Genomic DNA, 71,611 nt, shown 5'->3' with positions numbered 1-71,611 from the left:
TCATGGCCCAGCATAGGATGGGACTGTCTTCTGTGCCCCCAATATGACGGCCCCAGATTCCATGCGGACAGATGGACCTGGGACCTGGGTGAAGGAAGGTGGGCTTGGCGTCCCTGCAGGGTGGATGGGGCTGAGAGATGGGTCAGGTTTCCGCTTTCTTTGTGTTCCTTTTAAAATAATGGAAGTGTCAGCTTGGGTTCACGGGCTGGTCACAGTTTCTATCCCTCCTTAACTTCATAAGGCAAGTCCATGAATTATACAGTGCTGGAACAGACGGCGCAAAGTACGGCTGCATCAGAAGCCAGGCTTAATAAGGACACTCCAGCTATTCCTGGAGCCATTTGCAAGTCAAAAATATGGTGCATGAGGATTTGATGCCGACTTCAAATTCTGAAGATTTCAGCTGGGTCAGCAGTATTTTATGTTAAATCCCATCAACGCAAAATAATGAGGGGGACACCGTACTTTGTTTTGTTTTGTTTTTAATTTTAATTCTTTGGTGATAGCACATATGGTCAAATGGGCCCCCCCTAACAAGTAATGTCAACACACATCTGCCCACCTTCCCAGGGACTCATGGTGGGGATGGGACACTCCCTTACTGAGGAATTAGAAAATGTTCCACCCATTATAGTTTCGTGCTAAATAGAGAGAAGATGAAAGCTTTTCTATTTTCTCTCTTAGTTTTCACCAAGACTTTGTATCACTGATCCCTGCTGTTCTCTATAATATGTGTATACCAGCTCTTAGAGACTCAGTTGAGAAGGAAGAAAGAGAAGAGAAACCAAGATTTTACCATTTATCCAAAAATGGGGACTGACATCTGTTTAAAAAAAAATGATTAAATTGCACTGGAGGAGAAGAACCACAGTGAAAGGGCAAAAGCTGGTCTCCTCTGATCCAGGATGGTGGCGTTTCATAAAAACACAGATGCTGGGTCCTGGCGATGCACAGCTCCAGCCCTGATGGCTTCGTGCATGGGTTTGTTTACAAACACAGCGTTTAAGGGGCAAGGCATGCAGGCATCATGTGCCGGAGATGATGGAGGAACAGAAGCAGGAAGAGCCCAGAGACCTCTGTGAACCTCCTTCTCTGTGTATTGATGAGAGCATAGGACCACGGCTTCCCTGACTCACCTGCTCGGAAACTGGCATCCAAGGTAGCGTATTCAGGTACACAAGGGCCAGCCGTACTTTGGGAATCCCCAAGTGTAAACCCACTAAGGCAGTAATGAAGGTATTTATGGCAGCAGCAAAGCGCAGGAACAGCCTGTGAATTGGAAGCCTCTGAGGCTGGAAAAAGTCCCAGTACTTGAAAGGTGTATAGACCAGCCCTTCTCAAATTTAAATTATGCGCAAGAATCCCCTGGGGGTCTTGTGGAAGTAACAACCCTGATTCCGAGAGGGACCTGAGATGTTGCCTTTCTTAAAGGTCCCAGGTGATGTTAAGGCTGCTGGTCCATGACCGCACTTTGGGTAGTAAGGGTGTAGACCAGGGTCATTCCTCCAAGAAGATGTGCACTCAGGCACTGGGATGGGGCGTAAGAATGCCAACACCTGGTTCATGGCTTCAAGCCTGCTTCCAACCAGCACCCTAGTTGGTTGGTCCACTTAAGATGCAGGGCCAGGAGTGCTGGACAAGCATGGACAGAGGACAGAGCACTGGACCGAGAGTCAGGAGAAGCTCTGGCTTCTGCTAGGATCACCTGGCTCCACTACTCAGCTGTGTGACATGGGCAGCCTGCCATAGCTTCCTTTTCCTCGTCTGCCTGTGCGTGCTATATGGTAAGGGGATACCTCTACCGTATGTTGTAAAATTGAGTGGGATTGAGATTCAGGGGCTGGAAGACGCCCCAGAAAAGAGCAGGTAGGGAAAGAGAACTGCGTAACTATGAGTTCAAATCCTGCTTCTGGTACCCGTGGTGGCCTTTGGGGCAGCTTCGCTCATCTGCCTGAGCCTCAGTGATTAAGACACTGGCTGGGTGACCAATAGACATAAGCCCAGATAATCTCGAGAGAGGGATGTGGGCTCGGTCCCATTGCCTTTTCTTTCCTCTTGGGGTCACAGAGCTGGTTTCCCAAAGATCAGACCATGGCAACTTCAGCACTGACTGAAGCAGGCCTCCAGTCCCAGAACTCCCAACTAAAGCCTTCCTGCGTGAAGGCCCGGCAGGCTGGCATCAAATTCCACATCCACAGAGGATGAACCCTCTGGCTGGCTCGCCTTATAAGAGAAGTTAGCCTTACAAGGGAAGTAACTTCTCATCTGGGCAAATCTGACAGATGGATATTTCTCACCACTTTCTCTCTCAGAGTTACGGTGGGAAATGGAGGGAAGCCCTTGCTCCTCTTCTGGTTAGGGATCGTGCGAGCCTGAGAATGAGAATGCAGGCTTGCTAAGCAAACATAATATTTGCAACCCCTCTGAGACTTTTTCAAATACCTTCTTTCATGGACACTTGTCTATCTCCCTATGAATTCATTTCCTCTTCTAATAAAAGCCCCAATTTTATGTTTTAAGGGTTCTACCCTTGCCCAGTCTGGTCCACAAGGTCTGGTTGAGACTCAGCCTCAACTCTTGGAGTAGATCGTACAACTCAAGCCCCATCCAATCAGAATGAGCACTCCTCTAGCCACAGTGATTGGTTCCGTGGGCTTGGGCATGTGACATGGGCTGGTCCAATCAGAAGAAGTCTCTGGATAGTTACTGGACATGCTGTTTTCCATCCTCACTGTCATCTATCGATACACCTTCACTCCAGTGAGCCACACTGGTCATCCTCTCTCCCCACTGGTGTCTGCTGAGATCTGCCATCCAGTCTGGTCTTTGGACAATTGTCCCCCACATGGGACATGACTGTATCCTCATCTGATCCCACAGGACATCCATTCCTGTTGTTGAGAGTCCCCTAGGAGGCTCTGCTTCTCAGGTAGCCCCTCTGCTCTCTACGGGCATGGACCCATTTATTTTCTGCCCCAGGCTGGGTGGAATGGGACTCTTGGGTCCATGTGCCTGTGCTCCTCCCCCAGACAGGTATCCTTTTCTACAGTTTGCTATCATCTCAAAGCCCTTCCCTTCTCATTTCTCAAACATGTCCGAGACTGATTTGATTGCCTCCTCTCCCGCTGAAGTTTGAACCTGAAGAGACTCAGTCAGGAGGCTGCTTCTCCCAGCCTCACATACAAGCTGTGCCCTTTTCTGCTCTCATCTCTGCCTCCCATCCACCCCTTCCCGCCTCGCTGATCCACAGCTAATCTCTGACAGTTGGGAGTTTGGCTTCCCTCTATCCTTTTCCCAATCTATACTTTACAGCCCTTCGGAGCTTTGCTGCTGATGCTAAAAAGTTAGAACTTAAGAAAACGGTTCCTGCAAATCAAAAGCCTTAGCTTTCAAGAACTTGTCTCTGCTATGAGTATCAAAAATCTGCTTTGAATCTATCTTTTCTCTCTGCGTTTCGCATTCCTGATCTTTCTTGAGGCGAAGGCGCCTCGGACGGAATGTCCAGGGCTGTAGGAAGCACGCTCACCCTGCTGTGGCATCAGCGATATTCTCAGCTCTCTGGGCCTTTCTGAGTCTCTTGCAGGGGACCAGGAAGAACGACTTTTGGAGTCAGGGCATCCAACTTTTAGTCCCAGTTCGGTCACCGAATTGTCGCGCAGTTTAGAGACGTCACTCAATCTTTGTGAACCTCACTTTCCTCGTCTATAAGATGGTGCTTCTTATCCACCATAGCCTACTCTATCCTGACTAATAGTCTGTATTTAGGCTGATTTAGAAAGTCATCTTGTGTAATTGGGGATTTACGGGACCTCAACTTGTCTTCTTTTCCCCTTTGAACTGGTTTGCAGAGGGATCGCTGGGATATCGTGGCTGGAGAGAGACACATGTACCTAGTACTTGACACTGGATTTGCCCACCTGGGTTCTCAGAGTTCAAGGAGTCAGGAGTCATGGTGAGAAGGGCCATGAGAAATAAATTAAGGGTCCAAAAGACCCCTTCTCATTGCTGGTTAAGGTAAATAAATGCCAACTTTACAGAAAGATAGAAGATGACTGTATTTATTTAATTACCACAGATGTCACTATTATCACAGATGACATTAATTTTTAAGAGAAAAGGAAGAAAATATGTCACATTTCTGTTTTATGCATATGCTGATTGAAAAGTTTATACCACATGCCAACTTAAAATAAGGACATATAAATATTTAATTGTTTGTGTGTATACATACATTTCTGTACACACAATATGTGTCAATGTAGACACAGAGCACTGGTTCTCAACTAGGGCCAATTTCTGGTCGCCCCAAATTGGGGATGGGGGTTGCCATTGGCATCAAGTGTGTAGAGACCAGGGATACTTCTAAATATCCTACAATACACAGAACAGCCCAGATTATCTGGCCCAAGTGTCAGTGCTGCTGAGGTTGGGATATCCTGGCATAGATGTTCATCTGAGGCCAGGGGTGCTGGTGAGGTGTGTGTATGAGGATGTGGAGTGTTGGCACCTTGCTTTAGAGCAGTGTTGACATACATCTGTTTGATTCATTTCACATCTCCATTTGACCGACTTCTCTAGAAGAAACCACAAGTCTTAGCGAGGGGGAGGCTGGCCCCCACGGTCCACATGAGACACAGCCCCTGTGTTCCCTGGGAACACGCATGGAGTCAGGCACAGCTGACCTGCTAGCTTCTCATGCTGACAATTATTGATTGACAGCTAACGTGTCATGCGGCACCCCTGGGCTGGGAGCTGCAACTGTGGAGAGAAACAGGGTGAGGGAGAAGGGGAACTGGAGAGCAGTGGACAACGCATTTTACAGTTTTATGAAGATCTGAGTATTAGCACATTGTTTAACCCACTGCCTCCGAAAGAACGGCTTAAACCTTGTTTGTACATGTACGAAGGCATGGAGGTACCTGATTTTATAGCTATATGTAAAATATTTATATACATGTATAAGTTTGTACACACACATGTAATGAGGCGAAACATTTACTGTCCTAATGGCTGGCACCAAACTTCCACATGCACTGGGCACTGTCTGAGAAATTTCCTCGATAAGCCACTGGACTGGAGAGAGACAGAGAGTGAAAGCGAGATCGAGAGAGAGAGAGAGAGAGAGACTCTTCACGCAAAATTGTCAGCTGGACCCCCTAATAACAAGATGGCCTGCTGGTGAAAATGGAAAAGTTTTAACTCTTTCTCGTGAGAAGGGGGAGTAGGAAAAAAAATTAGAAAGACCAAAAAAAATGGTGAAAGTCCAAAAATGGTGAAAAGGGAGGAAGACGGAGTCGATGGTAAGATGGGGAGATGCTGGGATGCTTTGTGGGGTGGCAGAGCCCTCTAGAAATGTGTGCTGTGGGGGTGAAGTCGGAGGGGCTTTGAGGACTCAAAGTGTGGCTCCGTACCACTTTACCACAGTTTAGAAAAAAAAGTTTAGAAAAACAAGAACAAGAGTGTGGATCTGGGATGTTTGTCATGCAGTGTGCTCAGAACCATATTAGGACATCTCTCTCGTCCGCTGCTTTGGTGAGCTGGTTTGTACAGCCTGGGAGGAGGCTGGGCTTCACGGAGGCATCTGTAGCAGCAAGGAGCAGAGGGACCGTGGGGAGGGAGAGCTGGAGACCTTGGGCGCCCATGAGACAAGGGTTTGTGGCTGCAGTCACACTGGTCTGGATTTTAAAGGGGCTGGGGAGCTCCAGCGGACAGCCAGGACACCACACCCACTCCTCCAAATGATGAGACCAGATGCCAATTTCTTTCCGGACCTTGGTGCCAGAGGAACAGGAAAAGCACTTAGGGAAAACGAAGCAAAGAATCTGAGACGGACACAAATTCACTAAGTGGAGATTCCAAACACAGTTGCACGTAGCAATAAGACTAAAAATTCGAGGGAGGCAAATTCCTGAGCTGGATCACATATTTACACTTTCAGTCTCTTGAGATTTCAGTCTGGGATCGAGGAAGGGAAGTGTGACTTAGTCACACGCTGCTCTGGGCTGCCTAATCCTCCTGCAAGTGCTAAAGGGATTGTCCGTGAGGGTCACCCCAGCCTCACTCAGCACCATGAACAGCCTGCTGAAGGCAGAGCCCTGTGGGGTCCCTGCCCAGGTTAGCCCAGGCTGAGCCCCAGATCCTTAACTCTAACCATTAGGTCTCATGTCCCTTGTTTCCCTTCACTTGTCTCTGCAGGGCCTTTTATACTGGGACTCGAGTTGGACGTCATCCACTGGCCCTCAGCACCCTCCTTTTAGGGTGCCTTCCTGTGCTCCAAAGTTCAAAAAGACAAAAACAATGTCTCTCAGACTCCCTTGCAGCTAGAGTTCTGCTAGTGAATTTAGTTCTGCCAATTAGAGGCCACTAAGCTGAGATTTGGAAGCAGAATTGAGGCCAAGGCCACCTTGCTGTTGCTTTTAGCTGGTTTCTGTGGGCAGACAAGGTCAGGAGGTGTGGGGCTGGCTTGCTTGCCGCAGTGTTTCAGCATCCGAGCTCCAGCCCTGCCGGTGGCCCCGCATCTGTTCAGCGATCACACACAGTGCATTCTGTTACATGCAGGCATCACACACACATACACAGGTGTAGGCACAGACAAGAACACATTTTTCACAAACGCGGCCCATGTGTGGCTATAGAAGTACGTGTAGAGACAATCTGCCCTTAACACAGGAGGAGCTATCAGTGCTGTTGTCCTCACATTCCCCTCCCTCCGTGGGGGCCAGGGCCTTTGGATGGTTTATCAAGAGGCCTCTGTGATCCCTGATGTATCTCATAGCCCACTGGGTACCTGTCCCTTCTCAACGTAGGACCCAGGGTCTCAATGATTACAAGTGCGCTTCTATAGACAAAGTCATAGAAAATATGACCATTTTCTCAGCAAACCTAGGACAGGAAGTAGCTTCTGGGGGACTGTGTGTTGGTAGTGAACCAAGCTAGGGGAGCTGGGAGTCTTCAGCTAGTAGCGATTAGACAAGTTTGAGAGGCTATTCCAGAATTCTTCACCATAGAGTTTTCAAGTGGATGGGATCCTAGAAATGATCAAGCAATAATGATAATGATGATGATAAGCGTTGTCCTAGATGAGGTTTCCTGGAATCAGACGCTGAGACAGCTTGTAGAACCCGGAAGGTATTCACGGGAGACACACACAGAAAGAGGTGAGGAGGCCGACGGGGCAGCGGGGGGAAGTTGACTGGCAATGTAGCTGCGCCGGAGGCCTCAGCTGATCCTCCAGGAGGCTCTGGAGCTGGGATGGCCCTTCAGAATGCTCTCCAGTTGAGGTAAGAAGGCTGGGCCTTGTATCCACACATCAGCCCGTCAGTGGCCATGGCCCCCTTGTGAGGAGGTGTAACTTTGGGAGGGTGGTTTGCTGTGATCTAAGGCAGGTTCTGATGAGGGATGAGCTATGAGCTTCCAGGTGGCTACAGGATTGGGGTGCCGGCTCTGAGAAGGGGATCCTGGCCGAGCGTCATGGCATCCACCACAACAGTGACGAGGTGACAATAGCCAGACTGCTGATCACCTACACCAAACCTATAAACCTCCCTAAGTCTTCTCCAGCCCAGTAAGGAGCGCTGACATCCAACCCCATTGCTCATGACAAAATCATAGGAGTCATCCTTGATTCTCCCATTCCCTCCCCTCCCCAGAGCCTCTCCATCATGAGAAGGATTTATTGCCTATACCTCCAACATATATCCTGGATCTATCGACTTTCCCTCTTTTCCCATCACTCTGGCCCAAGCCATCAGGTCTTCCCTGGTCAACTGTCATCATTCCTAATAGGTCTTTCTGTTCCCACCCTTGTGGCCCTGCCATCCATTCACCTTATCACAGACAGAATGATCTCAAAATATCCCTCTCCTAAGTAAAGCTCTTTAATTGCTTTTTGTTGACCTTAAGCCTAAACTCTTTACTGTGGGATGCAAGGGCCCATACATTTGGTTCCTGTCTCCTTCCCAACCTCTGTTTTTCCCTCTGACGTATTACAATCCCCATATTCTAGCTGCACTGGCTTTCTCTTGGCTCCTTGAACATGTCAAGCTTGTTCTTGCCCCAGAGCCTTTGCAGTAGCTGTTCCCTCTGCCTGGAATGACCTTCCCCAGAACATGCCAAGGTATGGTCTTGTCATTCAAGCCTCAGTTCAAACATCACCTCCTTAGGCCTCCCCTGGCCACCCTAATGAAATTCTTACTGGGGACATCAGTCTAGCTGGGTTTGAAGGGCCAGGCCCACCTCTTGCAGGCTGGGGGCTGTTTGTACTGACCAAAGATCTCTTCGTACAACACGACCTGGTGGTGGGGTGTCTCCTTTGAAGGAAGGTTCTCACGTGGTCTCTCTTTAGGACCCCAGAGCCAAGCCATCCGGGGACTTCGGTGGCCAGGATGCAGCCCAGCTAAACTGAGCGCTGAGTAGGACGAACTCAGAGGGTGTAACTTAACCCAACTCCTCCAAGAGAGGCAGCTAGCAAGTGGAAAAGAGAAGCCCCTTCACCACTGAATTTTTAATTGCACCGGAAGCTGCGCAGCCCTTTGGTCCAACGCTGAAGGGAAATTCAGTAACTCCGTTTACAGGCTGAGGGTACGGTAGCAACAGAGATGAGGTTGGAAACATTCTTAACCTGTGTGATTTCTTCGGTCATTAAAGGAAACAAAACAAGCTCTCGCAGTGTTTGAAGGAAACCATCATCCAATTTACAAGCAGTTATTTGGTTCTGGCTGTGACTGAGACATCGAAGGGCTTAGGTGATGTGCTGGGACCCCTGGAGTGTGACACGGTCCCTTTCGTTGTGAAGCTTACTTCTAGGGAGGGGGCAGGGCTGAAGACAAGGGGCACGGGACAACCCTCACTGGGACCCCGTGCTGCATCAGGCTGTGTTGGGGTTCTCACACGCGCAGGGTTCCTCTCAAATAGACAGCAGGCTGGAGACCAGGAACCGAGAGGCCGGGCAGGCGGTGAGGCTGAATTCCCAGGAAGGGGAGCCAGTGGGCTCCGTGGGGCAAAGACCGTGAGAAGTGACTTCCCCTAGGAGGTGGCCTTGGCATCGGCTCCAGAAGGACCTTGGGCTCTACACGTGCGTCGCTGAAATAACACGTCATCAAATCCATCTCCCCAGCCCAATTCTGCTTCTCTGTCTCCTCTCCCCACCCTTTCCTTCCCTGGCTGGGGAACACTCAGAAACGACTTGCTGTGCCCCGGAGGCCACCCTACTTGGCTGGTATATTATAATCTCCAGCAACCAAACACCAGCGGTGCTGGAAGCACGTTGGCACCTTGGAACCTCTTCTTAGAAAAAGCAAACACTTAGTGTTTGAGCCTCCTCGTGGATTCCTTTGGAGGGGGCAGGAACCACTGCCAGGAGGGATGAAGGGGTGAAGCGGAAAAACATGGGCTGGCTTCAGAGCAGAGCACAGGGAGGCTGGGAACAGTTGTGCTTTGTGAACAAAGTCGGGCTAAAGGCAGAGAGAGGGGGAGAGAGAGAGAGAGAGAGCATGGGAGCTTGAGAGAGAGGCGGGGAGGGAGTCAGCTCTTGGTAATTTGAAGTTAATTTTTAATTGCCTTGAAAATCACCAGGCAGCATCCAGTTCTGCCTTTGATGGTCAAAAGAAACCAGATGCTTTTATTCCTCTTCAGGACTTGTGTTCCCCCCAGCAATGATGCAAATGAGGCAATGCAGCAGTAGGAGTTGCAGCTGGTGTAATTTCTGAGGCAAAGGTCAGGCTAATTGTTGGTTAGGAGCTAGGAGAGATGGGGCATGTTTCTCCTGCTTGCTCTGTCCTGTTTTCGATAATGCCTCATTGGCATCTTCAAAGACAGGCACCCACGTAGGCCTTCATGACTAACTGAGGCCCCTTCCCCTAACCACTGGCCTGCCTGCGCTCTAGGGGCGCCAGGAGGTGGGTGGGATGTGGTCCCTTTGCCCGAGCAGGGTCTCCAGGAGCATCAAACCTTAACGCCGGCACCAAGCTGCCCTGCACCACCGCTCTCAGTTTGTAACGTCAGCAGTGCAGGGATTGCCAGAGAATGGAGCCTCGTTTTCTCCTGTTGCCGCAGTCTCATTATCAACTCAGCTGTAAAAATTAATATCATGGAGCCTTCCCTGAAGGATACGCAATGCACACTTGTCTCTGGGCAGCGTAAAATGTACCTTTGTACCACATTTAAACAGCCGTCTAGGAAGCTCGCCTGTGCTGTTTGGGGCCCTTGTAGAGCTGTTTCCTATGAGCGGCAGGCTGGCGGGTTGCCAGCTGCCCTTGAGGAGGACCGGGGAGGGGTTTGACCCTGTGATGGGTAGAAGATGGAAAAACTGTCATGGCAAAACAAGTGGCTCCTCTCTTGATAGAGGTGCAGACTTGCCTCTTTGGGGCAGACTTTTCCATTGTGCTGCTGAAAAGAGCAGAATGGAACTTTGGGTCCATAAAGTGTTTCCTCCCGCGGTTTGGGGGAAAAACCGGGAAGTAACCTGAATGTAGATGTTGTAGATGGGATGAGAGGAGGTGAATTTGTTGTCTGGGGCTACGCCAGAGCTGGGTCTCTCCTTTTGTCTCCCTCCGCTTTTCTCCCTCCTTTCCTTGCTGACCTCACCTCCCTCTCCTCCCCCTCCCGCTCCCCCGGGCCACACACCTTAGTCAAGCAGTTTGACCACTGAATGCTTCTGAGCCAGAAAGAAATCATGTCCCCCTGGCTGCTTCCCGAGTAAAGATCAGGGTGAAAGGGGTGGTGTGGGGTGTTACTCAGGTCTATTTTGAAAATTCAGGATTCCGTCCTGACCATTCCTGGGCATGATGTGTCTTTCTTTCCCTACAGCAGCTCCAGGTTGCCAAAGGGGGACCTAGGGGATTCGAACTTAAGGCTGGCTGGGCCACCTGGACTCTCCTGTTGGATTGCCATGATCTTAGAGCATTAGGATACTGACATCCTACGGTGGCCCTCGGGGGGCCAAGTGGGGACTATGACGGGTCTCTGTGTGCTTTAGGAAAATGCTCTTGTCACTCTTGCCTCGGAACCTTCTGCATTAAAGGTCTGAGTGTGATCAGCAGATTAGTGGTCTATCTACGGGGAAGGCAGTGCAGGATGGGTAACAACCCGGTCCCTGGGGAGGGAATGCTTCGATTGGTATTCAGAGGTCCGGGGGAGGGAGGGACATTGATGAGGTTAGTCTTTCAGAGCCACCCTGGAGACTTCCTCATAAAAGAGAATGTCCTCATGCAGCCCTCCCACCTGGTGCTGGGTCTGGCGTCCCCCGCCAGGCAGCTCTGACCATGATTTGGCCCCCGTTCCCCTTAACCTTACTGGGGCATCTACAGGAACAGCAGGTAAGACGCCAGCTCCTTCACCTCCCGTACACCACACGTCAGACCCTCTGACGTCTTCCCTCCCCCATCCTCATAGCTGCTGCTCAGTCATTCCATGGGGCAGGTGACTCTCACCCAACTAGGGTGTGGACAAACAGAACAAGATGGACGGGCTGCCCTCAGGCCGTCTCGCCCAAATCGAGGGCCAGACTAGACTCAGTCACTCTAGCTGAACTGGGAACCCTGTGGCTTACCACCCACTGAGGGGCTGGCAGAAGCACCGTCCACCTGTACCTCCTGATAGATGGGGACCCCACTTGGGGTACCCCAACACTTTTAAACAATACCTTCTTTCTAGGGGCTCCATATGCACCTGTGGGACTGTACTTTTTTTTTTAAAGAAGATGTTGGGGGTAGGAGTTTATTAATTAATTTATTTATTTTTGCTGTGTTGGGTCTTCGTTTCTGTGCATGGGCTTTCTCTAGTTGCGGCGAGCGGGGGCCACTCTTCATCGCGGTGCGCGGGCCTCTCACTGTCGCCTCCTCTCTTGTTGCGGAGCACAGGCTCCAGACGCGCAGGCTCAGTAGTTGTGGCTCACGGGCCCAGTTGCTCCGCGGCATGTGGGATCCTCCTAGACCAGGGCTCGAACCCGTGTCCCCTGCATTAGCAGGCAGATTCTCAACCACTGCACCACCAGGGAAGCCCGGGACTGTACTTCTTATGTGGAAACCAGACGTTAACTGGCCTCCCCCCTGAAAACACGGTGACCTGCCCATCGGGAGTTGTCATGAGAGAGAGTCTAGTGTCTAGACAGCACTAGTAGATCACCGAGCCCTCACTTGACTGTAGCAACTTGGGGAAGCTTCCTGGACAGCTAACTGACTCATCACTCGTGTGCACCCTGTGGCCAGTTATCCCTATAATGGAGAGCCTCCTCTTCGAAAAGATAGCACCAATTTGTCCCTGACTTTAGCTGACCTCACCTCACCCTGGGAGGCATGCATGTCAGCCTCAGCTCACCGACCCGAGTTGTTCTAGATCATAGAATCACCCTAAACGCTTTCCTGGCGGGCCCAGGAGGAGCCTGTGTGGTCCCTAAGACATCCTGCCCTACCTGGACCGCTGCCTTGGGCCAAGTGGAAAGGTCAGCACAGAATCGTCAGGCAGATGCCCCTGGCTTTCCCAGGGAGACCTGATTGTTTATGGCTCTGCTCAGATGGCTGGTCCGGGACTCTGGGGGGGACAGGATTGAGGTTAATAGTGCAGGTTGGTCTCATCTCACTGCTTGGAGTTCTGTTGGTAGTTGCCTTAATTAAATGCTGCATGAGACTAACGGAACAGATCTGGTCCTATTCTCTGTTGGTCAAATTAATCAAAGTGGCTGGCAGAGTGGTGTACTCAAGGGGAAATCTGCTAGAAGCTGAGGCTTCCAACAAGGGGTGCCTATTGCTGGGAGACAATTCCCCACGGGCTTTTGGCATTTCTGCATCTTTTGGCGAGCAGAGGCACTACCCCCCTTTATCTCCAGACCGTCTTTTCAAGAATGCTGTAGAGCAAACAGCCTTGGAAGAGAGCGTTCCTCTCCGGAGCAGAGAGCAGGCGGCCTCACTATTCCTTATACAAGATTCCCCTTCCCTAAGAAGCGGCGTTTCTCTCCTGCAATGCGACCCACCATGGATGCCGCTGTCACCTGGTCCCTTTCATGTTGCCTTGTGCGATTTGGGGCTTGGGGAACCGAGGTAAGAAAATACTGCCAATTTGTCTCTTGATATTTCTGTGAGGGATGAAATCCTTTGTCTCTGACCCGGGAGCCTTGTGTTCTCTTCCAGATGCCATGAGAGTAGGGCAAGGTGACCCATTCGTGTGTAAGCAGGGGCAGTCTTGGACACCTCACAGGTCTCAACAGCCGTGTCTGGCCTGGACCACCCTTGAGTGAGCATCACGGGAGGATGAAAGGCAGAGAGGGCTGCTACTCCCATCCAGCACTTTCCTTTGTCCATCCAGACCAGGGAGGCTGTCTGGAGAAGGCTGGGAGGGGCTTCTGGGGCCAGACCACATGGGTTTCTACCATGAGCCTCCACACAGCACAGCCTCTGTTTCCCATCTGTCAAGCATGGATAACTACAGCACCTACTTCGGAGGGATTTTGTGGGGACTCACCAGGAAGCCTCGGCCCCGGGAAGCCCTAATGAAGGTACCACTGGCTACTGTTGTTACTGTTACTCTCACTGATAACATGATTGCGTCGACCTGCACTCATTCTTCATAAGGCTCGCCTCTCCCTCTTAACAGCCTGTCTGTAACCTGAGTTTCTCTTTTCTACACCGAAATTGGCCAGTTTACGTGGCACCCCTCACCACAGTCACTGGATGTGCCTCTAATCTAATTAGACTAATTTCAATTTCCTGGATTTAATTACTTTTAATTTAATTAATTTAGAAGGCAGTACACAGGGTGATTAATTAGGAAACGTTACTGAGGGACTCGAAAGGTGGATTGCAGTATGTAAGTGTTTAAATCTTATCGTGCTCATGTCCTCCCATTGTTGCTTCACACCGGAGGCTGCCATGGCCCCGGGAGGGGCAGAGCCCAGAGAGCCCAGGGTGGCGCTGGGATTCCAATGGAAGTCACCTGGCGCTAAGCAGTGCTCTGTCATTTCGTGGCTTTCAGTGACAACTAGCGACTCAAAGGAAAGGCAGCTGATTCCAGTGAACTAAGTTGGAACTAAGGCAAGAATCATGGAAGGTGAGGACAAACTTCGTTTCTCCATGGAACATAGTTCACTGTGTTTTTCACGTACACGATAAAGAAGCAAATCATAGGGCTGCCTCTGAGCTGTCACGCAGTGGAATTTTTTTCCGCACTCATGTGTTGAATATCTGGAATAATAATCATACTGTTAACAAACACACATATAGTGCTACGTGCCAGGCGCTCTTCTAAGTGCTTTTGTATTGATTAGCTCGTCATGGTCCTAGGAGTTAAGCACCACGAGTGGGACACTGTTATTTCCATTGTCCGAAGGAGGCATCTCGGGCACGGTGTTGGGGACATTTGTTATTTGTATTGTGCAAAGAGACAACTCTTAGTGGAGTTCAGTCTGTGGCAGGGAGGCGGGGAAGACAATTTAGGGCTGGGTGTTGCTTCGAACGCCCTCGAAGTCCCAGGTTGGCCCCGTCCATCTTTGAGAGGTTATAGTAACAACCGTAAACGCCCGTGGAACCCTTCTGTGGGTCAGATATGCCTCAAATTGCTCGTGGCATGTTGACACCACACATGGCTGGCGCACCCAGTGCTCGCTGAGGGCAGGCTGCCTGGGGCTTCCCCACAGCTCAGCTGGGCCCCAAAGGTCAGCGCGAGCCCCTCTCCCTCGCTGCCTCTCTTCCTCTTGGCCAATGACTTGAAGAGGCCACAGGCTCTGTTCGCCAGTCGGGGCTTCAGACTGCAGTTCTGTTGGGCCCCTGGAAGCAGAGCTGAGCCAGACCCTTCGCTCTGAGCTGGGCCCACCACCCTCAAGTTCCGCTCCAATCCCAAGGGCACTTATTTTCCAGATGGGTTCTTTGAGCATCTCCGGGGCTGTGAGTCCTGTTCTCCTGGAATGTTGGGCCAGGCTATGGGTAAGGAAAGGAGTCAGCATGGCGCACACACACAGCACCCCCCGCCCCGATGCACAAGTCATGCCTGATAGGGCTGGACACTATTCCCTGGAGAAGTAGAGACACAAGAGCTGTGTAGGAGAAATAGGGCCAGTAGGTGGAAGCCATAGAGAGATTCTGTGTAAGAAAGAATTTTCTAATAGCCTGAGCTCTCTTAGCTAGAAAGGGCTCTTCAATAGGCTGTGAGCCACCGCAGGGGTTCAAACAGAATACTCATCTAACACCCATCCCTGAGGGGGTTCAAACTGAAGCTGCGTGGCAATCATTTGCTCACCTGATCTTCTCTTTCTGGAATGTTCTTCCTTATCCTTTTCTGCTGGTTGATTCCTAGTCAACCTTTAAGACTCAGCTCAGGGAATTCCCTGGTGGTCCCGTGGTTAGGACTCAGTGCTTTCACTGCTGTGGCCTGGGTTCAATTCCTGGTCAGGGAACTAAGATCCCACAAGCCACGTGGCATGGCCAAAAAGAAAAAAAAAAAGACTCAGCTCAGGCATCACTTCTTCCAGGAAGCCTTCCCTGCACACTTCAAGCACCGCAGACAGAGCCAGGGGTCCTCTGGTTTCCTACAGTGCCGTGGACCTATCTTAATCATTGCCTTCACCATCCATTGTGACAGTCTGCTCATCGCTTTGCCTCTGTCGCATTCTGTCCGTGTCACCCTCCAATAGCCCTGCAAGGTAGACATGACTTCCCCCAGTGGGAGGATGGAGAACCTGAAGCTCAGCGTGGCGAAATCTCCTGCCCGTGAAGCCAGAAGGAGGTAGAGATGGTTGGGTCTGGTTCCCAAGCCCAAAGTCCATAACCTTTCTACTGTGAGGCTCTGCTGCTCTCCTGGCAGGGCCCAGATCCTGTGATTCAGGAGGGCATGGGCTTGTGTGCGAGCTGAGCAACTGAGGCAGCAGGGGCAATGCCACCAAGAGGCGGCACGTGGGCCACCTTTGGAACTGCATCAGCATACCGATGCTTGTGTGTAGCCGAATGAGCACACCAGCCCATGTCATCCTCATACGGGCTCACTCCCTGAGCCCTTCGGAGGTCACGGAGAGGCCAGGAGAAAATGCGAACCAGGGCAGCCAAAGCCTGGGTCTCTCCTGGGCCTGGGGGGCTTGTTTAAGCCCGAGCCAAAGCCCCCCTTAGCACCCTCATTCTTGACTCAACAAAGGTGAGGCGAGCCCTGCCTTGCGGTTTTAAGGCTGGATTTCATTTCTATTAGGATTGCTGCTGGCCCCATAAGATTTACCCACAGTCACCCCCGTGAAAGTGGATCCGACTGGAAAATCAAGTTAGAAAATTCTGCCTTCCCTTCCCCTCACACCTCAGCAGATTAAGGGAAGGCCTGATGCTGAGTTATGGGGATTTATGGGAACGTGCAGTTGCTGGCTGGTAAACGCTCACTCCTTGGGATTTTGGCACCCTTGCTTCCTATAAATCATTGCTGGTATTTCTTAGTCTTTCCTTGCCAGCACCGCGGAGGCCTGCAACACCTTTTCCGTGCAGTAGCCTGTGAAAATATTGAAGTCGGGCCCAGAGAAACACCAGCCTAGAAAGGGGAAACTTTGATGTTTGCTAGTTATTTTCAGACAACCCTTTGCCAAATCTTAATTTTCTAGTTTACAAGTGAGGGATTCTGACCATCTGTCTGCTGTCAACCGATGTTTGTTTAGACGAAGATTTTATTTTTTTTTCCTCCCGATCTCGCACTCCTGTTCTTACAAGTAGTTTATTGGACTTCATAAATGTCAGCTTTTTGCAGGCATTTTGTAAGCAGCTTATGATTTAGTATTTAATCAAAATTGAGCAGTCAGTGTCTGTAATCAGTCTGAAGCGGGAATAACAATGAGACTGAAGCTTGAAATCCACCAAGACCGCCACGGATGCCTCCCAAACTATCTCTGGGAGAACTAGGTTTGCATCTGAAGGTATGGGGGTGGGTAGCGTGATGGCGGAAATACACACGTGTTGGGCGCCTATCGTGTGCTATTTTGCGATCGTGTCAGCTATCGGTTGCCAGAATAATAGAAACCATCCCAAGCTCAGGGGCTTAAAACAATAAGCATGTTTTAGCTCCTTGATTTAATGAGTCAGCTGCAAGCCCCTTCCAGCCTCCGCTGAGCCCTTTAAAGGTCTAGGGATGGTCCTGTTGCTTGATCTTGGCCTCATCTGGGATAACTGGGGCAACCGACTCCACAGCCCGCATTTCTCACCCTCCACCAGGTTGGCTCAGGCGTATTCTCATGGTGGTGGCAGAGGGCAAAACACGCAAACCCCATCATTCAAGTGCTTTCCCAACCTCCTGCTTGCCTAACACCCCGTTAACCAGAGCAAGTGACATGGCCTGACTCTGAGTCAAAGAGGGGGCTAGACTCCATCTCTTTATACGGAGGGAATTAAAAACTCGCAGGCAAAGGCCATGGGCACAGGGACAGGTTAAACAATCAGAGCCCCTTAATGCAGTCAATCTATCACAGTGATGCTGGGAATCCCATGAGGGAGATAATTGTTATAACCCCAACATCCAGATGGAGAAAGAGGAATTCAGAGAGTAAGTCATTTGCAGTCGGCAAGGAAGTTAGGAGCCTTTAGTAGCTCCACTCTTGATTTACTTCTGGCTCTTTGACTCTACTTTTCCCCAGGAATAGGTAAAGCGGGCGTAGTGGGAGTTTCTTAGAAATCACTGATCCATCCCCTAACTTTGCAGATGGCATAAATTTTTTTTTTTTTTTTTTTTGTGGTATGCGGGCCTCTCACCGCTGTGGCCTCTCCCGTTGCGGAGCACAGGCTCCGGACGCGCAGGCTCAGCGGCCATGGCTCACGGGCCCAGCTGCTCTGCGGCATGTGGGATCTTCCCAGACCGGGGCACGAACCTGTGTCCCCTGCATCGGCAGGCAGATCCTTAACCACTGCACCACCAGGGAAGTCCCTAACCAATATTTATTGAGCATATACTATGGGCAAACTCTCCATGCTCCACTGGGTGGGAGTCTGGGATTTCTCCTGGGGGGGAGTTCTGAGGGCAGGGGGACAACCTTCCATGATGCCCACATTGGTTCCCTGTCCCTCATGTAGGCAGCCAGACATGCCTTCAATGTGTAGGTTTTCCCTCATGGGTTACAGGACGAGGGGCCCAGGAGGAGGCACATTTGCCTGGCTGATCATCCCAGCAGCTCCCGACCTGGCTCCCAGAGCGGCCAGGGGCCTGTGGGAGGGGCTGCCGTGCCACGTGTAACTCCCCTGTAAAGTGTCGCGAGGAGCCACGTGGACAGTGGGATTTTTGGATTAATTAAATCTGATACTTCCTCAAGACCTCAGAATCATGAATTCCAATATCTGGTTAAGGGATCCTGACACCTTAGCTCTATTTTCCCTTGGTCTTCTATTCCCACATGAGCATCCTGAAAAATGTTCTTTGGCCTCTGGAAGGGCATTTTTAGTCAAGGGCAGTGAGCACTGATTGGCTGGACCAGGTAGGAAGGGTAGCAGCTGAAATGGTTATAGGGAGAGGAGAGGTTGCTCTGTTTCTCCTTTGCTACCAGCTTCCCTGCCTCTAAAGGACCAGCTTCACGTTACAAGGCTTGGTAAAAACTGTCAGGAGGAAAGTGAAGCTCATGAGAGAGACGGAGGTTCTCCTAAGAATCAGCCTCCTGGCTTCTCCCCTCCGCTTCCCTCTAGCTGACCCTCCTTAGCTCCCCTGCATTCCCTTCCATCCCCTCAGCCCTTCCCAGTCCATCTCTTCCATCCTGACTTCTCTTGGCAGCAGGACGCCAAGGCAAGAGCCAGCGTGACCTAAGTTAGACTCCACTCAATGGCTGTTTATCCCTGGTAGTTGATAAACCCCTCTGAGCCTCAGTTTCCTCCTCTGTAACGTGGAAGGACCTGGGTTTTTCTGAGGTTGCTATAAAAACCATACAGCCACACCCAAGAGAATGTCTTACTCATGGACAATCAATTAATATTCCTTTAATTCAATCAATTCACAATTCAATCAATTCATAATCCTTTAATATCATCCACCCCCTCCCTACTTCTTTTGACCCGAACCTTCATGGTATTTTCCTCTCCCTTCAATAATTTAGCATTAATGGTTCATTAAATAGAGGCTTCCTAACGGGTTGTTATTGACCTGGTGAAGAACAGATCTTCCCCCGTGGGGTCGCCCAGGCCCCTGAAGGAGAGTAGCTGATGGCTGGAGGCTGATGGCATCCTCCGGCCAGGAGGGAGAGCTGGATTCTGAGATTCATGCCTTGAGAAAACTCTTGGCCTCCTGAAATCTCAGTTTTTGCAAAATGGGGCTCATCTTTCCTTTCCCATGAAGTTTCTATGGAAATTGAAACAAAGTATGGGAGACTCTCAGCTCCTGACCATTCCTTGCTCTGCACCCAGGGCTCAGGCCAGCTTCCCGTCTGGGAAAGGAGGTGAGTCACCCACCCGCTCTACCTGCGGTACCCGGGCGTTTCCCCAGAACTGGTCGCATTGCTTGAAGTATCACCATCATAGAGTCGTTCCTCTGGGTTCTAGAGAGCAATTTTACCTCCAAGAAGTCTTCGTGTTAGAAAGACATGTCTTCAGGTTGGAGAAGTCCTCGAGCCCCTGAGGACTGATGTTTAAGAGGTGGACCCTTGGGATTTTGCATGCTAGTTCTGACTCTGACGCTGGAAAGGGTCACTATGTGACCTTGGCTAAGTTACTTCCTGTCTCTGGGCTTCAGTTTTCTCAAATGTAAAGTGAAGGGCTTGGGTTGTATGGAATCTAGGATTTTGATTACCTCAAAAGTTTAATTGTGAGGTTCCTAATGGGGTTCCAAAGAGATGGGACTCCAGATGGATAGCTTTGATGAAGGTGTGGTGAAAGGGCAGGAGCAAGGGACATGGGGTGGGGCAGGCAGAGACAGCCTACCTGCTACGGGGCCTGTGCTCACTCAAACCTATTAAACTCTGTGGTTCAAATCAAGGCCCCCTCATGGACTGATTGATTATTGATTCATGCATTCTCTTCATAAGGCTTTCTCTGAGCCTACCAGCCCAAAGTGCTCTCTCCCTCCCTGACACGCAGTGGCCCTTATCTGCAGCCTGACTGCCACCTCTTGTGACATCTCCCCTGCTATCCCTTGATGGCCCTGGCTTGTGTTCCATGCCCTCTGTACCCTCACAGCAGAAGGCCTTCCTTCCCGTCTCTACCTTCCAAAGTCCTGGCCAGCGGTTAAAGGCCTGCCTGGAAGCCACCTCCTCCAGGAAGTCTTCCTGGGCATCTAATTCAAAACTTTCCTTGTTCTCTCTCTATACCCATTTAACGTCCTTCAGTGTCTGCCCATTGACATAAGACAAGGCCAGAACTTTTGACTTAGCTCCCCAGCCTCGTCTCTCATCCCTGCCCTCTCCCACCACCCAGCTGCAGGTAGGCCTGGTGTCTCTTACCCCCACACAGGACTGAAGCTGCTTCCCCTGCCTGGGAAGCCTGTTCCCCACCCTGTGCCCACAGTGAGGACACTGAAGGACTCTAGAACACTGCTCATGTGCCCTGTCCTGGTAAGAGTTTCTCAAACTCACCTTTTGGTCTATATCTCTGCTTTGCCATGAACCAGTCTTGTGCATGAGTCTGATGACCCTGAGCTATCTGTCTCTGAGCGCATAGGGCCTGACACTTAGCAGGAGCTCAATAAACGTGGCATTGAAGAGAATTCTCGCATGTGTTCATCACAGCACCCGGCAGCAGCTGGGGCCCAGGCAGGTGCGTTGATGGGATTCTTGATTCAAAGCATTGTTTGCAGCTGCTCTGGGCTCTCGGATGGGGTCTCGGAGCTGGCGGAGCTGAGGATACGGCTCCTGTGGTGACGGTATGTGTGTGTGCGGGGGGAGTGTGGGCATGCCTGCAGTGGTCTTGGTGGTCTGCCATGTGTGGGGGAAGTTTTAACTCCCAGGATCTCATGCCTCTCCCCTGACATCCTTTCCTCCTGGGCACCAGGCTACTAGCCTACCAAGTCCAGACTCAATGCCAGAGCTGCTTCTGGAGGGCTCTCTGCAGTCACATAAGGAGACGGTGTTCTGCAGGGGACCCCGCACAGTTTTAGGGCTGCACAGTCCTGCACTGGGTAGCCCGGGGCAGGGCCCTGAAGCGAGAATCCTCTGGGGTAATTACTCGTGCAGGGCCTCCCGTGAAGCCCCCGTGTGGAGGATCTGATTTAATCTTCGTAACCACTCTCATTTGCAGAGGGGAAGCTGAGGCATGGGGCGGTTACAGAGAGCAGGGGGAATAATGTCGGGCGGCCTTAGTTCACAGCCCACGCTCTGGGGCACGGCGTCTGCTCCCTGTGATATCATGATGTCTCCTTGAGGGTATTGAACTCATGTAAATAAAGGACATTTGTAATGTGCCTGGCACAGAGCAGGTGTGCAGCCGGTGGAGACTGATATTACTGACGTCTAACTCAATGCTCTCATTTTTTAAAATTAATTTTAATTGGAATATAGTTGCTTTACAATGTTGTGTTAATTTCTGCTGTACAGCAAAGTGAATCAGCTATACGCATACATATTTCCCCTCTTTTTTAGGTTTCCTTCCCATTTAGGTCACCACAGAGCACTGAGCAGAGTTCCCCGTGCTATACAGTAGGTTCTCATTAGTTATCCATTTTACATACAGGAGTCTGTATATGTCAATCCCAATCTCCCAATTCATCCCACCCCCCATTCCCCCCTTGGTATCCATACGTTTGTTCTCTACACCTGTGTCTCTATTTCTGCTTTGCAAATGAGTTCAACTGTATCATTTTTCTAGATTCCACATATAAGCGATATTATACGATACTTGTTTTTCTCTTTCTGACTTACTTCACTCTGTATGACAGTCTCTAGGTCCCTCCACATCTCTGCCAATGGCACAATTTTGTTCCTTTTTATGGCTGAGTAATATTCCATTGTATATATGTACCACATCTTTATCCATTCCTCTGTTGATGGACATTTAGTCAACCCTCTCATTTTAAAGGTGAGGAAATGAAGGCACAGTTTGTGTAAGTGACTTGACAGCCAGGTTGTGAGTTGGGGGGCGGGACTCAAAACCAGGTCTCCTGATGGCCAAACTAGTTTCATTTTTCATTATGCTGTGCCCTGGGGGGTGGGGTAAAAATTAGAAGGAAAGAGAATCTAACATTTTGGAGGAATCGAGGTAGAGAATAAGATGGGGTGGGGGTGATTGAGGATGTATGAGGAGCTAGCCCTTCACTGTAACTTCCCCAACCACAAATTAGGTCCTATTGTCCCAATCTGCAATTTTGCAGATCTGATCTTAGGGGGCTGGGTGACTGGCCTGAGAGTGTTAGCTGGTGAAAGAGAGCAGGAGTTGAACGAAGTGTTACTCCAAGTCTAGTGCTTTTTATCTGCATTGCCAGCCCAGAAGTGGGGCTCAAGGTCAAGGTTAGAGTAGTCACAATTTTGAACCGTCCATTGTGACAGGAGGTGGGCAGGCTGCTGGCGTTTTTCTTTGAGAATATCAGGTGAGCTCCTGGACTTGGGGTTGGAGGGTAGTGTCGGGAGGGCAGTGTGCACCAGGGGAAGAGTTTACTTTTGAAACTGGAGGTGGCTGGATTTCCCCCTGGAGTACTGAGGGATCTCAGAAGAGCCATTTGGTCTCTGTGCAATCAGATAGCCTCTTGGGTCACTTTTGTCTACTAGGGTGACTTTCAAAGGGCATTGAGTGATTTTAGACCCACAGGTTTGAGGATCCTCTGCTAGTGATAGCTAGGAAATATCTTGGAAATCTTAGGTTTTATTTTAAAAATTCATGCAGACTTTGCCTTCTTTCCCACAGCATATCCACCTGTGCAAATGGAATGAATGAATTCAGCTACATACAATGAATGACCAGCCTAGATGGGAGCATGCCAAGGGACTCCATATTTGGCCACATCTTATTCAGCACTTTTCCAATGACTAGGATGGAATTACAGGTGTAGGGGGAGGATGAACATGTATTGAGAATCGTCTAAGTGTCAACAAGCACCGCAAGTACTTTACACAGATTATTTACTCCCCAGAACATTCCTGTAAGATAGGTGTATTACTCCTTTACAGACCAGGAGAGGGTGAGTGGCTTGCCCAGAATCCTATAGCCATTCACGTCCTAAGATTTGGGACCCCGATAGGTCTGACTCCAAAGGCTGGGGCACTGATTCACCCAAGGTGCTGAACTGCCCTCTGACGGAGGGGCATGTGGGAAAGTGGGAGGGGTAGACGATACAGGGAAGGTGAGAGGCAGGACCTGAAAAGGCCCCAACAGGGCTGAAATTCACATTGGGCCAAAATAAATGCCTATCAGGCTGAAAGGCAGCAAAGACCTCTGCTTGCACTGGGGTTCAGAATCCCCATCAGACACATACAGGATGTGGGATACCTGGGTCAACAGCAAAAGTGAAAGATGTCGGGTTTTTAGTCGGCAGGAAGTCTTTATGAGTCAACGGTGGGGGGTGGTAGCCAGCAAAGCTAATGTCACTGTGACCTCCACAAGTTGAGGAAAACGAGCAGAGAAGGGAGGAGATACTCTTAAGTCAGGGCGCACCCAGGAAATAGAGTCCTGGAGCCCTCAGTGGGAAAGGGGCGCCAACAATCTGCTGGGCTCTCAGATGTGATGGCTGCGGTGTGAGGGGGCTTCTCCCCACTGTTGCTGTGGCTCCATCCCTCCCAGCCTTTGTCATTACCAAAGCATGTTAATATATTTCTGAGCAAGCATAGCCTCTTCTTGACTTTTATGCATTTGCCTTACCTGCTTTGGGAATATGCTACTTATTCAGTTTTGATAACTAAATTAATGTAACCTGAGTGAATTTGGGGATTCCTTGTGACCCAGTCTCTACATTAAGTCACATTCAAAGAAGCACAGTCCAGCAAGCAAATAAAAGGAAGAGATTTCAGTCTTCACGCACATCTCTCTGAGAGATGAAAAAAGGTTGAGGCCCCCTTTTGCTTCTCTATCTCACTATCTCGTGTTTCAAATCTTCTCCAGAAACTTTCTCTCTACCAAAGCATCCCAAACCCTCCTGACATCACTCCACCTGACAGACCACCTCTCCTTTGTCCTTCCACATATAGATGGACTTAACACGTCTGTCTTCTTTTTCTTGTCCCTCCTTCTCCCCGCGCCCCCTTCATTCTTCCTTGGTTTTCTTTCCACTCTACTGCTGACCCCAGTTCTTCCCCACAGAGGACCGAGGAACTGATTCAACAAGTTGGGATACTCCCCAACCTCCGGTCTCTTCAGGGCCGTCCTTCCCTTCCTATTTTCCCAGGAACTGGAATGGCCAAGCTAGAACTCTTCTTAGGGAGCTGGTAGAGGAGACGCAGAGCAGGCAAGAAGTAGATTTTTGATGGGGGAGGTGGCAATGGGAGGGATGGTGGGGAGGCTGGGAACACTCTGCGTACGAAGCTTGTCCTCATTGCGTTAGCATGTGGTCACCTTGGGTGGAAGAGCCTGGCCACCCATGCATACGAACCCCACCACAGATTGCCGTGTGATAGCTACGTGCACGCACAGCAGCCAGCAGAGGCCCTTCTTGGCCCATAACGTCCCCGTCACCTTATGTGTTTCCTTCCCATTATACTTCGTTGGGCTCCTCTTCCTTACAGAGTTGACTCTCGTTTCTTTGATGCCATAGCCTGCGATGTGCTGCCAGAGACGGCACTCACCCACATTCCATGGCTCTACTGCCCTCCCCAGCCTCCTCTGCAGCCAGGTGGGCTCCCTGTGGCTCATTCTGACCAAGAGACTGAGGCCGTGGCCGCCCAGAGCTGGTGCACCTCCTCCCGCCCTTTGCTGTGCTGACTGTGGAGGCCCCATGTTCCAGATGGCAAGCAAAATGGGGACGGTTCTCCCAACTCACGTTGCACCTTATAGGAGCAAGAAATAAACTGCCAGGGCTTCCCCGGTGGCGCAGTGGTTGAGGGTCCACCTGCCGATGCAGGGGACGCGGGTTCGTGCCCCGGTCCGGGAAGATCCCGCATGCCGCGGAGCGGCTGGGCCCGTGAGCCATGGCCGCTGAGCCTGCACATCCGGAGCCTGTGCTCCGCAATGGGAGAGGCCTCAACGGTGAGAGGCCCGCGCACCGCAAAAAAAAAAAAAAAAAAAAGAAATAAACTTCCATCGTATTAAGCCCCCGAGAGCTCAGCGTTGTTACTGCAGCATCACCCGGCCTAGCCCAGTGAATACCCAGTACGTCAGACTGAAGTGAGTAATTGCTATTCTTGAGGTCTGTCCTGTGCTGAAGGAAGAAGCTGTCTCTGGAGCCACCCGGGGCTGAGTGTTGCTTTTTCTCACCGTCATCACCCAGTGCAAATGGTACTTCCTGTTTGGTGACACTTCACATGGGCTGCTCATCCCCCACTGACTCTGCCGGTCACCATCCCACACAGTCAAGTGCGCACAGGATCACAGCTTTGCCAAGAGCACACCCGTGTCTGCCGAGCAGTGCCTGTTGGAGGAAGAATTCTAACAGAGAATGTCTGGAGGGGAAATGGACTGGCTTGGGGGGCAGTCAACTCTTTGTCTCTGATGTGAGCAAGCGGAGGTCCAGGGTCCACTGGGGACGTGGAGGGGAGCATATAGAGGGGATAACAGCCTTGAATGGGGAGGCGCAGGATGGACCAGAGGACTTTGAAGTCCCATCCAACTCTGAGAGTCCCCAACACAGAGTCTAATCCAATTTTGTTTTTCCTCAAGTGGATGAATGGATACATTTTGGGCACTAAGAAAGTAAAGAGCTTATGCAATCCAATAGCCTGGCTTAATGAGCAAATAAGTATCGGAGCACTGATATCCTGTCTTAAAGGTAGAGTCTCATGAGATCAGCGTTCTCAGCTCTCATGAGGTTGACAGAAGGGGGCAAGTGGTCACGAAGAGCTGTGAAGCATAGCTGTAATTTACACGTCAACCTCGAGGAAGTCTGAGGGAGGAGTCAGAGCCTTGAAACAGACCAAAGCCATCGTGGTAACAGCCCCGTAAGGGGGACACTGGCGCCTCATCGTGCACAGCGTGTTTTCCCTGACATCCTGAGTGCTCGGCGATGACTGTCTCCAGGCTTATTATCCTGTATCATACGTTGTCGTATATCTCTGAATGTATTAGCGTAGCCTCAGGAGAAGAAGTGCTGCCATTCTCACTGTATAGATGGGCAGGGAGATTTTCAGAGATTTTTTTTCCTCCCCAAGATCACATAGCAAGTGAGGGTGAGATCCAAGACTTGAACCCAGATCCTCCGACTCCAAGTGATGGATTTTTAAACCAAAAGAGCACATCTACTCCAGGCGCTAGAAGCTGGGGCTGAAATCAGTTCACACGCTCCTTGGGCCCGGAGGAACTTTCACTTTCAGCCTATAAGCTTGTGTGGGGAGAGGCGTTACAGGGAGAGGAAAGCGCTGAACTGCTTCCAGGCAAGAGGGGTTTTCTTGGGAAAAGCCATGGACTGGGGGACAGAGTCCTGGAGTGCAGGCCTTGACCCTTTGACCCACTTCATGTCTGTGAAACCTCAGTTTCCTCATCTGAAAATGGGAGGAAAGACATTGATCTACCTTAAAGGATTTCTGTGAGGAAATCCAATAGAGGATGGGGTGAAAATATTTTGAAAATCCTACAACAAAAGTGGAGGTTCTTATTTCAAGTAACAATGTTTCAGCTGCGAGTAATAGAACAGCTGGCTCCAGTGGTTTCACCAGCTGAAGCTTTCTTTTTCTCATGAAATAAGAAGTCTCTGGTGAGTCGTATAGGGCAGGGCAGAAGGTGATGTAATAATACCGTGGAGGGCCTGGCCTCTTTCTGTCTTTCTGCTCTAACTTCATCCTCACGCAGCTACCTCATAAACACAAGGTGGCTGCGGCACCTCCAGGCCTCGTGTTCAAGTTCCAGGCAGGAAAAAGAAGGGAGAAGGAGGAAGAGTTGGGGCCTATAGTAGGAATGCAAACATTTTCTTAGAAATGCAATAGCTCATTGGCCAGAACTGTAATCGAAGGGCCAGCTTCTAGGTACATAGGAGGCTAGAGATGAGAGGATTTGTGGCCAGGCACACCACCATCACTCTGATCAAATCCAGGGTTTGGCTGGAAAAGGAAAGACCAGGATCCATGGCGGGTGGCAGCTGGCAGTGCCCACCACAGCTCTGCTACTGAGATGAGCACTGAATTCACAGGGATCTTTTATGTTCAGTCTCTGGATTGAAGGCAAATTGGGTAGCCTCATCCTCTGAGGAAAAAAATGGATCACAGCATCCTACTGTCAGAATGGGAAACAGAGGCAGGCTGGGGACAAGAGGAAGGGTGAGTGCTGCAGCAGGTCTGGGAGGCCGACGGATAGAGGTTCAGTGTTCCCTCCGTCCCTCCCTCCACCCCACCCTCTTTCTCATTTGTTCCGTTTCACGAGTCCCGTTGGTTGGGGCTGGGAGAGCTGAATCCGGGGAGCTCATTTCTAGCCACTCTGTTTGTGTATGTCTCCACCCGAAGATGTCTAACCACAGACTTCCTCTTGACTCCTGGCAACAGAGAGAAAACAAAACCACAGCAGCTTTCATTGCTGAAAACACAAAACTAACTCGTTTGCCTAATAAGCCCAGACGGAAGGGCTTTATTTCTGGGAGGAAATGCTGAAGCCTCTAGTCCGAGGAGCCTCGGTTGGGCAGTCAAATTGCCACACTCTGCACTGCGATGTCCAGGCAGAAGGCAGCCACTAGCCCAAGGGTCAGTAGGCCGAGGGGCAGGGGCCACATCACTGATCGGTGGGGCCTGGCCTGACGGTCATGCTTGCGGAACCTGGGGCCTTTGTCCAGCCCTGCAACACTGTTAGCCTCTTTAGCCAGTCTTGGTTTCATGGAATCTGTGTCTTTTCTTTTCTTTTCCCTTATTTTCTGTGTTATTAATTTCAGCCATTGATTAACTCCCATTCCGTACTTGCTTTTTCTGTTTGCTTATTTTTCTCATTGCTTATGATGTGTCTTCAGCTTCTTTATTTTTAGTCTTCTTTAATAATGAAGACATTTCCGGGCTGTACATTTCCCCCCGAGTTGAGCTTTTTTCCAGATCCCATAGGTTTTGGAAATAAAGTGTTCCCCTTTTCATCTCTTTCTAGATGATTTTTAATTTCAGCTGTAATATTTCTTTTGATCCCTGGGTTATCTGCAAGAATGTTTATTAATTTCCAAGTAGTTAAGAATATTTTCAGTCACATTATTATTTTTTGTATGTAAAAATTTTGGATTAGAATAACGAACTGTGGCCTGTTAAAATCTCCAATTTTAAATTAAAAAAATTTTTTTTCCTTGTGTCCACATATGTGATCAAACTTTATAAATGTTCTATGGGGAAGGGGAAGCTGAGCTGGTCCGATTGATATAGAAAAGAATGGAGTTCCAAAATGTCCTGGTTCTGCAGCCGCATCGCCCAGTTTGAAATCTTCTGTCCCTTTCCAGCTGTGTCTGTCCATAAAGAAAACACAGAATTTTTCTGAGCTTTACTTTCCATCTTTAAAATGGGAACAATCCACCTCCTCGCCTTGCTGTAAAGATTATTCTGAGATAGTGTACGTAAACCTGCCTAGCATGGGGCCTGGCTCAGGGGAGGTACTCACTAAATAGAAAGGCTGCTATTTTCATTGTTTTGTTATTTTTGCAAAAAGGGAGGAAGCTTTACTGTCTGTGCCCTGAGCTTTATTCCTAACCCAGCACTGTGGTTTATGGTTATCGTGGGGACTGGAAGAAAAGAGGAAATTGATGGTGCAACGTAGCCATGGCCCTCCCTGTGAGGGGAGGCACCTGCAGCCCAGAAGGATGGGGCCATCTTCCCAAGGAAGCACAGCAATTTGGTGGCAAAGCCAGGCTTCAAAGCCAGCCCTCAGCCGGCCAATCCCTCCCCCTCTGCTGGCAGCTGCTCTAGTTCTCTCTTGAAAGAAGAGATACTTGACCCAAGGTTGGCCTCTGAGATGCAGGGAGGGCTGGAAGCTCTGGTGGGGTGGCAACTTCTGAGCTGGTCATGTTATACCTTAGCCATCTGGGAAGAGTAACTCTGAGGTCAGTAAGTTCCAAGAGAAGATGTAGAAAGAGGGTTCGATTGGGTGTGGTTGGATGCTTCGGGCCTCAGTTTCTTTGCTCAGTGGGGGCAGGGGGAAGAGCTAGGCTCGATCTGTGGGAGGGTCCTCTAAGGCACCCCAGGAGGTGTGTGTACCCCCTCATGCCAATCTGCCGTGCTGCCCTAGCCCTGACACTGACCCGCGCAAAGGCTGGTCCTCCCTGGGACCCCATCTTCATCCCTCTGGCAGGTCTTCTCTGGAGCAGATGTCAGAGGCAGGAGCCCTACATTACTGATCAGGGTGGCGTGGCTGCACAGATACGCTCATGGAAACTGGAGGGACTGGGGTGACAGCCCGAGTGGCACTGCGGAGGCCTAATTAATAAGTAAGGCAAAACGGAATGTGGGGCTGGCTATGCTCTCCAGCCGACATCTGAGAGGGGCTGGCACTGTGCCCTGGGGCACACAGAAGGCATGGGACCTTCTCTGTGGTGGAAGGCTGGGGAGGGGAGGGAATTGCAGGACAGAATTACAAGGTGGAGGGTGGCTGTGTTATCTGATTGGGGCCATTGATCTTGGGAGCAAATGATCATTTCTTGGCCAAGGATTCCCTATAGCTGGAAGCATGTAACCGTGCTGGGCACAGACCACGAGTGGACAAGGATGCCTGTAACAGATACAGCAGCACATGGTTAAAGTTCATGTGTGGACATATCTGGGCAGCCAGTCTCTGACCTCAGACACGGTACATGTTGTGGGCAAGGCTCGGGATTACAGGCTGATTCCAGTGGCTCCTCCATGTTTAAAAAATGTGGCTCCCTCATGACGATCATAAAAATTAAGTCAGTCAGTGTGTGCAGAAGTGCTTTGTAAATACCAGCACAAATACAGAAGAAAGTCATGGTGTATAGAATTCGGTTAGCAAATGCTTCCTGATTCTCTACTCTGCCCCAGCCCTTTGTTAGAAGCTGTAGAGGAATCAGGTGGGGTTAGGTCTTGGGCTTTCTTAACTGAAATGCTTTGCAAACATCATCATCCCTCCCTCTTCCTTTTTTTTTTTAAACTTACTATATTTTATTTTATTTTATTTATCTATTTATTTATTTTTTGCGGTACACGGGCCTCTCACTGTTGTGGCCTCTCCCGTTGCGGAGCACAGGCTCCGGACGCGCAGGCTCAGCGGCCACGGCTCACGGGCCCAGCCGCTCCGCGGCATGTGAGATCTTCCCGGACCGGGGCACGAACCCGCGTCCCCTGCATCGGCAGGCGGACTCTCAACCACTGCGCCACCAGGGAAACCCCTCCCTCTTCCTTTGAACACACTTTAATTAAGACAGGAGCAAATGGGTGGGTACGAAGCCCAGTGTGGTAGCCAGGGACAGAGAGACGGATGGGTTCTGTGGGCACGAGGCAGGAGGCCATGGGCAACAAGCCCAGGAAGGCTCCTGGAAAGCTTCAGGTAGAGGGGGACACTGAGGTGCATCTTGATGAAGGAGCCGGGATGAGGAACTGAATCCTCATGGGGAACCAGGGCAGAAGGAACCGCATGGGCAGAGGCATGGAAGTGCGAAACCCACGCACACAAGGGCATCAATGAACCGCGAGAGCCTAAATCCAAGTGTTGATCCCAGGGTGCAGATGGGCCGTCTTGCTGGAGCTCAGAAAAGTTGATGACCCCAAATGGGACACACGTGTTTAAGTGAACCCTTGTGGTGACAGTGTGGGCCAAGGCCACGGATGAGTTTGCCCATTAAGTAGTGGGTGTAGTGGGAAAAGCACAGGGCTTGAAGCAGATGGTCCTGGCTTCTAAATCAGACCCTGGCGCTTGCCAGCCCTGTGACCTTGGTCACTATGAACCCCTCTGAGCCTCAGTGTTACCATCTCTAAAATAGGGACAGGTGACATGAGCATTCTTTTGGAAATCTATGTCCTTGGTTGGAAGGAGCAGGCAGAAGGGGGCATGGGTGGGTGGGTGGATAGAGGCCAGTTTACACTGAGCATGGCACTGGGGAGACCCAGAGATTAAGTTGTGATCTCAGCCCTTGCAGAGCCCACGGTGTCTTTTCTTAAAAGACAAGAAAGCACAGTCTGGTCTGAGTTTTGATAGGCTGAGCGAGGCCAGGAGATTTGGGCGCCCAGGGGAGGAGCCCTTAGCCCAGCCTGGGAAGTTAGAGTTTTCCTGGAAGCAACGTGTGTGGAACTAGGGGGCCTTCCTGAAAGTCAAGGGGAAGTTATCACGCCAAAGAAGGAAGCAAAGGGAATTCCAGGCAGAGGGAACAGAATGGGCAAAGGTATGGAGGTGGAAGCCAACTAAGACACAAAATCGGAAATGGGGGTGATGAGGCTGCAGAAAGTAGGCAGTGAGCTTGAGCGCTGTGTCAGGGAACTTGGACTACATCCCGTATGCAGTGGGGAGCATTTAAGGAAGAGAGGCACAAGGGAAAGGATTAATCTGGCTCTGCCACCAGTAAGGTAGTTGTGAGTGGGCCAAGGGGAGGCAAGTTGCAGAAGCCCTAGATAACAGCATGTCTGAGGTGGGACCCAGAGCACCATGGAGGTTCGAGGGACGGGCAAGCTCTCTTCCCCACACAGCACTCCTTCGCTCACAGTGGACAGAGGACAGGGCCCAGGGCCGTAAGAACTCCCCTGCAGTGTGGGGTCTTCAGAGCAGGCCTCTGTGGGGAGGGCCTCCTCGGGCCCTGGTGGTCTAGCTGGGGCTCCTTGGCTGCAAAGGACAGCTGTTTGCTCAAGCAAAACGATGACCTTGTGGGAAGGATATGGCAGTATTTCAACAAAACCCAAGGGTGAAAACTTTAGCCCTGCCTCTGAGGAACTAGGATCAGGAACTGCAAAGTCACGCCTGTGTCTTCCCCCCTCCACCGGACCCCCTCCCTCGCCCCCCTCCCAAGTTTCTCTTCCTCTTTTCTCTCTCCATTTCTGGCCAGCTCCCTCTGTTAGCAGGAGCACACAGCCGGCCCCGCTCCTGCTTCCCACTGCCCAGTGTCCCATAGAGGCTGAGGAGAGAATCTGGGTCCTAGTCTCCCAGGGGAGCATCTGATTGGCTGAGCCCGGGCAGCAGACTGCAGGTCTCGGGGCGGGACCCCTGAAGGGGTTTGTCTCCTGGATAGCATGGCTCCAGAGCCCACCCCTGTGGGAGTGTTGGGAGTGGTTCTTAGGGGAGGGGTGCGCCTGGACTAGCGCCCCAAAGTTGTCTGTTCTCTGAAGGCCCTTACCCTGGGGGAGTAGGGTCAGTCCAAGGGCATTTGGGGGAGGCTTCCCTCAAGACGCACAGTAGCTAGAATCCACAGAGACCTCGATTTACCTCTTCAGAGAGGGAGACAGAGACAAGGAAAGTAATACTCAGAAGAATCTTCATGTTTGATACTGAGGTGTGCTCTCTAAGCACACCTGTGAGGGCAGCCAGGCCAAGACCTCACCATTCCCGGGGCGCAGCTCAGATCTGACCTTCTTCATTACAGCTCGCCAAAGACCTGGGAAGGAGTTCACCTCTCCCTCCCCTACTCCCCAGGCTTGGAATCTCAGTGAATCTGTGCCAGGGAGAGGCAGCATCCTGCGATGTGTGACAGTGCATCTCAGATGCGCCAGTTCAAGGCACACCTCTACCTGTGTGACCTGGGCTTCTCTGTGCCTCAGTTTCCTTGTGTATCAAATGGAGAGAATACAAGAGTGCTTTTGCATAGGGCTGTTGTGAGAAGTTGATACGTACACTATCACAGACGCTACCACTTGGCCCCTAGGAAGGGCTCACTAAAGGTTGGCTATTTCTATAACATAATCTTCAAACACGAATTTGAATGGCTGTGTCATCTTCTATGGCGTGGGTAGATTATAATTTATCTAACCACCTCCTTGTTACTGTAGCTGTTTCCAATCTTTCACTCTTATAAATAATGCTGCAGTGAACATCTTGCGTATAAATCTTTCTGTTTATCTCTGATAGCTTCCTTAGAAGAACTCCCCAAATCTTGCTTGTCTTTGAACAAAGTCCTCTTCCCTCCTGACTTTTCAGTGATGTCCTTTGAAATAAAAGTAAAGCCTGTTTTCCTTCAGAGAAAGAAACATATGGAACACGTTAACCAAGAGGTGGTTCAGGAGGAAGGTAGAAATCGGTTCAAGATGAGTTTGGATCCATTTCAGGACATCTGACACAGAGTCAGTTATAAAGTTCCCCTCGAGCCCCCTTCCCAGAGGAGAGGCAGCATCTTGTTCCCCAGGGACCACTGCTTTCTTTCTCTGAGGCAATTCCAAGGGGCTTTGATGTTTTGGGCATTGGAAAAGCAACAATGACAGATCAATAAACGAAGCCAGAGTTTGTGGACAATACAGGACTCCTCCAGCCAGTAGGGGGCAATATCGCCTGTCTCTGCCAGCCGGTTGGGCCTTGGTGGATTTCTTGCTAACAAGGACTTTGCTGTTGTCTTAAAACTTTGCCTTACATTTTATGTATTTCTCCCCGCTTCTTTTCTCCCCTTCTTCCCACCTTTGCACTTTCCAGATTCACTTTGGGTTCCCCCCTATTCGTCCATTCATTCAGGGGAAATCTCCTGAGTGCTTCCCCTTGGCCAGACATCAAGATGGTGTTCAGACTTTTAAGACCTAAACACATGTTCTGGAAGCTCCACTCTACGCATATCAAACCTACTGCAGTTCACCCATATTCCAGATTAAGTATATATTTTTTTCTGTTAAAAAGAAGAATTATTTTTCTAACCCTGCTTTTGAAATTATGTGGCCACAAGTAATTCATTCGATTTACCGTTGGCTTTGATGCCTCAGCAATGATCGGGGTACTCAAGAATTCTTCCAAAATGAAAAAACCCAACCTGCACATCGTTTTCAAATATAATGAAATTTTTGTGAATTTTTCTGAATACTCAATGAAACCATTAATGAGGTTGATGTAATATTTTGTTTGGTAGACATTTCATTAAACTTTTATTCATTTCTATTGCAGAGTTTCCCTTCGTGTCTTGGATCCAATAATTTTGTTTTTAGGTATCCAACTTGTTCAGAGATCTTGGAGAAGTTCTCAGGCCCTGTAGTGCCTAGCTGCTAGCAGAACCCTAAAGGCTTAGGATGGAGAGACGAAAGACTCAGTGTGGTTTTTACAGAGTTCCCAGGCCACTGAGTGACAGATGAGCAAACTACTGTCACAAAAGAGTAAGTATGGACATAATGGAGTGTGATCAGGGCACAGGGAAAGTATCATCTCCCCTAAGTCTACTTGGGGCAGGAGGGGATCAGTGAAGATTTCGGGGAGCAGACACTGCCCAAGCCAGAATGGCAATGGTGAACAGGAGTTTTCTAGCAAACATGAGGGGGAAGGGCATTGTAGGCAGAGGAAACAGCACATGCAAAGGGGCTGGCCTGGGAAAGGACCAACCAGTAAACAAAGCTGGCTGATCACCCAGCTCTGCCCACACTCGTCTCTACGCCCTTGTTGTTCAGACCAGCAGCATTGGTATTGCCTGTGAGTTTGTCAGAAATGCAGAGTCTCGGGCCCCCCAGGACCCCTGATTCCGAACCTCCGTTTCGACAGCGTTCTCCGTGATCCACGGCCACAGCAAGGTCTGAGAGGCAGGCTCTAGTGCCACCTGGATCAGAGACAAACCTCCTGCAGGCACTGGGGGTCTGGGAGATGTGGGGTTCTGGGGGGTGGCTGGCCTGGAGAACTGCCGCGCAAGCAGAGCTGCAGTGGTGCCTCGAGTCGTTTTCAGGTTTGGCCTGAAAGTTCGTCTCTGGGGGCCCAGAATTTCCATGCTTGGAGCATTGGGACTTTCCCACTTAGAGACTCTTCCACCCACTGGGCCCGCACTGTCCTTTCTGCTGGCCTCGGCTCCAGACAGCCGGTCTTGCCTGCTGGCTCCTGAGCCAGAGCCCCACTGATTATCTAATAGGCTGCAGGCTGTGTGCATAATTTATTCCTGCGAATAATTGATCACATCAGGATGAGCAAGGGGAAGTACCAGGAAGAGAAGGGAGAAGAGGCATCGGTAACCACGGGAAGGAAACCCACTACAAACAAGCAGCTAATTAGATGTTTCTCTGACACAGCCCATTCAGCGTAAGCGTCCCTCTTGCTGTTGTGGGCTGACCACGCCCCCTCCTCTGCCCACACGCACGTGTGGCTGGGCTTCCAGATGAGTAAGGGGTAGTGGAAAGAGCTCTAGACTGAGCTAGAAACCTTGGCTTCTAGGCTAGGTGATCTTAGTCAAATCACTTCTCTTGGGGGACTGAATTTACATCAACTGTAAAATGGGAAGGGCTGGATCCATGGTTTCCAGACACGGCTGGTGTCAGAATCACCAGAGATACTTTAAAAATATAGATTCCAGGGGTACATCTCCCCAGTGCTGAGAAAGTAGGTACAGTGGGAGGCGGGAACCTGTGTTGTAACAAGCACCTCGTGTAACTCTAACCCGGCTTGTCCGATGGGCAATGGGGAACCACTGGGTTGGAAAGATAACCTCAAAGCTCCTGCCCAGCTCTGACATTTTCAGATTATCGATAAGGATGGATTTTCCCATAACCCCTTGCAGAGCATCAGTACGGTGCTGAGGAAAAAGGGATGAGAAAGGCAAGAGACGCATCTTCTTCTCCTGACTCTGTCACTAATTCATCACCTGATAACACTCCCTCCCTGAACCTCACTTACGCTTGACACATCCACTGACAATGTCATAGTGCTTTTATCTGAGCACCTGGGGAGATTTTAAAAACACAGCCGCCAGGTCCCCATCCACGCAAAGATTCTGCTTCAATACATCTGGGGGGGGGGGGGCGGCGCGGCGCTCAGGTTGCTGTATGTTCAGAGACTGCCAGGTCATTCCAAAGATCAGCCAGGTTGGTAAGCCAGTGACCTGTCCAAAGGCATTGCTCAGTGGGACAACTTGTGCATCATGGGACAGGGCAGCCTCCAGACCCAGGCAGATCCTCCTCATCATTTGGCCTCCACGTGAGTCTGGACAAATCCTGCCGATGGAGGACTCCCCTGTGCTGCATCAGAAAGAACAGAAGACCTGTGTTCAACGCCGGGGCTCTCACTGACAGGGTAGCCTTGGGCAAGTCCCAGGAGCAGCCTGAGTCTGTTTCTTTGTCTATAAAATGCGGTCAACGGTAATTCCATCCTCCCAGCCCAGTTGGGATTAAGCAGAACAACTTGGAGCTGTGCTCGAGGAGTGGTCACCTCTGCGCAGATTGCCCACCCACTCCCAGCTGCCCTCCGGCCACCTACGCTGGGGCCGGTGGGAACCAGCTTAGCTGAATGTTAACCTCTCTCCCTCTGATGAAAGCGGAGAGGGTCTGCTGCTCCTCTGGGCCTGGAGGCCAAAGGTCCCGTGAGGAAACAGACTCCCAGCTGTTGGTCCAGGTGGTCCTTTCTGGAATGACTCCACACAGCCAGCTGCCTTGCTTAGTCCTTTTGTGTTTTCTCTAATCTTTTGGAGCCTTGTTCAACACCCCAGTCGGTCAGCAGGGGCCTACACGCTGGCTAGTTAGTGAGACCGAAACCAATTCCAACGGGGATGAAATCCTGCATCTGTCACTTTCTCTCCATGCTTTTTCTCATCATCCGAATCCAGGGCACCTCCAATGGACCATCATTGCCCTCTGCAGAGGTGTTCTCCTCGTAGCGGCTGGAGGGGTCCTCTTAAGATATAAATCAGGTCATACCATTCATGTTGACTGGCTCCCCATTCTCACTGAATAAAATCCAAACTGGTGTGTAAAGAATATCCTGGAACGCCTGGTGCATCACGGGACAGGGCAGCATCCAGTTCACATTTCCTCCCCTGGTTTACATAGCCCTGAACAACCTGGCCATGTATGTCTCATCTCATGCCACACTACCTACCCTCACTCACCTTGTGAGGCCAAAGATGCCATGTGCTCTCCTAACCTGTTTACTGTCCTCCTTGGCGCATAGCCGGACTCCATCCCCAGCCCCTCTGCAGTCAGGCAGCACCATGCATTTCAGTTCCGGGGGATGGAATATGAGTGGAAGTGATGTGCACCACCCCCAGGCTTTGCCCCCAGATGTCCCAGGACTTTTCCTCTTTGCTCTTGGCTGCAAGTGGAGGACACAGTGGACGACTCCAAGGAGACCCAGGGGACGGCAGACAGAGCAGCTGATTAGAAGGAGTTTGGGTTTTGAAAAACTGAAGGACCACCCACCAAACACCTGATGGGCTCTGACAAGAAGGAGGAATAAACTTTTGCTGTTTGAAATCGCTGAGCTTTGGGTTCACCAGATGTGCTCTAGGAGCTAGAATCACTTACCCTGACTAATGACCTGTTCTCAGTGCCTGGAATGTGTTAAGATTCATTCTGCTTCTCCCACGCTGTTCCCTCTGCTTGGAATGCTTTTCCCTACTATTCCTCACATGCTTATCTCGTCAGCCTCTAGATCTCATTTCAAAGTCACCATCCAACTGTTAGCCTATGTTCTGAGTTCTTGTCTATTTTTTTAATAGAAATTTTACAACTTGTGTGTTTTTAAAAAGTTGTCTTTCATGGTGTTTCCCCCTAGTCTGTAAGCTCCCAAAGGCATGAGTCAAGTCTGTCTCATTCCCCTTTGTATATCCTATGCCAAATAAAGTGTCTGACAAAAAGTAATCACTCAACGACTATTAGCTGATGGATTAAATGAATGAATGACTCAATTATGTACGATTCATTTCAGTTCAATCCACATATTTACTGGGCACCAACTTTGTGCAAGGCACATATTACGCAGTCTCTACTCGGTTGTCATTAAACCCTAGTGAGGAGGTAAGATTATTATCCCCACTTTACATATAAGGATCAAGAGGCAGTGCTAACCACCGTACACAGATCCTTTACGCACGGCATCCTCCAATCCCCATCATATTCCGGAAAGGTAGGCACCATTAGCTTCATTTTACAAAAGGAAAAACTCATGCTCAGACAGACCAAGTCACTTCCCCAAGGTCATGCAGCTAATGAGGTCATGGATCCGGGATTTAAACCCAGGCCCAGGAGGAGGGGATGGAGGAAAGTGGGGACACTCCTCTCTTACAGCGCTATTCTTCCTAAAGTCTGACAGCCTCATTAGAAATCCCCAAGGAATATCCTGAGTGTGGGGAGAAATGGAGACGTGGAATTTCTCCAGAGTCTTATGGGCTTAGTCTGCAGTGGGATTTCATTTTAAATGCAGGACCCATTTCTCCCCTGAGATGCCTGGGATTAGGGGGTGCCATGTTGCATCCTGGGAATGCAGCTCCTGTGACACGTCTGAGCCTGGCTGGGCTGGCCGCCACGGAAAAGCCGGAGCCAGGAGTGCCCAGGTTCATCTGGGGAGAGCAGCCGCAGCAGTGGATAGGCAGAGAAAATCTGTGACTAATTATGGCAGATGAAAGTATGAAGTAATGGATCCTTTTTGAGGGCTGGGCGAGCTGAAGTGTCTCATTCTCTGAATGCATTTGGAGACTGCACAACCCCTTCTGAAACCGGCAGTAAACTTGAAGGGCTGAAAGTTCTGTGACTTGGCAGGCGGGAGATTGGATGGCGCATAGAACTCATGAATTGTCTGGGGTGGGAGCTAATTAGGGTGCAATTTTTCAATTATGGAACATTGAGTGAGCCTCTCCCCCGGCCCCCCCCCCCCATCATCCCTCAATGGCTACACTCTATTTGTCTATTTCCCTTTATTTCTTAATCATTTGATGATATGACAGCAATTATTTGTCATTTGGAAGAGAAAATTGTCACGGAGCTATTGTTTCCCTCTTGAAACCCCAGGTCTTCTGCTGAGATGGTTACATTTGATAAACGTTTTGCATTCCCCCCACCCCTCTCCAACTCCCACTCGGGGTTGGTGTGGCAACAGGAAAACATTAGCCTGTGAAGCGGGCCTGCTCTGATTGAAATGCCATTTGCACAGAGGCTTCGAAAGGAGCAGGACCGAGTTTAAAAGCGCCACAGCTCAGAGCGCCGGGCCCACCCACGTCACCTAGGTTGAGACTGTGGGACATTTGCTTTGGGAAATTCGGTCATTTCTCTGAGCTAATAAGCCAGCCTCAGGATCAGGAATGCAAAACAGAAATGGCTCAAAAAGAAAAAAGAGGCAAAGCAAAGAGCAGAACTCCCCCGGAAATGGAAAAACTTAAATGACTTTGTTTAAATGTCATGGTACTCTCAAAACCCTGTTCTCATATGTATGCAAGTTAATTAAATGGAAAAATGTCAAATTAGTTGCTTAAAATATTAATGGCAGGAATTATCCCTGATTCTAGAGCAGGCAGAATCGAGGAAACGAACCTTTCAGGGCTTAACCCTTTTCTTGGTCATCCTCTCATGAAACAGGGCTTTCTTTCATCCACGAAGAGATCGGTGACTCTAAAGGGTTTGGTGGGCTTCAGGACAGGAGATTTCCAGTGGGTTTGTAACCTGCCATTCTCTCTGTGACACAGGACTCCCTAGGGGCATTTATTTATCAGCTTTGCATGGGGGATTTGAGGTCCTTGGAAAGGCCCAGTGATTATGAATCTGTCCTAATGGTCTGTTCTGTAGTGTGGGTAATCTGCCACTTTTTCTTTTGGTTTCTGAAGGGTATTTTGGCTTAAAGAGCCCATTAAAGTGCAAAATAGGAAATGATTGCACAAAGAGGGGTGCCAGCGTTCTACTCGCCAAATAATGATTCAGTACCAATGGGGTCCAGAGCCTGGGCTGAGCAAAATGGTGGGAAAAGTGAGAGTCACAGACTCGAGGGTTTGCGACCTGGTAGGGAGCCACGGGGCCCCTAATCTAGCCTCCTATTAGCATGCAGGGCAACCGAAGCCCCAGGAAAACAAGGACTGTTCCCACAGCCACAGAGCTACTGAGCGGTGGGTCAGGCTCATTCACTCCCACGACACTGTTCCTGCCAGCCTCCCCCAGGGTCTTCCATATATTAGGAGAGGACAGGGCAGAGAGACACAGGACGGTGCAGGAAGAGTAGAGGGTGGAAAGTGGGGATATGGGCATCAGGGAGACTGCACCTCCGTGAGACAAAAAGCATTTACTGTCTGCCATGGCAGCCAACCAACTGTCATAGTTTCTCTCCGCCCCAGCCAAGGCAGGCAAGGAAGACAAATGCCATTTATTGAGAAGTTATGGCTAGTCCCTGTGTAAACACAATCAAAATTCTCTCCTGTAATTCGATCATCAGTTTAGCTCTGACAGATAGACATTATCCCTGTTTTACAGATTAGGAAAGTAGGAGACCACCAAGCAAAGAAAGTGGCTGCACTGAACCTGTAGGAACTTGTAATCCTGCAGTAGACACTGGGATATCCGTTTATCACTAACTACAGATTAGCGACAGAAATGGCCAATAATAGGGGAACGGCCCAATTTCCAAAAGTGGCATCCTCAGAAGAAGGGAGGAGATATTCTTAGATGTGGGGAAAAAATTCCAAATACTTTAGGGAAACTCTACATATCTTTAGCCTTTTTTTGTATTACTCAGTGTGGTAAACTGAATTACAACCCCAAATAAGCCACCTACTAATCTCCAGAATTTATGAATGTTACCGTGTATTTGCAGATGTGATTAAATTAAGCATCTTGAGATGGGAAGATGATTCTGAATTATTCAAGTGGACCCAATGTAATAACAAGTGTCCCTGTAAGAGGGAGGAAGGAGGGTCCACGTGAGGAGGAGATGTCGCAACAGAAGCAGAAACTGGAGCGATGGACTTTGAAGGTGGACAGAGGAGCCATGAACCGAGGAACACAGGTGCCGCTAGAAGCTGAAAGAGACAAGGCAAGGGGTTTTCCCCTGGAGTCTCCAGAAGGAACCAGCCCTGTCAACACCTTGACTATAGCCCGGTAAGGCTGGTGTTGGACTTCTGACCTCCAGAGCTGTAAGAGAATAAACGTGTGCTGCGCTTAGCTCCTTGGTTGGTGGTGATGTGTTACAGCAGCGGTAAGAAACGCACATGGTCCGTTAAGGATAAGAAACAAATCATCTCACGGCTGCTTTCTGATCCCGGACTAGGCGCTGCATGTGGCAGCTCTGGTTCCGATCAGGGCCTGGGTTTTTGTTTGTTTGTTTTTTTAATTGCAGTATAGTTGATTTACAATGTTGTGTTTAATTTCTGCTGTACAGCAAAGTGACTCAGTTATCCATATATATATATATATATATATATATATATGTTCTTTTTCATATTCTTTTCCATTACGGTTTATTACAGGATTTTTTTTAAACTTTCTTTTTAATAGATATTTTTTGGAGTACCATTGCTTCACAATACTGTGTTAGTTTCTGCTGCATAACAAAGCGAATCGGCCATATTACAGGATATTGAATATAGTTCCCTGTGCTATACAGTGGGCCCTTGTTACTTATCTATTTTATGTATAATAGTTTGTATCTGCTAATCTCATACTCCTAATTTATCCCTCCTCCCGCATCCCTTTTGGTAACTGTGTTTGTTTTCTATGTCTGTGAGTCTGTTTCTCTTTGGAGATAAGTTCATTTGTGTCATATTTTAGATTCCACATACAAGTGATATTACATGGTATTTGTCTTTCTCTTTCTGACTTGTCAGATAATCTCTAGGTCTATCCACGTTGCTGAAAATGGCATTATTTCATTCTTTTTTATGGCTGAGTAGTTTTCATTGTATATATGCACCACATCTTTATTTGTCGAATGGACATTTAGGTTGCTTCCATGTCTTGGCTATTGTAAATAGTCCTGTATAGCTTGGTTTTAAGTCTCTCCACCAGCTACGTTCTGGGATAGTGGCTGCTAGAGGTGTGCTCTTTTCATGGCAGTGGCAAAAACAGGAGAGAAAACTAGCAGACACTTGCCATGTCTGTTCCCATTTCGGCTCTGAGACACCCCCCTTCGGCCCACCTTCCACTGGCCAAAGTCAGTCATGTGGCCAAGCTGAACACCAGGGGGAACTAGAAATATACGCAGCCTAGTCTAGAGGGAGGTACCGCAAAGTCACATAGCAAAGGGCAGGGACCTATGATTCCAACACTGCGGAGGGGTAGTAAGAAGTTGGGACCCGCCACACTTTCCTGGAAAATGCACACGAACATGGTGCGAGCTCTGAGAAGCTCAGAGTAAACAGGCCTGTCTAGCTCTGTTAACGCGGTGTTCCCCCAATTTCTTTGAGCACAGACTCCTACTACCATCCTACAGGATTGATATTTTGAGACATGCTCACGGAGACAGTTCATCTTCAGATGTTCAAGGGAGGAGAAGGCTTTGGACTTGACGGGGCCTGGAAGAATAGATCCAGCTGAGCAGTTGATGAGGTTTCCCCATGGTAGAGCAAAACCGAAAGGTTTTCATGTGAGTTAAAGTCCCTTTCCTCAAGGGATCTTTCTCATGAGAATCTCATCAAATCCTCCATTCCCCCATGGACCAGAAGAACCCAGAATATCCGTGTGGTCTGAAAGAGAACACGACTCTCCTGGAGTCTGATCTTCACTATCACCTCACTAGTGCAAGGCCTTATTGGAAATTCCTCAAAAGGAGATGCAAGAGGGAGGAGATATGGGGATATATGTAAATGTATAGCTGATTCATTATGTTATAAAGCAGAAACTAACACACCATTGTAAAGCAATTATACTCCAATAAAGATGTTAAAAAAATAAAATAGGGCTTCCCTGGTGGCTCAGTAGTTGAGAGTCCACCTGCCGATGCAGGGGACACGGGTTCGTGCCCCGGTCCGGGAAGATCCCACATGCCGTGGAGCGGCTGGGCCCGTGAGCCATGGCTGCTAAGCCTGCGCGTCCAGAGCGTATGCTCCGCAACGGGAGAGGTCACAACAGTGAGAGGCCCGTGTACCACAAAATAAATAAATAAATAAAATAAAATAAAATAAAAAATAAGAAAAAGGCAGGCATTCACCTCTTATCCAAGGCCTGGGGCATCTCCCGCCAGCTTGGCTTCCTACAAACACGCCTGGATTGGGAAGTGTTGCTGGATTATAAACAAAGAGACAGAGGTGTGTAAGACAGGTTTCCCACCAGAGTCTCATCCTCTCAGGTCTGCTACTAGAAGTTCCCCTGGAACGGAGATGTGCACTCTGTTCACCTTCCCTTGAGGCCCTAGGCTAGGGACAGGCAGAGGAGCAGGACACGCGGTCCCCAGCATGGATGCTTCAACTCCAACTTGTGCGGGAGGACAGAGGCACTGGGGGCAGCATCTCACACCAACTCTGGGAGGCACCCAGAGCAACAGGGCGAGTCCTCTGACACATGGGGGCTGGGAGCTTCCTCTGCTCTGAGAAACAGGGGTGCGGATGACGAACTCTCCCTGCACCCTGTTTTCCTCCACCTCGAGACACCTCAGCCCTGCCTGGGAAGGGCCGGCCACTCTGTGGGATGGTGACTTATTTGACACAATTAATTAGCCTATTTCCATGTAACATGTTTTCACGGAGGCCATTACAGCCTAATAAAGGGAAACAATAGTGCCATAAATTCCAGGATCAATAGAAGAGAAAGCAGCCAGGAATATTTACCAGCTCCCTCACTCACTTAGCAAATATTTAGAGAGCACAGACCATGGGCCAGAACAAAGACAAAAGGCATGGGCTAGTAGGGGAGAAAGACCCAAGAACAGGACTGTTACAGTTCAGTGTGGCCAACGTTATGAACAAGAGCTGGAGGGAGAGACTTCCCAGAAGCAGAATATTTGAATGGGTTTTGAAGGATAAACAGAAGTTTTCTGGCTGGAGATGGGAATGGGGAAAGACAATGCTAAGACAAGGAGCAAGGCTCAGAGGCAGGAAAGGGGTGTGGTGAGCTTGGGGACCAAGGAGGGAGAGAGAAGCAGAGAGTGTAGACGTGCGGAAGGGAAGGTGTGGTTAGCGAGGTATGTTGAGGTCCGGTGGGGGTGGCGGAGAAACTTCAGTGCCAGCTGGATTTTGGATTCCTTTGAAATCCAGAGAAGCTGAGGGAGATTGGAAGGCACCGTGATCAGAGACAAGTACCGCAGAGAGGATTCCTTGTCTCGGTTCATTTGGGACCCCAGGGGACTGGCTTTGCAGGAGCTTCGGGTCCTGCTCTCCCAGGCAAACATGGTAGGGGGCGCCGTGGCCGCTTCTGCTTGTAGCTGAGCAGATGTGTACCTCAGCGCAGCGGTGAGCACGGTACCAGCGCACAGGTTTGGAGGCAGGACTGGAGGGGGTGGGGGAAGACAGCGGAGGAGGGACTGATCCATTCACCTAGAAGGAAGGTGCTTGATCGAGAGACGCCTGTGAAGGTGTTTTGAGGGACACACGAGCTGTTCACACTCCAGGTGGCTCCAGGAAACGCCAGCAGCTCTCCCGGAGGTACCATGCTAGTGAGTGGGTGCATGCCTACGCCTGGTTAGCCTAGCGCTGGAAGCCTCACATAGCAAGGTCAAGGTCACCAGCTCAGGCCACTTTCCTGTTAACGGTGCTCAGAAATCTCACAAGTTCATTAGCTGTGTGCAAGAACAGAGCTGGATTCCTAGCTTGGCTTTGCCATCAGCCAGTGACTTCACCTCAGATGACTCACTCCATCTGTCTTAAAGACCGATAAAGACATCTCAGTGTCTTTATGGTAAATGGATTGTCCTCAGTCACTCTCTCCTTCACCCAATCATCAGATCTGTTGCGATTTTCCTCAGTCACTCTCTCCTTCACCCAATCATCAGATCTGTTGCCAAGTTCAGTGGGTAGGACCACAAATATGTTTGCTTTCCCCTAGCTGAGGCCCCTGTCATATCTCACTTGGGAACTGTCAGAGCCCCTGACCTGGGCTTGACTTCCAGTCCTGCCTCGGTGCTCTCCAGGCTCTGTACTGAGTCTGTGAAGAGCTGGGTAATAGCTGTTTAGGAGCCACACACATCTATGTTACATGTTCTTCTCTGGTGGAAACAACACGCGTGTCCATCAGCTGATCACCGAAATGCGATCTATCCGTTCAATGGAATATTATTCAGCCGTGAAAAGCGATGAGATCCTGTCCATGCTATGACGTGGTAGAACCTTGGAACATTGTGGTAATTGAAAGAAGACAGACATAAAAGGCCAGATATTATAGATCCCGTTTACGTGAGATCTTCAGAGTAGGCAAAGCCATAGAGACAGAAAGTAGGGCTGGGGTGAGGCGGGGGATGAGGTGTAGTAGCTAAAGGGAACAGGGTTTCCTTTTGAAGAGATGACAATGTTCTAAAATTGACAGTGGTCATGGTTGCACGACTCTGTGAGTATGCTAAAAGCCATTGAATTGTCTACTTGAAATGAGTGAATTATACAGTATGTGAATTATATCTCAATAAAGTGGTAGTAAAAAATTATAAAAATTGTTTTTTCAGTTCCCAGGCCATTAAAAACAAAAAAAACAACAACAACAAGCTGTGGAACAGATTTGGCCCATGGGCTGTGGTGTGCTGATCTGGGAGGTTTACACTGCTGCCAGTACAAATGGTCCTAAAATGCACATCTGGTCTTGTCCCTCCCCTGCTGGGAAATCTTCAATGGCTCCCCATTTCCCACAGGGTGAAGAGCGAAATCTCTGGCTCTCATTCATGGCCTTTGCACATTCTGTTCCAAGCTTGTGCTTCTGGTCTCGTGTCCTTCCATCCCTCTCACGCTACGACTGCATAGATGAGTTTTCATACGTACTGACACTGCCCTTTGATTTGGTTTCTGTCGTGCCCTCTGCCTTCAGTAATTTGGAAAGTTCTTATTCATCACTCAAATTCTCACTCAGGTGTCTCTCTGCTCTATGGAACCTTCCTCAGTCTCCCTGGGAGAATGGATTGCTATTATGGGATGTGTTGTCTTATATCATATGTATTTGATTAAATATATGCTTCCCTTCATAAGACTGCAAGCTCCTTGGTGGCAATGAATCGGGAACCATGGCTTTTCTTCTTGGTCTAACCAGCACAAGTGCCTGGTGTGCAGTCAACGTTTGGTTAACTGCTTTCTTGAAATGAACTGAAGCCCAGTTCAACTTCAGCCCAGTTCAGCCCAGCCCGCTGTTGAGAAGCAGGCTAGTTCAACTCTACGAGAGAAATTCATCAAAATCATACTGCAGAAAAGGCTCTTCGAGGCTCTCCAGTAGCCTAAGCCCCCAATTTTTCATGATAAAACCAAGGTTCAGAGAAGGCAAGTTACTCACCTGGAGTCACCCAGCAAGTAGGGGCAGAGGCATATCTAGAGCTGAGTCTCTACCACACCTTGCGGCTCTCGTGTGCACACCTCCATGCCTTTCTACAATACCTTCCAACATTCACACTCAAGGAATCGGGGTGGTTTGCCACAGCCAGGTTTTCTAGCCATCTCCTTGTTTCAGCTGGGCCAAACATCCCATGGCCAGCAGCCTGGTTCTCTTCTCTCCCTCCCACTCCGGTCACTCCCAATCTCCCAAGAAGGGGTCGGCTACCTCTGGAGTGGCCCAAGGAGTTGGCCAGCAGCTCCCGGCAGCAATGCTGGCTGCAGGAACAGAGAGCTCAGCCCAGCCTCTGATGCAACTGGAACTGGAGGTTGGACCCCAGCTCGGATTTGGATCCCACAGTTTGATTTATTGCATCAGGTACTTGTTCTGCATGTTTTTCTGATGCCCGGGGTCACCCCAGGCTGACTGCAGTTTTCTCTTCCTTTTATCGTGTGTGAACATGTGTGTGTGTGTGAGAGACAGAGACAGAGAGAGACAGAGAAAAAGAGGGAGGTGTATTTCTGAGCCAGATGCAGGATCAAGGTCCTTCCAGGCTGCTAAAGAATGCAAGACGACAGGATTTCACTAAGGTCTATTCCTTCCATGCGGGTGCACGTATGGCCAGCCTCAGCCTCCACAGCCAGCCGCTGAGCCCCTACTGTGTGCCAGGCATTCAATCCTTTTCAGCCTCACAACAGCTCCAGGCTGTAGCAGGGATTGTTCCTGTGTTGAGGATGAGGCTTGGAGAGGTTACACGCCGTGCCTAAGGCTCCTGGTTAGCAACAGTGGTCCCTAGACCCAGACTCTGGCCTTTGTTTCTGCCACAATAACCCTCTCACCCTCCCCTTGCTAGGAAGGGGCTCCTTTGTCTGGGCACCAGGCTTCAGTGATGACGAACATCTGGTCCCCACCTTCCTAGAGGTCCATTCACATCGGTCTGGTGCCACGCGCCTGCCAGCCTTGGGGATAGCTTTACTGAAACTGAGCGAACTCCAAGCTCTTTTCTTGGCCCACTTTTACGTTTTCTATTGATTCTCCGACTTCTTGAGCTTAGAGATCAGCTGTTCCAATGTCTCTCATTTAGCAGAGGAAGAAATCAAGGAGCTGGAGGTCAAGCAACATCCCAAGATCAGCTAGCTAGTCGCTGACTGAGCTGGGACAGCAATCCTTGCTTCCCACCTCTCAGCTCAAGCCCTTTCTGTCCTCCTGGCTTGCCTTCCCATGACAGGCTTTCTTTCTCCATGGAAACGTATTGGACCATATCTAGTCCCTTCCCCTTTGGCTGTGGGAGTGCTCTTCCTCATCACAGGGTGTGTTTATATCTTTGTGATGCTCTCTCATCTCCGCGGGTGGAAATTGCACACCAGCTCAGTAACCAGGAGATGCAGGTTCTGTTCCTGGTTTCCACGCTGCTGGCTTTCAGAGGCCTCGAGTCATTGCCCGAGCCTTCCCTGGCATGGATGCAAGGACAGATCTGGCAGGGGACTTAGACTCACTCTGTCCAGCCTCCCCCATCTTACAGATGAGACGTTGAGGCCAGAAAGGGTAGACGTGACAAACCCAAGCACATACAGAGCTTGGAGTCCCGTCTAAGACTAGAAATTGCTACCTCTGCTGCGGGTTGTGGTTGCAGCTTTGAGGAGACGTTTGCTTCTTCCGGTGTGTCCCACGTGGAAGAATGAGAACCACGGGTCCTCGTGAATGGGGAGGCGGATGCTAGCTCATTTGAGGAAGCACATCCTGATGCCCAGCGTTTTCTGAATTGTGAGAAGGTCTTCTGAGAGGTGGTAAGCTCCCTGTGGCAGGAGATGGCCAAGTAGAGGCCATGTAAGCCCCCCAAGGGAGTGTGGAGCAGGGATCAGATTGAAGGGGGCTCAATAGCTTCAGTGCCTAACCCAAAGAGCCCATGACCCCCCCCCCCACCACCAGGATCCAAGACTCCTGCCTTTCTATCTGGGAGACTGGGGGAGCAGGAAGGGGTGGGGCTTCCATGATAGCAAAAGCCTTCTGCCTAAAGAAGTCTCATTGCTGGCCGTCAACCAAAGATTTTGTGAGATGTTTTCTGAAATGTAGGTCTGGGCCTTATAATTTAATTTTAGCCCCCGAGGGGGTGTCTAACTAGATGAAAGGCCACAGCACTTAGAGGACCTTCCAGAACCTCCTTCTGGGGAAACGAGCCCAGGAAATGGGTGGGGAGTGTCCCAGACACTCAGCTGGAATTGATGGGGCAGATGAAAGCACAGGAAATGGTCCATTGTTCAATTCTGGGCAGCAGCCTGGACATCTCCAAGGACCAGGGTCTATGGACCTCAGCATCCAGGGGTCCTTGGAGGGTGGGGTCCATGGAGGTCTCTTCCAGTAGGTGAAGCAGGTCTGAATGCCTCTCCCAGCCCTGCGTCTCACTAGCTGTATCCCTGGGCAAATCCCATGGCATCTGAGTGGGTTTTGGCATCTCCCTCTCGGGTTGTAAGTGGGTGTTTGCATCTCCCTCTCAGGTTGTAAGCACTGCCCAAGAGCAAGTAGATGAAGTTCCTAACATGCAGCTGGGGGAAGAAGTGGTTTGAATCCTACATCTTGATTTACTGAGTGGAGTAGTCACTCTTCGAAGTTTCTTCCTCAGCTTGGGGCCAGCCCAGACCAAACGTGGTTTCCTGTGTGTGTGTGTGTGTGTGTGCACGTGTGTGTGTGTGTACATGTGCCTGCATGTGTATGGGCAAGTGTGCGTGCATGTTAGTTACTTGCCTTTCACTGGCCCCAGGCTTCATGTCCACCTGAGGAGCCCAGGACTCCCTCTCAGACCTGCCCAACATGCCAAGATGTCCTGGGACCCAGCAAGACCAGGGCAGACAGACCCCGGTGAGTGTTAATGGGGTGTGTCTCTTGTAAGGGTGGGAGTCGGGTGGGGATATTGCCCTTGGAAAAATCATGTAATGATGCAAGTCACAGAAAATAAAACAAACTTCAGTAAGCGAAAGAATTCTCTCCCTTTCAGTTTTGTTTCTGACAGATTTTCTTAAACCTTTGATACCTGGCGTTACCTTTACGTTAGAATCTGGTGTAAGTCTGGATCTGATTTGACACTGAATCAGCTATTAGTTACTTCATTTAACTCTCTCTAGGTCTTTCAGAGAGTACTTCCGCTTCCAGACCATCTGCCCCCAGAAAGCTTTGAGAATCCCTGAGAATCCCTGCTCCAAAAGGATGCTTATTCTTCGGAGGCAGGGAGACTTGGGACCTAGACGTGGTTCTCCACCAGCCCACCATTGACAACCCTCCTCACCTTGCTGGGCCTTAGTTTCCCACCTCTGTCTGGAGAACAGCAGTGCCTACCTCATCCTACCTCGTGGGTTGGTACCAGGCTCGAGGGGGTGGAAGAGTTGTGAAATGCCAAGTCAACCCGTTCTAGTTGATTCTTACGTGAGTAAATTGCACAATGACTGGGCGCAGACTCTGCACAAGTGTCATGCTAGGCTCTGGAACCCAGAGATAGCAGGACCTACCCTCTGCCCCCATGAGCTCACAGGCTCTTCTTGCTTCTAGAAGTGGACTTCACGTCTGTGTGCTTTTTTGCACCCATGTGGCATAGAGTCTGCTTGCCCTGTGAAGTTTTGGTGAGGGAATTCTTAACATGCTTGCTTCCCCTCCTCCCTTTCCCCCCTCCACATGCTCGCTCTGCAGGAGAGGAGGGGGGGCCTGCTAATACCCCCTGTCCAGATAGCAGGTAGGGCGAATGAGACTCAGAGGAGTGAGTGACTCACAAAAACTGTGTAGCAAGATGGTGGCCGATGGGAGACCAGGGCTCCTGCCTGATTTTTTTTTTTTTTTTTTTAGCATTTTATCAAGATTTAATGTACATTTTTTCTTAACACGTGGGCCATATAGTATAAAGATTTCATGCTGAATAAATGATATTCATTATTCATGAAAGCACAGGAAATGGTCCATTGGAGGACTTTGCATTTTTTCGGCTACATTATTTGAAATACAAATATGCAGATTTTGTCACTGAGAAAAATCTGAACTGTGTTTCTCTATCGGTGGCTTCAACTGAAGCTAGGACTTTTTCACACCTCAATTAGAAAGAAAACACAACAATAACAAAAAGCAGAAAAACTAGACTAATAGTTCCTTGGCTTCTGAGACAGTCAGGCCTGTTCCACATCGTGTCAAGAGAGGTGACATCTGGCAAGAGATTAAATGGCTATGTTGCACTTTGCGCAGGTCACCAACTTGCTAATTCATGATACTGTAAAAGGGTGGCTGGGAGGGGACCAAATTGTGCGGACCCAGAGGGTGTGCGCAGCAGGAAGGTCATATGTACAGATAGCAGAGTTCGTTTCTTACCCAGCAATGAGTTGCAAAGCAGAGACACCAGGGATGCTCAGAGCTTGAGTGCCCAGGGCAGTCTCCGTGTCACTGGCATGGCTGGGCTGCCATTGGAATCTCATCACATGCCAGGGCTCAGGAAGAATGAGGGAGGGCATCTTAGGGAGGGCCCTTCCCAGCCTCTGTGGACCAAGCCTGGAGGAGCCAGTGCTGGAGAGGACCTCTGTGTTATCCAAGGCCCATGCAGGTGGGAGCAGGACCAATGTGCCTGGACTGGCCTTCCTGCCCTTCATCACAGGAAGAGATGACCCTCGTCCCTGGCTTCCCCCAAAGACTGTCTCCTTGAGTTCTTCCACAGAGGTCACCAACTGGTGACCTGAGGGTCTTGTGTGGGCTGCAGACAGGTTTTATTTGAATGAATTTTTTTTTTTTAGTAATTGCAATAGCTGTCAGCATCGAAACACTGAGTGTTTTCACATCAAAAATCTGGCCTTTCCTGAGAACTTGGGACATCTGACCACACTGGGCTGGGCTCCTGCATGGCCACCATCGCTGGGGCCAGTTGAGTCCCCACTGCCCTTTATTATTATTATTTCTTTCTTTCTTTTTTTGGCCACAAGGTGCAGCATGTGGGATCTTAGTTCCCCGACCAGGGATCGAACCCACAGCTCCTGCATGGGAAGCCCAGAGTCTTAACCACTGGACCGCCAGGGAAGTCTCCCTCCCCCTGATCCCCCCACCCCCCCACCCCCCGCTGCCGGGGCACCGCTGCCCTTTAGCATACGTGTCTTGGTCCCCACCCAGCCAGGCTCACTCACTTTCATCACCTCCCTGGCCCCGTGGCATGGGCACCTGTGACCCATCGCCAAGCATGTCTGTATCTTATTGATGGGGAAGCTGGAGACCTGGTTTAAAAGTCCTGGAAATTGTAACTCTGAGAGTACTCCCCTCCCCCCTCCCCCCTCCCCCCTCCCCCCACCTCCCACCTCTTTCAAGCAGCTCCAGGCTTCACTGGCCGGAAACAGCTGGGGCAGCAGGAGAGGCAGAGATGTTGGCCTCCACCCCGCCCTCGCTGTGGACTGTGCCCTCTCCCCACCCGCTACAGCCATTGCAGTTTCCAGATTAAAGATTCCAGGTAGGCTGGGGCGTATTTCCCACTCAGTGTCTGGGGCATATTTTCTCCTTCAAGTCACTGCAGGCTTGAGATCTCTAGCGACCCCAGGTCTTGAAGGCAGAGCTGCCTTTCCTGACAGCCCCCGGGGTGCTCAGACACCAGGCTTCCTGTGTCCCCTTTCCATATGCCTCACTCTAGCCTTTGGTCTGAGTGTAGCCTGTCAACATTAAATAAGTGCTTCTTGTGGTTCGCTCATAACAATCCTTTACATCTTGGAAGCCAGGCTGTGGAGCTCTGCATATGTATAGATCTCATTTTCACACAACAGGCTGCTTAGCAGATGGGGACCCAGACCAGCCTCCAACATTTAGCTGTGAGTTAAGACGTGGGAAACTAGGTGGCTTCTAACCAGCCCGTACTGCCAGTGCTCAACCTTAGGGAATTTTCACAGGGAAAAGAAGAAAAAAAAAAAGAAAACGACCCAAAAAACCACCACCACCAACAACACACACACATAAAACCAACAAAACCACAGTTTTCCTTGCTCCCCCAAACCAGATGGCAGATGGCATGGAACCATTAAAACACAGATTCAAACGTTTGTTTACTTAACTTTGAATGTAATATGGCTTTGTGGTCCCTTGCAAGGAAACACCAACCTTCCAACCGAAGAAATGACGGATTACAGTCAAACCTCAGGGCGGCCGTTGGAGAAGTTTCTGGGGAGGCTTTGAAAGGAGGGGCCAATGAATGGCCGGACCCCAAGCCTCGTGGCCCATTCGCCTCTCTGGGCAAAGGCCTAGGAGGTCTTCTTGAGCGCTGAGACGCTTGGTTTTTGTGGCTGGTCTTTGGTCGAGATTCAGGGTAGAAGGCAGCCAGCCACATGAGGAATGTTTCTGCGTCATTTCTGAAACAGCTGTGGAAGATGTCGATCTGGGCCACCAATGCAAACGATCATGAGAAAAAGGCCAGAGTACTTGAGCAAAGGCTTTCTTTCTTGGTGCTTTGTGGTTGTGATATCAGAGAAGGGGAGCTTTGTGATGCAATGTGGTTCCCTTTTCGCTTTGGCTTCCAAGAGACCCAGAGCTAAATTATATGCTCAGTTGAAATAACGACATTCGTTAAGATGCTTTTGGTTACAAGTGGCAGAAATCCAACCCTACTACTTTAAATAAAAAGATAATTTATCAGGTCAAGTAAGTGCAGCGGGCTTCAGAGATGTCTGGATCCAAGGGGCTCACTCTTTCCCGGGCTCCCTTTCTAGATCTCAGATAAGCTTTCTCCAGAAGACAGCCCCAAACTGCCCCAAACTTACGTCTTATGAGTTTAGCAGCCCCAGAAGAAAGATAATCTTTTCTACCAGCTCTGGCAGCAAAGCCCTATTGGATATTCTGAGTGGTCCTGCTTGGCCTATATACTCATTTTTGAACCAGTCACAGTGGCCAGAGACTTGAGGTACTCTGATTGGCCAAACCCAGGCCAAGTGACCATCCTATAGGTGGGGAAAGGAGCCCCACCCTAAGCACATGGAATAGATTCTATATAGGAGATGTGCGGAGGGGGAAGGGGAGCTATCCAAGCAGATGTCTGCTTCAGCCTGGGATCCTGGCATAGCTTTCTGTCCCCTCCCCCTAATTCATTATATGTCGCTCTCTTTTTTAATGGTGTGACTAAAGGTATGTTTTACATGGTTAGCAGTCCTAAAAATTATTGCGAGGAGAGGTAACTTATTCTGAATGAATGAAGGAATAAGTGAAAGATTGAGCATGCTCTGAACTTTAGAGTTCCTTGGCAAAACTGAACTGTCATAGACTCAGAATGCTAGAGCCAGAGAGAGCTATGGAGCTCAAACTGTTCATACCAGTTGGGTTGCGGATGAGATCATGGAGACCCAGACAGGGGCTGCTTCGCCCAAAGCCTACTAGCAAACTATCTGCAGAGGCTGGAACCCGGAACCTGATTTCAGGCTCAGGGCTCTTCCTGTTTCCTGTCTGACTGTGGCCTCTCATCTTTCTAAGTCTCTCTCTGTCTCCCTGGGCCTGACCCCACTTTCACTCTCCAAGCCCTTGCTCTGGAGTTTTGCTACGAGTTGGCTGGTAAAAATTTCTTGCCAATGCACTGACTTATTAGAATGAAACTGAATTTCCCCCAGACTATTTGGGACTTCCAGACCCCAAAGAATGCATCTTTAAGGATAATCTATCAGGGGCTTCCCTGGTGGCGCAGTGGTTAAGAATCCACCTGCCAATGCAGGGGACACGGGTTCGAGCCCTGGTCCGGGAAGATCCCACATGCCGTGGAGCAACTAAGCCCACGCGCCACAACTACTGAGCCCGCAAGCCGCAATGACTGAAGCCCGCGCGTCTAGAGCTTGTGCTCCGCAACAAGAGAAGCCACCACAATGAGAAGCCTGCGCACCGCAACAAAGAGTAGCCTCTGCTCGCTGCAACTAGAGAAAGCCTGCGTACAGCAACAGAGACCCAACACAGCCAAAAGTAAATAAAATAAAATAAATTAATTAAAAAAAAGAATAATCTATCAGCTTGTTAATGGCTGAGTAGCAGAGCAGCTCAAATGTAGCAACTTAAAACAACACACACATTTATCATCTCACAGTTTCTATAGGTCAGGAGACCAGGCACGTCTTAGCTGGGTCCTCTGCACCACATCTCACAAGACTGCAGTCAGGGTCTTGGCTGGGTAGCATTCTCATTGGGAGGCTCAACAGGGGATGGATCCACTTCCAAGATTACTCAGGTTGTGGCTGAATTCATGTCCTCGTGGCTGTATGACCGAGCGGCCGGCTTTTTGCTGGCTGGGAGCTGGAGGCCGTCCTAGAGCTGCCCACCCCCGGTTCCTTGCCATATGGGCTTTCTAAACATGGCTGCTAACTTCATCAAGCAGGCAAGGAGAATCTCTCATTGCAGTCTGTCAGTGTGGAGTTTTCTATAAAGCAACATCATTGTGAAATTGACAGCCTATCACCCTTGCCTTACAATGTAACCAAATCATGGGGGTGATACCCCATCACCCTTACCCTGGTCTGTTGGTTTGGAGCAAGTCACAGGTTCTGCCAGGGGTAGGGGTTATTAGGGTGACATTAGGGGCTTCCTCCACAGTCTCTAACACCTTGGTGAATCACCCAGCATCTACCTATCTCTATGTAACAGGAAGCCCTTGTTCCATGCTAGGCAGCACACTGGCCTCTGTAAATAGTCACATGGGGATGATTATAAGACCTTATAATAAGGTAAATGCCCAAGGCTGTGTATCTGAAGGGTCTGGGAGTCACAGAGAATAGAGTATCTCCTTGGGCTGGGAGGGCAGGGCAGTAGGGTCAGAATGGGCTTTCCAAAGGAGTTGGCACTGGCACAGCCTTGATGGATGTATCGGAAATTGACAGGAAGATAAAAAGTGTGGCAGAGAAGGCCAAGACGTGGAAGCAGAGGTCAAGGGGCATTTGGGGAGGTACGAGTAACCTGGTGTGACTGATGTGAACACACCGGGGTAATGGGGGCGAGGGCAAATCACTGAAGGACTTAGAAGCCAGCTTTAGAAGTGTGTCTTCCTTCTGTGGTCCCTGAGGGCCACCACGAGGCCATAAGAGGGAAGCTGGGGGCAGTGCCGTGATGAGCCTGGGGCTGCAAGGAGAGATGGACCCCAGCAGCAGCCTGAGCAGGGAAGTGGCTCTGGGCAGGAGACACGCCTCGCTTGTCTGTGTTAAAAAGGAGCCCTCCGCTCTCCCCCACAAAAGCCCTGGGGGAGGCAGACCTTCTTCCAGCCGTTTCAGGCAGCCAGGCTGTCAGAGTGATGAGTCCTGCAGCCTAGAAGCTGAACGAAAGAAGAAAGTCCCAACAAGCTCCATTTCACTGCCCTTGACCTTGCAGTAGAGCTCTAAGTGCAAAATCTGTCATCTATTAATCTGTTAGAAGTTGACAAAAGGGACTTTGATCAGCGGTTGTTCCCCCCCCCCCCTTCTTAAGTTTCCTGATGACATATAATAGCCCATTTCAGCCGGAGGGCCGGAAGCACGGCCATCATTCTTTTGCTCACTTCAACCCCAGTGGCCTCCCAGCCCTGTGGCTCTCTCCCCGCCCCGATATTAATTGGCCTGTAAGTGGTTACATGTGTTCCTTTTTATGTGTCAGTTGGAGTCTGTTATTTGAACTTCACAGCTATTTGGGAACTCAGGAGTGATGCTCGGGGCCATGTCACACTGGCTCTCACCTCAGGATTTTTGTCTTCTTCTATCCCCGAGGCCTTGATGCCTCCTACCCTCAAACCCACTCCCACCTCACCTCTCTCCTCTGAGTTAGGCCCTCTAACTTTGCAGCCCAGCTCTTGGAGCCACGAAGTTCACAGCCGGGAGAAGCCTTCAGAGGCCCACACCGTAGCATCTGGTTTTAAAGGAATTGAAGCCTGGGTGGGACGGGGGGATTTTTTAAATAAAAATAACATCTGTTGAGGCTCCATTGTGTACATGTTTCTTACATGTGTTCTCTCATTTCATCCTCAAAATAACTCTGGGAGTTAGGAATCATGGCCATTTTTTTCAGATGGGGAAACTGAGGCTCTGGGAGACGAAGCAGAGAGAGCTCTAGGGCCAGCTTGCCTCAGACCGTGTCCTGCCCCTGACACTTAGCAGCTGTGTGGGCTTGGGCCAGTGGTTTCTGTGTCGCAGATCAACATCATCAACGATGGGTCTAGCAACAGTACCTACTTCCAAGGGCTGTTGTGAGGATTAAATTGATTTTACGTTTTTAGGGGCTTAGAACAGTGCCTGGTGCACAGAAAGCGCCTGATAAACGTCAGCTGCTGCTGCTTTGTGAGGCAGTGTAGTACAGTGGTCTGGAACGCTGATTGCAGAGTTGAGCCGTCCTTGGTTTCGATCTCTCCTCTACCGGTTCACTGTGTGGCCTTGGGTGAATTGCTCATTTTCTCAGTGACTACACCCCAATCTACAAAGTGGGGGATATTCCTGGTGGTTGGGGTGTGTGTCCCTAAATGAAATGGTTAGTTCCCCACATCATTACCTTGTAGTGAATTTCACCAAATGGCAAACCCCATTCAACCCCACAGAGCTTTTCATCTAATCCTTAGTGACCCATTTTCAATATGTTTTTTGGACTTCAAAAAATTACGAGTAATATCAGAAAGATGAGAAGATATTGCATCCAAAAATCCAACATCAGAATGTAAAAAGGAACAGTGGAGGATCAAACTAAGAATTACACAGAGCTCTTGAAAATGAAAATTAACAGACCAAAACAATGTTTTAAATAACACAACATTTGGAACACGAGGCGAACTCTCAGAAAGTAAAACAAAAGGATAAATAGACTGAAAATAGGAAAGAAACATAAGAAAATTGCAGGATCCATCTAAGATATTCAGCGTCCAAGTAGTAAGAGTCCCAAAAAGAGAAAAAATGGAGAAAACACAGGGGAGGCAATATTCAAGGAAATAATACAACATAATATTCCCAGAACTGAAATCACGAGTTTCCTTGTCTGAATCCAGCACATGCTTGACACAGCAAATGATGAAAAGACCCACATCAAGGCAAATTGTTAGAAAACCAGGGATAAAAGGAATATTGAAAACTTCCAGAAAGGAACAAATGAAAAACAAAAACAAGATATGTATAATGGATCAGGATACAGGATGACGTTGGATTTCTCAACAACAGTCTTTGAAGGTGATTTACACCCTTGGATTCTATACCCAGCCAAACTATTAATCCAGTGTGGGCTTCCCGGCAGCAGCACTGAAAACTAGAAGCAAAAAAGCAACGTCTTCAAAATTCTGAAAAGTATTTGCAATGTAGAGTTCGTACCCAGCCAAATAACACTCCAGCAGAGGCTCTAAAGACATTTCTAAAACTGGAAATTCCTCCCAGATTTGCCTCCCATTTTCCCTGTGTCATGATGCTCCTGGAGGGGGTGTTCTGCTAAAATGAAGGAGGTCCACTAAGGAAGAGGCAGATGTGGGATCCATGAAGCAGGTGATCCAACAGTGGAGAAAGAGAAGGGATTCCTAGGACGATGCGGAGAGATGCCAGGATTGCTGCCATGGCCCAGGGATAGGGCTCCATCTCTCCCCGCCACCTTACTGAGACTGGTGCTCTGCACCCCCTGACAGCTGACTGACCCTCGATCAAGCCCTGTCTGGCTTCCCGAGTCACCCCCACTGCAGCTCTCTGTGCCCCACAGGAATTGAGGAAGACTCTGGTTCCGCCATCTGTGTTCTCAGTTTGAACGCCCCACCCCAGTTGCCTCATCTTTTAAACATGATAATAATAGCACCAGCGTCACGAGGTCATCGTGAGGGTGAAATGAGTGAATGTTTGCTGAGCACTTAGAACGGTATCCAGCACGTAGTCATGCAACATTGGTGTTTGTTAAATGGAACACGTTACGTAGTGACATGAAGGTAAACTTGTACTGTAGTTGGTTAGAAAGACATAAGTTTAAACTTCAGCCACAGCTCCCCATTGTCCTGTATAGCTAGACACTCCCAAATGTATTATTCTAGAGGCATCTCAACTTGTGATGCCAGTACAAGTCTGACCACATCAGTTCCTGCTGAATGCGCTTTAGCGGCTCCTCATTGCTCTGAGGAAGAAGCTGGAGTCCTCTCCCCAGTCTGCCAGGCTTGCTCTGCTGTCCTTTCCAGCATCACCTTGACCCAACCCTCCTTTTCTGCCCGTCTTCCATGCCAGCAACCTCCTCCAGTCAGCCCCTCAGGAACTGTGTCCTCCTGCGTCTGGACCTTCAGCCATGCTGCTCCCTCTACCTGGGCTTCTCTTCCTGCCACCACCCCTCCTTCCTTCAGCTGGTTTCTACTCGCTCCTCGAATCTCAGCTAGATCATCATTTCTGCAAAGAAGCCTTCCCTGGACCCAAAGGTGACCTGTGACACATTCTCATGGCCCAGGATAGGTTTAATTCTTGCACTCAGCATGACATCTGCAATTCTTTGTGTCATTCATTCATTCAGCACATACTTGTTGAGTGCCTATTATATGCCAGGCACTGTTCCTGGCCTTGACGATACAGCAATGAGCCAGATAGACAGAAACCCGCACCATTGGCGGGGTGAGTGTGCTATCTAGCGATTACTGGATGTCTTCACCTTACTAAGCATCAGAGCCATGGCTAACGCGTACCTGTCAAAAAAAATAAATGTTTGCTGAGAAATAAACCACAGGAACAATGCTGACTTCCCCGAGAGAGTGAAGACGGGGGCTGAGGCCACCGTCCCCCTTCTATTAAGCGTGTAAAGGTCTCCTAGTAGCGCTGGCAGGAAGGGAGTGGAGTTGCTGACAAGCAGTTTCTCGGGCAGTTTGGCAAGAGAATGAAAGAAGAAAAGAGAAGCCCCATCCAGGTGGAAGGGCAGAGTGGTTTCCTCAGCCATGTCCCCCCCCCCCCCCACCTTCCCCTCTTCACCCCCTGCTCATCTGGCCTTGCTGGTGACCAGGCCAGCCTTCCAGATGAGCTGGGGTTGTAGGGGTAGCCAGTGGCAGAGGCATTCGTGAGTGGGTAACCATGACTAATCTGGAGAAACAGCTCTGGCCCAGCGGTTCACCCCAGGCTTGTTTGTGTCTAATTTCCCCGGAGGCAAATGGGCCCCTTATTTTCATTTTGAGGTTTAGGGTTTCCCCTAGAGCTGGTGGGGAGACGGGCCAGGATGTTTTGCATACGTGCGGAAAGTCTTGGAGTTGGAAGTAAGAGATGAGGTCAAAGTGAAGGGGTGCAGGTGAGCCAGGTGGGGGGGCACTCAGCTGAGCCTGGAGGAGGGCATACTCCCCAATCTCTCAGTTGTTTCTTCCCAGGCCACTTTGCAGAAGCATTTAACAGTAACACCAAAGGAGACAGAAGGATTTAGGGGTTTTTTTTCCCCTAGGGGAAAGGTGGGGAGAGGAATAAGAATTAGGGAGCACAAGGCCCTAAACAGATGAGAATAGGTTCCATCTTTTGTACCCGAGCCAGGCATGGAGCTCAGCATAGAGTGTGCATTTCACACATGCTTTATATTTTCACACACAGTTCATTCCACACATGAGCTGGAGGAACTGGGGATTACAAAGCACATCTCCCTGGACGTGGGCCCAGCTCTCTTACTTCTGTCCCATAAATTATGGACTTCTTTTTTTTTTTTCAGGTGTCCGCTCTGTGCTGGGCTCCAGAAGTACAGACACAAAGGAGAGAATCCCTGTGCCTTTGTCCTTGAGAAAGTCACTTCACATCCCTGACCCTCATTTTGCCTAGGTGAACGTTTTCTCTACCCGCCTCAGAGGGTCATGAGGCTTACCCAGGACAGTGCTCTGCACATGACAAAGGGCTGCGGCACCTGTGGTTAATTAGCAGAACCCTCTTAAACAATCTCCAACTAACCACCTTGAAGCTAGCAGGTACTCTCCAATTTCCCCAGGCACGTCGGTTCCAATCAGTTGAGTTGTATAGGCTTATCGAGAGTTATTTGTGTTTGTTCTCAACCTGTTCCTATCACTTTAATTAAATAGTTCAATTATTATTCCGTAATGCAATGAAATATGAAGGCGTAAAAACAGAGTCGTTTCATCATAAGCTAAGTTGAACGCTTGGGAGAGAATCAATGCATGTGATAGCGCAACAACTTCCTGGTGAATTAATTGTGTAAGTGATACAACTGTAAAGGTTAGAGGGGAAACAAAAACCTGTAAAATTGAATCTTTGGCATTCAGTTTTATGTTCTCAGTCTACCTTAAGGAAACAGAGGCTATAAATTGTCCACAATACTTTGTGGGCATGTTTTTTGGGGGAAAGATAACAAAGGGTTCAAATCAGGGACCCAAGGGATTCCCCACTTTCTATGACCTGTTGGGCCAAGTGACCCTCATCAAGCCAGCTCTCATCAGGTTTAAGAGAGTTTGTTCTGTACGTTTAATGGCTCCGCATGAGCTGGAAGGGGGAGTGTCATGGCTGACTCAAGCCATATCATTAGGGTGAGCCCCTCAGAGTTGGGAGAGACTTCGTAGTCACTGGGCCCAGGCTCTTCCTGTGGTGGGCATGTCCACCACAGACCCACACTGCCAAGTGGCCGTCAGGGCTCTCTATGAATGCCACCAGGGACCCACCACCACTCAGATCAGAACCTGGCTAATTTTGAATTGTATTCTGGTAAGCATGCTTGATGCCCTTCTATCTCCTCTTTGCACTCCGTGAAGAGCCCTCCTCCTTTGCCGACAGGTGAAAGAGCTCCATGACTCACCCTCAGCTAAGAAGACAGCAGGTCCAGAAAGCAGCTAACACTCTAGTCTGAATTAGCTTCATTCATATAATGTCTAGGAATCCATTTTCCCAGCGGCAGCCGCAGGGTCTTCTTATCCCTTCTAATGATTCTTTATTCCTTTCTAGGGTCTTCCCACCTCTCCAGCCCCTTCTTCCAAAAGATCGACCCTTGACCCCATTTCTGGCAAGATTTCTGGCAAGATTCTACCTGACCCCTGCTTCAAGTATATGGGGGTAAGTACTGTACTCTGGATCAAGACAGAGTCTAATCCTAGCACTTTCTACCTCTGAGAACTTAGACTATATACTTAACCTTTTCTGAAAGCTGTGATTTTCTCATTTGTGTAATGGGAAGTCAAATAGCTTATTGTGATGGTTCATTCATTTGACAATTGTTTTCTAGCACCTGCGCTATGCCAAGTACCATGCTGCTAGGTGCTGGGGTTGCAGGAGTGGGAAAACCAGAGACCTGCTGGAACAGCGAAGGGAAGGAAGCTTTGCTGGGTGATTGATGTGCCGAGACAGGGGTTGGCAAACTCTTGCTGTAAAGGGCCAGATAGTAAATATTTTAGGCTTTACTCTGCCATTTTAGCACAAAAGCCAAGCAAGCCATAAGCAACACATAAACAAATGGGGGTGGCTACATTCCAACAAAACTTCGCAAAAACAGGCAGCGGGCCAGGTTTGACCTGCAGTTTGCCCGCTTCTGGGCTAACGTGTTAATACTTTCGGACTGGAGGCCAGTTCCAGATCACTCCAAGAAGGCTCCTTCTAAATTGTCTACTGTTGGATTCAGCCTTGAATGCAAGGAGTTCTTCTGGAGGGTCTCCAAAAGTCTTTCTCTCCCTCCACAAAAGTTTCGTGCCTTTTGCTTATGGGGAGCTGGATGTATTAGATCCCAAGCTGGCTTAATTAGCTTTTCCAACCTGCTTCCCTAATGGGGAAGTGCGAATTCAATAGCATTCCGTGGTCCCTTTTAAGGAATTCAACAGGCACGGCAAAGAGGCAACCGGTTCTGTGCTGCTGGGCTGGGAGGGCAAAGTCAGGTCTCCTCTCCAGACTTCAGTTCGTCTCTCTTAAAATGAGAGTGCTGGACTAGTGGTTTCCCAAACTTCAACACTCATTGAAGGATGCAGGGTGCTTGTTAAAAATGCAGATTCCTAGGTCACTACTTTGGCTCCATTGTCTCAAATTCTGGAGATGGCTTGGGGACTCTGGGCTATTAACACGTGCCCCAGACGACTCTGGAGGAGGACACCCCAAGGAGCAGAGAACTTGGCCTCTTCTAACCCTGACATTCAGTGGATGTCAACAGAGTTGAGGGAGACTGTGTGCCTTCTCTGGGCTGGGCTGGGCTGTGGTGGTACAGAGAATGGTGGTGGTGAGAATCATTATCTCGTCTGCAAGGACGTGGCAGGATGTGGTTGACCTGAACTTCCTGTGAGTGGGGGGAACCAGAGAACACGGGGACAGATTCGCACCCAGGCAGGAGGCTCAGCCCAGAGGCCTAGAGTGTGCTCAGTGGGTATTGGGAAATGAGAGCGTGGCCCTACCTCCTCTCTCTGACCTTAGGCAGGTCATCTCACTTCTCAGAGTCTCAGTCTCGTCATGCATAAAATGGGGATGCTGGTGGGTCCTTGCAAGGACACCATGAGGAACAATAACACTTATAAAATCTCTCCCTCCATTAATGGTAGAAAATCCTCTTTCAGTGGAATGAGTGTCCCCCTGAAAAGATCCAAGGCCAAGGTTAGGAGACTGCTCCAGGGGCTGGGTTTTACTGATGACTCACTGCTTGACCATGGAGTGAGTGAGACCCTTGGCCTTACTGAGCCTCACTTTGCTTGACTGTAGAATGGGATGCTAATGCACTTATGCTTCCCCACCGCCTTTCTCAGGACTCTTGAAGACCGGAGGAGACTATAAGTTAGAAAGTAGCAGTCAGGGACTATGGCAAAAATGTCCAAGACCTTCCTCGTTAGGCAGGGACGCATCTGACTTTCATAATGCCCTTGCTTTCCATCTGTTCTTTTTCAGACAGAGGAAGGAAGACAACAGCATCTCTGAAAGACATCCTCATCATATACAGCATTCTCTCTTTGACTTCTTTCCCTCTGAGTTTATCAGTTGATTAAGAAACTCACTGGATACCAACCGTGTACTAGGTGTAGGAAGGGGGATCCCTAACCATGAGAGACTCACTGTCCAGTTTGGAAGATAACACGTGTGAAATAGCGCTGCAATGATGCTGCTGATGGTGACGAGACTGGAAACGATGGGGAGAATGAAGATGATGGTGGCGCTGCTCATCCTGAACCATGTACAGTCACAAAGCATGTTTATGGCCATGATCTTATTTCATATTCAAAACTATCCAAAAGAAACCCAATTTCAGGGATGAACAAACGGAAGTAATAACTGCTCTGAGATCAGATAAGAAGGAAATAGCTGAGTTGGATTCCAGCTTCTTTTTTTGGGCTCCACAAATGCCATTGTCCCCGAGATATCACAACTTTTTTCCTTTAAATTGCAGCAGAACGTTGCAAAATGCACATAATCATTAGACAGTAACTTGAGTAATTGCCACATGGGAAGTGAATGTGACCAGAGATCAGAGAGCAGGCCGGTCAGGAGATGGGGCTGTAGTGATCAGAAGAGGCTTAGAGGAGAAAGGAGCAACTGAGTGCCGCCTAGGGGGCTGCACAGTATTTGGACATGCAAGTGGTAGAGATGGGAGATGGGGTGGCATTCTTGGCAGGAGGAAACATGTAGGTAAGAAAGGAAGTAAGAGAGTTCAAGGTGTATCAAGAAACGCCAGACCCTCGTCTGACTGGAAGGAGGGCATGTACAGTAGATCTGCTGGAGAAGAGGAGAACTTGGGGACGGTTTCTTCCAAAGGCCTGGAGCATTTCCCTTCATTTTGCCATAGGTGGGAGGGTCCACCCATCTTCTCTCTGTCGTCCTTGTTGCTTTCAACCCTAAGTCCCTTTATAATCAAATCAAATCGAAGGACTGTCTGCAGTCTTAGCCCGAAGACAGAGCCTGTCACTTCCGACTTTTTTCTTTTAAAAATGTCAGAGTGCTGCTGAAACAGGAACAGCATTGAGGCAAGAGCTGCTCTGACTCACAAAGAGAACATCAAAGAAGCAGCAGCGATAAGGGGCTGGCAGTAATTGTGTGTGTGAGCAGAGTTTTCCTGACACTCTTTGAGGCCTAGGGGCCCCTCTGGGCAGCCTCGTTGTGGAAAGAAGCATGTGGTTTTCAGAAACAGGGTGACTCACCACACAGGCAGAGTTTGGGGACAGAGATATAGTCTTGGTCTGCTGGGACTTTCAGCCAGGAGCCCAGGCTTAGGGCTCCGGTTCGTTGCACATCTCAGGTCTCCAGTGAGCTAAGATTCATCTGTCCATCCAAACATTCAAGCATCCACGCATCCATGTATGCATCTATCCATCCATCCATCCACCCGTCCATCCATCCATTTAACAAATACTATGAGTACACACTCTATGTAGGCCCTGTGCTAGGTGCGAGATGATATAGTGGTGACCAAGATAGACACAGTCCCCGCCTTCAAGAGGCTGACAGTCTAGTGAAGAACAGATGTATTGAAGAAATAATTACATGGGTAACTGAATCACTACTGTGATAATGCTGTGAAAGAAAATATAGAGTACCCTGAGGGGGCACATAATAGGAGAGCTGACCTGTTCTGGGAAGCTGGTCAGTGAAATCAGGGGCAGATGCTAGAAGATGGTGATACTAATAACTGTATGATCAGCCTTTTAGCACCATCTCTCCCACCATCAGGGATGGTAAGAGTGTAGAACTCACCCTTGTTCTTTCAAACCCTCTCTTTCTCCCCCCTCCCCCTCCCTCTCCTTCTCTCTCTCTCTCTCCACACACACACACACCCACACACCCACACAACCCATGATGAGTTAATGGAACAATCAAGCACTCTTTTTTTTTTAATGTCTTTATTGCAGTATAATTGCTTTACAGTGCTGTGTTAGTTTCTGCTGTATAGCAAAGTGAATCAGCTATATGCAGACGTATATCCTCATATCCCCTCCCTCTTGCATCTCCCTCCCACCCTCCTTATCCCACCCCTCTAGGTGGTCGCAAAGCACGGAGCTGATCTCCCTGTGCCATGCAGCTGCTTCCCACTAGCTATTTATTTTACATTTGGTAGTGTATATATGTCCATGCCACTCTCTCACTTCGTCCCAGCTTACACTTCCCCCTCCCTGTGTCCTCAAGTCCATTCTCTACGTCTATGTCTTTATTCCTGTCCTGCCCTTAGGTTCTTCAGAACCTTTTCTTTTTTTTTTTTTAGATTCCATATATATGTGTTAGCATACGGTATTTGTTTTTCTCTTTCTGACTTACTTCACTCTGTATGACAGACTCTAGGTCCATCCACCTCACTACCAATAACTCAATTTCGTTTCTTTCTATGGCTGAGTAATATTCCACTGTATATATGTGCCACATCTTCTTTATCCATTCATCTGTTGATGGACACTTAGGTTGCTTCCATGTCCTGGCTATTGTAAATAGTGCTGCAATGAACATTGTGCTACATGACTCTTTGAATTACGGTTTTTCTTAGGGTATATGCCCAGTAGTGGGATTGCTGGGTCGTATGGTAGTTCTATTTTTAGTTTGTTAAGGAACCTCCATACTGTTCTCCATAGTGACTGTACCAATTTACATTCCCACCAACAGTGCAAGAGGGTTCCCTTTTCTCCATACCCTCTCCAGCATTTATTGTTTGTAGAACAATCATGTACTTTTGATTCTAATAGACTTGGGTTCAAATCCCATATTCTCAACTTCCTACCTCTGTGGATTTGAATAAATTACTCTTTCTGATCCTCAGTGTCTTCCACTATAAAGTGGAATAATGGCCTTCAAGAGCTAGTTTAGGATATATAGACTGAAATCATTTCTATCAACTTTCTAGCCTAGAGTAGACCCTCAGTAACATTGGTCAGATTTTAACCTGCTTTCACCTGTATGCAACTGTATGGAAATTTCACAGTAGGTTTTCTTCTCCAGAGATGGCCAGAGCACCAGTCCTTTTGTCTGAACTGGCTGGTGGAGTTCTAGAACATACCCATCTTTGATGAGAGTCTGAATTTGATGATCCCTGTTGCCCCAGGCTCTTAGAATTCTAGAAAGCCTTCATGAAAAAAGCAAAAACACAGCCTGGATGTAATACACTCAGGTTCTTGTCCTGATTCTGCCATTGATAGCTATGGAATCTCTTTTGTCTCTGTGAACCTCAGTTTCCCCATCTGTCCAATGATGGAGTTGGACTCAAGTCCTTCTAGCCTAACAGTCTGTGACTTTGTGATTCTCCAGGAGGCGAGGTCCTGGCCAGAGCTGGAGGCTGGTCCAATCGTGGCATCAGTAGAGTTTTACGTCACGTCTTGTCCTTCCCCAGGATGCCCTTTCTGCCGGCTGGCTCCCAATGCCAGAGCTCCCACCTGCCCAGGTTCCTCCAGACAGAGTGGGGAGCAGGGCCAACCAATAGCTCAGGTTATTCACACTGTGATCCTTGCACATTAATGCGCTTTCTTTCCCGAAGGGGATGTGCCTTTGGAAAGATGAACCCGGGGAGGGTAGTGCTTACCTCCACCAAGTCCATCAGTAATGGGGAACTCCAGGGCTTGAGGTGGGGAAATGTATAGCTTCATCTCATATCACACCCAAGAGGGTGCTACTTACTCTGTGTATAGGCAGGGTACCAACCCTTAGGCTAGGGGGAGGGGGAGGGACCTGGGAGTCAGAGAGGGCAGAGCTGAAGGGGGCCTCCTGCCTTGTGGAGCCTCTCCCAGGGGAGAAGGAGTAGCATCTGCTGAGGTTGAGGCTTCTCTGTTTTATGGTCTGGCTTCCAGAGACCAGCCAGGGTGGACCAGGTCTAGGGGCATATTGTCCTAGACTCCCTCTCAGCTTGATTCAATTTCCTTAATACTTATATATAAGTCTGTTCAGATTTTCTATTTCCTTGTTATTCAGTCTTGGTAGATCATGGGTTTCTGCGAATTTATTTCATCAAGGTTATTCAATTTGTTCATGTATAATTTTTGTTCACAGTACAGTCTTAGAATCATTTTTATTTCTATAGACTTGGTAGTAATGTTCCCATTTCTCATTTTAATAATTTGAGTCTTCTCTTTTTTCTTAGTCAGTCTAGCTAAAGATTTGTTAATTTTGTTGATCTTTTTTTATTTTTTGATCTTTTTGAAGAAACAACTTTTGGTTTTGTTAATTTTTTCTATTGTTTTTCTATTCTCTATTTTGTTTATCTCTGCTCTAGTCTTTATTATTTCTTTTCTTCTGCTAGCTTTGGGTTTAACTCTTTTTTTTTCCTAGTTCCTTTAGTTATAAAGTTAGGTTATTGATTTGATATCTTTTTTTGTTTTTAATGTAAGTGTTTATAGCTATAAATTTCTCCCTTAGCACTCCTTTGGCTGTGTTCTATAAGTTTTGGTATGTTTTATTTTTTATTTCATTTGTCTCTAAATATTTTCTAATTTCCCTTGTGATTTCTTCTTTGATCCGTTGGTTGTTTAGGAGTACGTTTTTAATTTCCACAAATTTGTGAATTTTCTAGTTTTTCTTAATGATTTTTAACTTCACCTCTTTGTGAAGGTACTTTGTATAATATCTATCTTTATAAACTATTGAGACAATTTATGGCCTAACATATGGTCTATCCTGGAAAATGTCCCATGTGCACTTGAGAAGAATGTGTATTCTACTGTTGGGTAAAGTGTAAAGTCAGGTCTGGTTAGTTTAGTATGTTGTTCAAGTCCTCTATTTCCTTATTTATCTTCTGTCTGTAGTTTTACCCAATATTGAGAGTGAAGTATTGATGGCTTCAATTATTATCATAGGACTCTTTATTTCTCCCTTCAATTCTGTCAATTTTTGCTTCACATATTTTGATGGCCTATTATTAGGTGCATGAATATCTATAATTGTTATATCTTCTTGATATATTGAAACTTTTATTAATATATCCACTCCCATTCTCTTCTGTTTTCTATTTGCATGATATATTTTTCTATGCTTTCACTTTTAACCTATTTGTGTCTTTGGATATAAAGTGAGTCTTTTGTAGACAGTATATTGTTGGGTCATGTTTTCTTAAACCATTCTGCATTTTCATTGTTGAGTTTAATCCATTTACATTTAATGATATAACTAACAATGAGGCTTACTTCTGTCATTTTACTATTTGTTTTCTATATGCTTTATAGCTTTTTTGTCCCTCTTTTCCTTCATTACTGTTTATTTGGGGGGTTTTTGTAGTGAAACATTTTAATTCCCTTCTCATTTCCTTTTGTATATATGCTATACCTACTTTCTTTGTAGTTACTATGGGGATTACATTAACATCCTCAAGTTATAATATTCTAATTTGAAATGATACCAGCTTAACTTCAATAACATATAAAAACTCTGGTCCTTTAGAACTCCATAACCACCCTTTGTTATTGATATTACAAAATTACATATTTATACATTGTGTATCCAAAACCAAATTAATAGTTGTTTTTTTTTTAGAGCATTAATCTCTTAAATCATGTAGAAACCATAATATGGAATTACGAACCAAAAGTTACAATAATGTTATTGTTTTTGATTTTTTCTTTTAGCATTTTGACTATATCGGCACAATACCTCTGGTCTCCAAAGTCACTGATAAGAAATCTGCTAGGGCTTCCCTGGTGGCGCAGTGGTTGAGAGTCCGCCTGCCGATGCAGGGGATACGGATTCGTGCCCCGGTCCGGGAAAATCCCACATGCCGCGGAGCAGCTGGGCCCGTGAGCCATGGCCGCTGAGCCTGTGCATCCGGAGCCTGTGCCCCGCAACGGGAGAGGCCATGACAGTGAGAGGCCCGCGTACCGCAAAAAAAAAAAGAAAAAAAAAAAGAAATCTGCTAATAATCTTATTGACAATTCTTTGTGAGGAATCACTTCCCTCTTGCTGCTTTCAAATTCTCACTTTGTCTTTGTCTTGCGATAGTTTGATTACAATATGTCTTTGCGTGGGTCTCTTTGAGTTCATTTTACTTGGAGTCTTTTAAGCTTTTTTTTCACGGCTGCATTCTGAGAGGGGGCAAGTGGTAAAGCAGAGGTCGTCTCTGTGCTGTGATTTATAGGGTGCTTTGTCAGCAGCTGCCTGTCTTCCCCACAATGCCGGAAACTCCCCATTATGACTTCAGGTGAAGACCAATAAAGGGGCACCGTGGCCTCCTCCCATCAGCATGCAGTTCTGTACTAGGGAACGCGTGACAACTATACACGGTGGTTCTCACTAGGGCCGTTTTTCCTCCAGGGCACGTTTGGCGACGTGTGGAGACATTTCTGTTTGTCACAACCGGAGGGTGTGGTACTGCTGGCGTCTAGTGGGTAGAGGCCAGCGATGCTGCTTTACAATCCACAGGGTAGCCCCCGTGACAAAGAATTACCCAGCCCAAGACATCAACAGTGCCGCGGTTGAGAAACCCTGGACTGTGGGATAAATGGATGAGTTGGAGCATCCCTAGAAACATTCATTTTACTCATTGGTAAATAATTTAAAATAATATTTAATATTAAAATAAGTATACCTATTAAGGTATAGTAAAGCAGGACAGATTTTTTTTTTTCTTCCCCTAAAACCCTGTCCTCCCTCCACCCTCCCCTCCTCTACACCCTCTTCCTGGGGCTTAAGACCCTTCAAAACCTCCTCAGGAGGCTAGCCAAGCTGAGATAAAGGAGAAGGTCCTTTGTCATCTATCTCACTGCAGGCCTAAGGGCCCACTGGATGGTGGAGCCCGGGAAGAGGGGTAGCACTGTGTATGTGAGGGGGAACAATGTGGGCTCAGAGGTGAGAGTCAGGTAAGAGGGCTGGGGGAGCTGCATGCAGGGCGAGGGCAAGCTGTGTCCTGACAAGAGCACAGGGAGTGTGAGGAGGGAGAGGACGAGGCAAGTACCACCCGGCAGGTGAATGTAGAGTGGTACCTGAGAGACCACGGTTAAAGAGTAAATATCTGCACTGCAGAAAAACGAATTACTCCATAAATCACCTGGGAAAGTAGGGGGGTGTAATGGGGGGATAGGAACAAAGAGAACCATCCAGACTGAGTAGGATGAGAGGGGCTACTCGAGGAGTAGCGCTTCCTGCATCCCTGACCCCAGGTGCCCTGGGTGCAGCCTGCCTGCCTGGGCACTGATGCCTCGGGCTGGTCTGGCCGATCAGGCTCCTTTCCCTGCTCTCAGCCTCTCCCTGCCACTCTGCCGTTCTTCTGGGTCCTCCTTGTTCAATACCACACTCGTGCTGCACTCCCCTGCTCAAGAACCACCAGTGGCTCCCTATGGCTCCTGTCATCACATCCAAATGCCTCTCTGTGGCTTCTGAACGCAATTATTAATTCAATGAGTCTTTATTTTTAAATCACATGTTGGAATTGAAAATGGAACACATGAACATGATCAAATAACCCAACAGTATAAAAATATCAATATAAACAATGAATATTGCCTCTCACTCAGATCCTCAAATACCCCAGGGACACCAGAAATGTGCTATAGATATCAGATGATACATGTACATGCTTTTTCTTACAAAAATAGGACATTATATACTTTGTTCTTCACCTTGACTTTATCCCTTATAAATATATCTTTGAGATGCCTGCCTTTTAGCACAGTATTCCATCAGACGAAGGCACCATGGTTTATTTAATCAGACCCCTACTGAAAACGTGGCTTCTAATCTTTTGCTAAGATAAGCAATACCACAATAAACACCCTTGTACAGCCCCTTTTGCATATGAGCAATGCACAGCTACATCTGAGAACTAATTCTTAGAAGCAGAGTGGCCATATCAAAGGGCATGTGTGTTTTCCGTTCTGCTAGGTGCTACAAACCGCTTTGCAGGGCAGGCAGAGCCAGCTTCCCTCCAGGCTAGTCAGCCTGTGTTCTCATCAAACATTGTGATCTTTGCCAATCTGCTAAGTGAAAAATAGCGCTTGTTTTATTTTGCATTTCTTTGATTACGATTGAGGCTGGGTATCTTTTCATCTGTTTCAAAGTCATTTGTCTTCTTTTTCCTGCGACCTGGCTGCTTTCAAGCCCTTTGACAATTCCTCTCTAAGGGTCTGGAGCAAATATTGATCAACAGCCACTTATGTGCCAGGTAAGTCAGCGATGGCCTCTGCCCATCCTAAATAGTCGATCCTCGTCCTCCCTAATCCACTGTTATCCCTTAGTCCCCCCTCCCCAAACCCCAGTTTCCATCCCGTACTTCTGTCATCTTCCAGACACCACTTGTCCTCACCACAGCCTCCCCTGCACAAGGTAAAGGCAGGTGAGTGTGCAGAAGTGATGAGTACCTCTCATTCTGTTAATAACATCCTTCAATTTCTAAAACAGTTAATTATGAAAAAAATAATGCATACCGGGCTTCCCTGGTGGCACAGTGGTTGAGAGTCCGCCTGCCGACGCAGGGGACACGGGTTCGTGCCCTGGTCCGGGAAGGTCCCACATGCCGTGGAGCAGCTGGGCCCGTAAGCCATGGCCGCTGAGCCTGCGCGTCCGGAGCCTGTGCTCCGCAATGGGAGAGGCCACAACAGTGAGAGGCCCGCGTACCGCAAAAAAAAAAAAAAAAAAAAAAAAAAAAGCATATCCTCGTAGAACACATAGATCATATAGAGAAGTATAAGTAAGA

The 71,611-nt window shown here is 48.9% G+C and overlaps 1 long non-coding RNA gene across 1 annotated transcript; it reads right to left on the bottom strand.

The window, feature by feature from the left end:
* Nucleotides 1-23,297: 23,297 nt before the first annotated feature.
* LOC125963489 (uncharacterized) lies at nt 23,298-52,939 on the bottom strand. The gene is made up of 2 exons (XR_007475522.1): nt 52,264-52,939; nt 23,298-28,389 (listed from the first exon to the last, which is right to left on the bottom strand). It is a non-coding gene; the product is annotated as an uncharacterized LOC125963489 (long non-coding RNA).
* Nucleotides 52,940-71,611: the final 18,672 nt, after the last annotated feature.

Source organism: Orcinus orca, chromosome 2 (genome assembly GCF_937001465.1).
Source record: "Orcinus orca chromosome 2, mOrcOrc1.1, whole genome shotgun sequence".
Classification (NCBI taxonomy): Eukaryota; Metazoa; Chordata; class Mammalia; order Artiodactyla; family Delphinidae; genus Orcinus; species Orcinus orca.
This window is presented reverse-complemented; position numbering and strand designations above follow the sequence as displayed.